The sequence below is a fragment of the Impatiens glandulifera genome, chromosome 8, assembly GCF_907164915.1.
Source record: "Impatiens glandulifera chromosome 8, dImpGla2.1, whole genome shotgun sequence".
NCBI lineage: Eukaryota > Viridiplantae > Streptophyta > Magnoliopsida > Ericales > Balsaminaceae > Impatiens > Impatiens glandulifera.
Window position 1 is genome coordinate 14,980,504 of NC_061869.1, and position 72,089 is coordinate 15,052,592.

At 30.7% G+C, this 72,089-nt stretch overlaps 5 protein-coding genes and 1 long non-coding RNA gene across 6 annotated transcripts in view; 4 read left to right on the top strand and 2 right to left on the bottom strand.

Annotated features, from left to right (window-relative positions):
• Positions 1–919: 919 nt before the first annotated feature.
• Positions 920–2,148, bottom strand: LOC124913062 (vesicle transport v-SNARE 13-like). Its single transcript, XM_047453684.1, has 2 exons — positions 1,981–2,148; positions 920–1,804 (listed from the first exon to the last, which is right to left on the bottom strand). The coding sequence occupies exons 1-2, from the start codon at positions 2,146–2,148 to the stop codon at positions 1,664–1,666; spliced, it is 309 nt and encodes a 102-aa protein (XP_047309640.1). The 3' UTR covers positions 920–1,663.
• A 12,092-nt stretch (positions 2,149–14,240) lies between these two features.
• On the top strand, positions 14,241–16,913 carry LOC124913063. Its single transcript, XM_047453685.1, has 3 exons — positions 14,241–14,395; positions 15,969–16,334; positions 16,448–16,913. Exons 1-3 carry the CDS (start codon positions 14,241–14,243, stop codon positions 16,911–16,913), a joined length of 987 nt encoding a protein of 328 aa, XP_047309641.1.
• A 14,799-nt stretch (positions 16,914–31,712) lies between these two features.
• On the top strand, positions 31,713–32,205 carry LOC124911230. The gene is made up of 2 exons (XR_007096599.1): positions 31,713–31,758; positions 31,855–32,205. It is a non-coding gene; the product is annotated as an uncharacterized LOC124911230 (long non-coding RNA).
• A 4,216-nt stretch (positions 32,206–36,421) lies between these two features.
• On the top strand, positions 36,422–36,952 carry LOC124913064. The gene has a single exon (XM_047453686.1). The coding sequence runs from the start codon at positions 36,422–36,424 to the stop codon at positions 36,950–36,952; it is 531 nt and encodes a 176-aa protein (XP_047309642.1).
• Positions 36,953–45,241: 8,289 nt separating this feature from the next.
• LOC124913065 (uncharacterized mitochondrial protein AtMg00810-like) lies at positions 45,242–46,311 on the bottom strand. The gene is made up of 2 exons (XM_047453688.1): positions 46,014–46,311; positions 45,242–45,939 (listed from the first exon to the last, which is right to left on the bottom strand). Exons 1-2 carry the CDS (start codon positions 46,309–46,311, stop codon positions 45,242–45,244), a joined length of 996 nt encoding a protein of 331 aa, XP_047309644.1.
• A 24,807-nt stretch (positions 46,312–71,118) lies between these two features.
• The window catches only part of LOC124912261 (sugar transport protein 4-like), a 2,763-nt gene continuing 1,792 nt past the window's right edge, over positions 71,119–72,089 (top strand). The window contains exons 1-2 of the mRNA XM_047452829.1: positions 71,119–71,437; positions 71,658–72,089. The exon at positions 71,658–72,089 is cut by the window's right edge and continues 198 nt beyond it. Of these exons, the coding sequence (XP_047308785.1) occupies positions 71,129–71,437; positions 71,658–72,089 (741 nt within the window). The 5' untranslated portion in view covers positions 71,119–71,128. The remainder of the gene's footprint in view (positions 71,438–71,657) is intronic.

Here is a 72,089-nt window from a genome sequence, read left to right on the forward strand (position 1 = left end):
TATTCAATTATTGGAATCAAACAATTTTAAAATAATTAATAATTAATGTGAATATATAAAAATATATATATAAAAAAGAAGAAATATAGAGTTAAAATAATTAATAATGAATACTCATCATATATATATATAAAAATTAAAATAATCAATCATAAATACTCATATAAAAATAATAAAAAATTATAAAAAAAAATAAAAATAAAGGGTTCATTTATTAGTAATAAATGAAATAATAAATGAAAAGGAAAGAAAGAAAAAATATATTAATAGTTAATTAATAAATATATAAATTTAAAAATAAAAGTTAACCATGGTTAATAAAAGAGGCTAAATGAGCCAATTTTTGATAGTACATACGTTTAAATGACCTTTTATTAGTACATACGTTTAAGTGAGCTAGTTGTACAAGTACATACGTCTAAGTGAGTTTTTTTTCTATATCCTTTGCTATTATAGTTTCCTTTGAATGTTTTATTAAAGTTTACATGGTGGTGTTACATTTCTTGATCATCATAATATTTTCAAAGTTTACAGGGTGTTGTTGCATTTCTTGATCATCATCATATTATAATTGCCTCAACTAAAAACTATATTTAAAAAATAAAAAATTGGAGATGCGGGAATGAAACCACGTGCCTCTCACACTCTACTATCCCCATCTTGGTATGAGTAAGAATATATACCTATGAAACCAACACTCATTCTGAAAATAAAACACCTGCATCCAAAACATGATAGCTTCAACCAATTTTTTTATTTTATTTTAATTTAATATTAATTTAGATGAAATAATTTACTAAAATATAACTTAATTATATATATATATATATTAACAAATTCAATAACGTTTTCCAATCAAATTCCAACTCTGAATATTTCTAAACAGGTCAGAAATGTAACTAACAACATCTATCAATGAAATAACGAGAACACATATTTTATTACACAATTTTCTCATAAAAGTGTCTAATTCACAGCACACATTATGTTCATAACTCTTGTTTCAATTGATAATGATGAATTTCAACAAGTAACAATCACACTTGCAAGAATGAACTCAATAAGAGATGATGAGGTCAATGAACTACACACATAACATGTTTTCTTTCACACCCAAATCGACAATAAGTTTATCTACTTCTTAAGTTTGAAGTACAAGATCAAGATAATAGCAAGCACCAGGACCGCAATAATGGAGCCAATAATTCACTTGTTCCTGCTCATCCTCCTTGACATGTTTGTCAATATTTTCTTGCTTCTGCCAATGTTGTCATCAACGCCATGAAGTTGTAACCAACCAACCAGCCGACCATTAAAAAAGTACATCAGATCATCCATTTGGAAACACTCATTGTTTTTGTTTCTGTATCAGGATCCATCATATACGGAAACTAAATTTTGTCAAAGACATTAAAAAAATAATTTTGTATCCAAATGGGAAATTAACTAGGTTCAGGCTAGACTCATATTCTCATCTCTCTGCATAGAGCAATGAACATATAAAATACTGAAACAATAAAGTAGGCAGATTATGAGCAGACTATGAAATTTGTTTGTTGTTTTGATGATTACAAGTTGCATACTAGCTGATCAAATGCAGAATTAACGAACAATAATATTTCAGTTTCTATACCGTGTCATGGGCATGCAATAGAGACCGTCTCTACTGATCAAGATCTTGAAGAATAGAAACACCAAGCTCCTCCGTCTCCAGCACAGTTTTTCTACTTTCCCTGATCCTGTCACTGGACTTGGTTACCCTCTCCGTCGACATTAAAAGTCTTGTCCTTTGATCAGCTGAAACCTATAATTAAAAAATCAAATTTGACATGAAAAATATAATATTAAGCCCAATTTCACAGCATTTGAAGACTCAATCACCATGTCTCAATTAATAAGATGTGAAATTTCATGGTTTATTTGCTACAATTCTCCACAATTTTTTTACTTCACACACTGACTATAGAAAAGGGTACGTACAGTCAAAGCATCAGCCATCCCTGATTCCAGCAACTCATCTCTCGCAGCTTGGTTCAGGTTAGTTGATGTAATCCTTTTGACTTCACTCTTCAAATTATTCAAATCAGACTTGTATTCCCTCAATTTTGTAAGGAGCATAGCTTTTAGTGTGTTTGACAATTGGGGCATATTCTAAGTATGTTGATCAATGTGACCTGCATTAGTCATAGATGAGAGTAGGAGAATAATATATGAGACGGTATTAAAACATAAATTGACAAAATTCAATTTAAATCAAACACCTGACCTTCAGATCTTCAGTCTGACGCTCTCCCAACTAAGCTATCCCCGCTTATTTATAAGTTTATTAAATTAGTTTTACATATTGCGTGGTACGCAATTGAATTGCAATTAAATCCACACCCCACGCCCCACCCACGCCCAAGCCCACACTTCACGCTTCACGCCCCACCCACACCCAGGCCCACGCTCCACGCCCAAGCCCACGCTCAAGCCCACGCCCAAGCCCATGCTCAAGCCCATGCCCAAACCCATGCTCAAGCCCACGCCCAAGCCCACGCCCCACGCACAGCCCCCACGCCAACCCCACGCCCCATCCATGCCCAAGCCCACGCTCAACGCACTACCCCACGCCCCACGCACAACCCCCACGCCCCATTCAGATTAAACTACATTTCTCGGATAAAAACATTTCAAAGGGCAAAAAAAAATAGAACTAACTAAGCATTTCAACCCTAAACCCTAACTAAAGCATAAATCCTAAACTAAAACCCTAAAACCATAAAACTTCGTACTCAACATGCAAAAAACGGAAAAAACATCGGGGAGTAGAACTAACTAAGCATTACTAACCTCAGTAATGTTGGGCGAACGTCGGGCTCAGCGTCTCCGGGGCTTGGCGATCGTCGGAAGTCGGCCTGGCCAAGAAGCGTTTGGCGATCAACGGCTAGGCGGGCTCGCGGTATGCGTCCGGCGATCGTGGGGTATGTTGGGCGATCGTCGGCTGGGGCTGGAACCTTCGTGGGTGGGGGCGTGAGAGTCGTAGGGGGGAGAGTAACCGGCGGGGAGGTGTGATGGGATTTCCCGGTGTGATAGCAAGCGACGGGGAAGGGAAGAGGGGAAATAACGGGAAGAAAAGGAAGGAAGAAAAGAAGAAAAAAAAAATAATAAAATAAAATAAAAAGGAAAAAGGTTAGTAAGGGTAAAAAGAGAAAAATTTTAAAAAAAAGGTTAAAAATAAAAATGGAAATTTGTAAGGTTAAATATGAAAATGACCTCTCTTTTGAGGGTCATTTGATCAAATTTTCCATTTGAAGAATGATTTATATATGAATAAACATTTTAATCTCTTGTATATAAATTATGTTTTATTCAATAAAATATTTATAATATAGTTATCTTATTCATTGAAGGATAAGTATAACAAAATAATTTTATAAAATAATTGTGTGACAATTTATTGATTAGAAAATCATTTATTTAAATCATATAAATGTGTGTGATTTAAAAAAGGTGTTAGGATCGATGTCAACTATAGAGAGGGAGTTCTGAATATAGTTGGTAACTTAACACTTTCAATTCAATTTTATTCCTATTAGAGATTAAGAATTTATTTCTATTCTTCACAAATCTTCGCAAGCTCTTGACCAGAGTCAAGTGCGGAAATTCTTGCTCGATTTGAAGCGGCAGATAAACGATTGAACGATGCGGAAAATAAATAACACACGAAATTTTATGGATGTTCGGAGATAAAACTCCTACATCACCCCTTCTTCTGTTTCCAGAAGGATTTTTACTATAAGGCTTTGATTTGTATAGACACTACACAAACTCAGTCAGAATCACAGGACTTAATAATTGCCTGTATCTAAACCTCTAGTTAACATTCTGTTAAATAGAAAAACCCTGTTCAACTTACAATACTGAAATTTCACACATAAAGGACAATATATGAATTACATAATAGATTTAGTGCTCACAGCACTTAACAGTTCGTAATTCGTAATGCGGAAGAGTCAAGAGAGCAGAGATCTGGAGTAGAGTTCTAGAAAGATTCGTCGTTGTACTCTAATTGTTATTTATACTAAAGCCTCAGCAACGGTCGAATCTTCTTTGTGAATACGTGTTAGCTATCCGTTGGACGTATGCTAGGTGTACAGGATCGTACATGAGAATATAATCGTTAGATCGTAGCATATCGGATTGTACTACAGAATATTTGCTGGAACGTGGTGTACGGGACAGTACAAGACATGGGCTGGCGGAATATTTGAGTACATACAGAGTCGACCCCGAGTTTTGGGTTGTCCCAACCCCGGTAGAAAAAAAGTCTATATATTTTTGTTGTCCTAGGTCTAGTTTAAAAAATGAAAAAATTGCTTTTTGTGAGATTTGAACCCATAAGTATATAAAAATTCTAAGTTTTTATCCTAACCACTAAGTTACATCATTTTTATGTTTAAAATTACAATAAATTTAACTAAATACCTTAATAATTTTAACAAGTGGACTGCCTTAGGGAGTGGGCTTCCCTAGCCTAAGGGCTTACCGGGCTTACCATATGGTCGACCCTTAGTACGTCGCACTTGAGCGGTTAGAGCGTGATAAGATGTCTTGGAAAACAACTGATATCGGGCACTACTATTGAGCTGAGCAGATAAGCGGACGCTTCTTTAGACGGTTGTTGAAGCAAGGCATCTGCTCACACTTCTTCAGACTATACGTTTGATGAAGTTAGACGTCTGCTTGTGCACTTCTTCAGACTACACGTCTGATGAAGTTAGATGTCTGCTTGCGCACTTCTTCAGACTACACGTCTGATGAAGTTAGACGTCTGCTCGTGCGCATCTTCAGACTAACCCGTCTGATGAAGTTAGACGTCTGCTCACGCACTTCTTCAGACTAACCCGTCTGATGAAGTTAGATGACGTCTGCTCGCGCACTTCCTTAGACTAACATGTCTGTAGAAGTTAGACGACGTCTGCTCGTGCACTTTCTTTAGACTAACACGTTTGTAGAAGTTAGACGATGTCTCCTCGCGTACTTCTTTAGATTTCACGTATGATGAAATTAGACGTCTGCTTGCACACTTCTTCAGACTTCACGTCTGATGAAGTTAAACGTTTTCTTGCGCACTTCTTCAGACGTGACGTCTAATTAAGTTAAACATCTGATCGCGCTTTCTCAGACAACACGTCTGATAGAAGGAAGACGTCTTCAGACGTACCTATGCAAAGACAATTTACACAACTTAGTTTTGTTCAGACCACATCATTAAAATTATGTCGTATTGAATTAAACTTATTCACCTAAGTTTATTTAGACGTTTTTCCTTAGTTAATTATTTCTCTTTTAATTAATTTTCCTTTTTCTTTATTTAGCTTAATATAACAAAAGGTATCAACACGAATGTGGGAGGAAATATTTTTATTGATAATAATACAAAAATTATTGTGTATATTATGATAAATAAAAGTATTGTTAGATAAATATGTTCTCTACAAAAGATAAAGTTGCGCAACTTTATAAAAAAAATAACAAGAAAATGTCTTGTTTATATTTGCTGAGTTGGTGCTCAAATAGATATTTAAAATTTGAGGATTTTGAAATCAAGAAACGTGTTATTTCCTTGACATTACTTTCATAAAAATTTGAAGAACTAATATCTTCAAAATGATTTTATGAAATGGATGAAAAATAAATTTTATAAAGTGTTTGTATGACTTATAACAATTTTTTTTAATAATGATATGAAATTTTGATCATACTTTGATTAAAAGTGATTGTGACAATTATATATATAATTAAGACAATGAAAATTATTTCATTACGTGTCTTTTATATGATATTTTTATTGGTAAAAAGTACGTTGAAAATGATTAAATTAATTAAGGATGTGAATTGCACTACACGAAATATCATGTTATTATTAAATGATATATTAATTATTCAATGAAAGACTTTACGTCTAAAAGTGAATATGTTTACACTTAAAAGTGCAATCTACGCATGAAAATCTTCTAAGAAAATTATGATGGATAGATTAAACGTTATAATATATAATTTTGACTTATGTCGAAAAATAAAATATTTTTATGAAAAATATGTAATTGTTTACATAAAGGTAGAATAGTTCAAAGACATTTTGTCTACTTGATAGCCAAGTAAGAAATATTTTCAAAAAATATGTCAAAATGATAAGCATGTACGAATGACTATGCTTCTTATTAGAAGATATTCTAGAAAAGTCTAATTACTGTGATAATAATTTGAAATTTGATAAATTTAAAGTCTGTCAAGTCTAGACATAAAAGTTTTAGACATAATGTCATTAGATTATACTCTCTAATAGTTATCACATTTGACTATGTTAGTCAAAGATAACATTGTGGATCCACTAATCAAATTATTGAATGGAGAGTTAGTCTAAAGTCTTTGAAACATTAGCCTACTATAAGTTAGTATGCAGACTGGAGATTCCAAGAACTAGGTTCAATGAGATAACCTAATTGTACTGACTTGGAAAGTTATTGTTGAAGATTAATCCTATAACGAAACAATATATATTTTGACGAGGATAAGCATATCACTTTTAATGATTCTTTGTGAGCAAAAAGATCACCTATGTGAGGGAGAAGTGGGTCGTTTCGAATGAATTGCATGGCTCAATTCTAGACCCTCTTACAGAACCAGGCGCGTATTACATGGCCAAAACGGACACAACCATGATAGCTTGACATGTATTAGGGAGAATTCTATGTGAAAGTGTGTAATCGTATACACAAATAGCGGAATAGTTTAAGGACATTGAGTTTATTAATCGGCTAGTAAATTTATATACCTTCATAAGGGAAAGTTCAAAGGGTTACATCTACATATCCTATGTAGAATTCAATTGTTGAGCCTTTCACCGGGTTAATATTAAAATTTCCATTAATGTGGGAGATTGTTGGAATTAGACTAATTCCATTAATTAATTGGAAATAATATTTGGACAAATAGAATTTACACCAAATTCAAATGGAACCATATACCTGAAACAACAATTATATCCTAATTTATACAAAAACAACAAAAAAGAGAAACAAATCAAGTTCATAGAACCATATACCTGCAATTGGAACCAATGGCAGCAAGACCATCAGTTGTGAGCTAACTAAAATCAAGGCCTTCAAATTTACAAAAGCTTTAGAAAGTAGTTCAAAACTCTCATCAGTCCAATTTGCAAAAAATGGGATAAGTCCAGTTAGTCCAGTTCAAAGCTTAAAATTACATTTTGCGCAGGCACAAGTTGCATTTGTGTAGGTGCAAGATGTACTATGCATCCTAATTGATTAATAAGAACTGTTTTTAGTTATAACCAATCAATATAAAACTTACCATCGACGTTTGTTAAAGATCTATCTTAATGGAGTCGGGGGCTACGTTTGTTAAAGATCTATCTTAATGGAGTCGGGGGCTACAGTTCGGTGTAGATAGCAAAGATCCTCGTTGCCTCTAGTGAGAAGAAGAGAGTAGAAGAGAAAAGAGAGAAAGAAAATTTATTAAAGGGGTAATTTGGTCTTTTTCTAGTAGAAAAGGTCAATTTTATAAAAAATTAATTTTCCTTATTATTTTTAAAAATAACCCTGTTATGAGGGTTATTTAGTCAAATTTCCCTCTAACAAACATGTGTATAAATTCAAATAAGAATATGGTTACTTTCAAATTAATTATATATATTTTATTAATTTTATTAATTAAAATATTAATTATAAAATATAGTAATAAATTTTATAGTCTCTATTTTTTTTAATAAATAAAAACTTTTTAAAAAGTTATATTTTAAATATCATATATTTATTGTTAGAATTACTAAAAATAAGAGATATGTAATATGAAGTGAGTTTCAAATAAATAAACGGATTATGAAATAATATTAAGATTCATCAACTAAAAAATTTATATTTAAGGAGATGAGATTTTCTTAAAAAATTATTAGTCTCCATATATATTAAATTAATTTTAAAATATTTTTTTTATTTTTGTTAAAATATATATTTTTATCTTCTCTCCATATTTATTATATGCGTCATTATTTTAACTATTTTTTTTTTATTTTAATATAATTATATATTAGATTTTAAAAATATTTTTACCTTAATCTTTAATTAAAATTTATAAATAATTTTATATCTTAAATAATTAATTAATTTTCTTTTATTAATTATATTTTATTTATTATTTCATTATTTTAACTTTTTTTGATTAATTTAATATAATTATATATTAGATTTTAAAAATATTTTTACTTTAATATTTAATTCTAATTTTCAAATAATTTATTAAAACTTATTTTATACCTTTTTTTCATATTTATTATTTGTACAATTAATAAAAAAAAATCATTATATATTTGATCTATTATTCAATAACAATGATTAAATATTTATGCATACAAAAAATTTAAACTAAATTAAACAATCACAAGATTAAAGTGCTCTTATTTCATATTTGAAACTAAAGTTTGAGTCTCAATTGAGATGGATTTATAAATATTGAAATTAAAGTGATGGTGCATGTGCGTGTGAATTGCAAATTTGAGGAATGAGAGAATCAATTTAAAATATATTAAATTAAAATAAATCAATTTAATATAGTTACTACATAAACGTTACACAAAACAAAAAAATATATTTATTATAAATTAAAATATTTATTTTAAAATCTAATATTTATAAAAACTAGTCAATGTTAAAAATTAAAACTAGTTAAAAAAATTAGAGTTAACAAGAATAAATATAAGGATATAGTCTTCAAGTTAGACTAAAGTGAAAGCGGTATAGTGAAATTCAGAATTGTCTTTACTCATATTTATATCTGCAAATTTGTTTTATAAATTGATAATACAATTCAGGTAAGATAATAATATTAATAATAAATATTAGTTAATTTAGACTTAATTAATAAAATTAGCTTTTTTTTTATTTTTTTAATTTTCTTAAACAATTCAAGTTCATCATCATTTATAAGATATTTTCATCAGTTCAATTTTTTTCTTTTAGTCAATTATTTGTTCAAACTAATGTTTCCACCATTTATGTCTCAAACTACTTCTAAAAGTATCTACTATCTTTTTACTCAAACTGAAAACAGACTAACTAACAACCGTTAATGATGAGATTGCAAAATATCTTTAAAATACCAAATTTCACTTCCTTTCCACCATTCAAAGAGATTGAAAGTTTGGTTGAATCTTTTTTCAATCTAATTAGTAAGATAGAGATTTCATATACTAAAATAATATTTTAGTATAATTATATTTTGATATTATTTAAAAATTATATTTTTATAATTAAATTAATATCATATATATTTAATTATTTCTTTATGAGTATTATATATATATATATATATATATATATATATATATATTATAATTTATAAATACTATTTCGTTATTTCGGTATATCTCGATATACCAAAATTTAAAAAATTTAATACCTTTATCGTACCACTAATTTCAGTATTGGTACCATACCTTACATTTTTTCGGTATACCTTAAAATCGATATTTTTGATATATTGCGGTACGATATTTTCGATATACTATAATATCGGTAATTTTCTACCCTATTCAATTGGACGTTTTCAAACAGGGCAACTCGTGTTGTTTCAATATTTTTGATATTATTATGTATTATTTTTAAATTAATATATGTAACTCTTTATTTGAATTAATGAGAATTTTATATATTTTGTTTTTTTTAGTTTGATTTATTTAATATATTTTTTATTATAGAAACGGACGTGAATATATATAAATAAAATATAAGGAATCAAATTCTTTTTTAATATTTTGGATTAGAGGTTTAGGTGAAAGAAATATGATAATCTAAATTAAGAAGAAGAGAAAAAACAATTGAAAACTCACCAACGAGATGATTCTAAACACTATGAGATCACCATTACAAATAATTTTGTGATGATCTGAATGAGTTTAAGAAAATTTGTCTCTTTCTTAATGCTTATTACACTTTTATTATAATTTAACTTTTTTCTACTAATTTCAAACAATCTAATTTCAAAATGCAAATATGCTTATATGCTCTTAAGAAACTCAAAAGTAACTATTTGGCCTATTTAATTGAAATAATTGTTCAAATTTGAATTGTTTAAGTGTTTTTGTTCTGTTAACATATATGTTCGTGACAATATTTTTAGTACCAATAAAACACTCAACTCGTTGATTCCATGATTTAATAGTGTGTGTTTACAAAAAAATAATTTGAAACTGTTTATATAGTTTAAATGATATTTATTTGCTTGTTTTGATTTTTTGAGATGTTTTTGAAATATCTGATTTTGTATGTACTTTTGGATTAATGATTATGAAACATATTTGAAAAAGCAAACCGAAAGAAATTGAATATAGATGTAATAATATAACTGGAATTGCCAAATTGTGTAAAGTATAATTTACGGTATGGTGGATAGTAATGAGAGGTGGATTGATTTAATTACTAGATATTCAAAATCACATTCCCCTACAATCCACCGTCTCATCATCATTTTCTCTATTCTTTTATAATTATATTACAAGTAATTTTATAGATAAAATAATAATAATTTTTTTTAAAAAATTATTTATTAAAATAAATTATTTAAATAATATTAAGAAATTATTTTAAATAAAATATAATAAAATTTTTTAATAATAATTACAATAACTAATAATAATATAATTATTTTTATATAATTAATTTTAAATATTATATATTCATAATAAAATTATATTAAATTAATTAAAATATAAAATATAAAAACTTAAAAGTAAATAAAAATTATATATATAAAATATTAAAAAAATTAAATAAGAAATATTTTAATAAAAATTATTTTAAAAAAATTATACCATGTTATAATATATATTATTAAATAAAAAATTATATTTAATATTAAAAGTGATTATCCACTATTAATATAATATTTTAAAGACGTTATCTTATTTATATATTTTTTTTATTTATAATTAGTGAAACAAATTTGAATAGTTCAACTTTTTTTTTTATTATAATATTTTTATTTTAAAATGTAATTAGTAGAATAGGATATTAGATGTTTATATTTTATTAAATTATGATACAATTAAATATTTTATATATTTTAAAGATATAAAAATAAAAATATTTTATATTTTTAATTAAATAAAATATAATAAAAATAAAATTAATATATTAATAATAGTTTTAATTACAAAATAATATTAATAATAAATTTAAACATTATCAACACTGCACTTCTATACATTATATATTCATTATTACGTAAAGTATAATTTTCATTTTTATTAAAATATTTCATATTTATTTTTTCTAATATTTTTTTAGAGAAATGATAAACTAACGAAATTTCAGCGAAAGTAAGGCCACGAATCCTACACGTGGGTAGGATAGAGAAAAAAATATATTAGAAAACGTTTCAGTTCCCAGTTCCCCCTCTTTCTTCTTTTCATTTCTCATTTTCGGCTATCGTTCTCTTTCTTCTCTGGCGATTTGACTCTCCGCTCCGGCATCCCGATTTCTTCTCTTTTCTTCATCTTCTTCCGATCGAAAATGATATGTTTTGAAGCTCTCCTTTGTGTATCTTCACTTCCTTCATTTAGGTTTATGGTAGGTCCATGTTCATACTACTCTTCTTTTCAGGTTGGTGTTGGTCCAGGTACATCGCCCGAAAAGACTCCAAGATCTCCAAGGACTACAAGGTAAATAAGAATTCTTATCTTTTATAAACGTAGATGATTTTGATATCGGTTAGGTTTAGCAATTAGGGTTTCATGATAGAAAAGTATATAGCGTAGAAACGTTTTTGATATATTATGTCCCGAAAGGTTTATTAGCAGTATATTGTGTCTTGAAAGTATGGTTTCAGGACCCGAAAGTATGGTTTAAGGTCCCAAAATGGTGGTTTCTTGTCCTGAAAGTGGGGTTTCAGGACCCGAAATTGTTGTTTATTGTCTTGAAATAGTTGTTTCTTGTCCCGAAATGGTTGTTTCTTGTCCCAAAAGTGTGGTTTCGGAACCCGAAAGTATGGTTTCGGGACCCAAAAGTATAGTTTCGGGACCCGAAAGAATGGTTTAGGGTTATATTGTTTTTGATATCCATAAAGTGTCCCTGAAATTGGCAGCATATTGTGTCCCAAAAGGATAGTTTCTTGTCCCAAAAGGATAGTTTCTTGTCCCGAAAGTGTGGTTTCGAGATCCGAAAGTATGGTTTCAGGACCCGAAAATATGGTTTAGGGTTATATTGTTTTTGATATCCATAAAGTGTCCCTGAAATTCGCTGCATATTGTGTCCCGAAAGTGTGGTTTCAGAATCTGAAAGTGTGGTTTCTTGTCTTGAAAGTGTGATTTCTTGTCCCAAAACCACACTTTCAGGTCCTGAAACCACACTTTCGGAACATAATATGATGATTTCTTTTCCCGAAACCGTAGTTTCAAGACCCGAATTGGTTCATTTATTTGATTATCTATTTGCTTCGTGGTTTTTAAATGCTTATCTTTTATTTTTGTAGAGCAAATAAACGTAAAAGGAATGCCCATGAAACCAAAGTAGCCCCCCACAACTTGTTTTTAACTAGGACCTCGTCTTTTGGCTTTTTCAATCTTCTTTAACTACTGTCTAATGAACAAAAATAGGCTGTGAAGTCAATAAGTTTTGGCTCTCTCCTATCATTATCGCTTTCAAAATACCCCGGAGAGATCTCTCGTTATCTAGTCAGACAGTTTGACTGTACTAAATGTGCATTCACCCTAAAGAGTGGCGAGTAAGTGAAGATCAAAGAAGAGCATGTTCAAATCATATTGGGTCTCCCTAGAGGGGTGCTGGACATTGTAGAATACGTTAATAACGAGACCGATGACAAGTTGAAGGCACTTAGAACTCGATGGGATAACCCTGTTAATGGCACTCCTATAGTGACTGATATGCCAATGAAAATAATGCAGAACAAAGTAGCTGACAACAACTTCAAGATAGACTTCGTATTATTTGTTGTCAATTGCTTTCTCTAGTTTGATCACCTGGGTCAACTAACCAGTTATATTTTATTTCTGTTTTTTTCACTTGCAATTGACAACATATATGTATGGTATATGCATTGTTAAATAATCCTCAAATCTATTTTTTTCACTTGCAGGTTTAGAATTCTGAAATCTATTTCAGATGTTGATAATATTAAAAAGTTCAATTAGTGCAAATTTGTACTTGAAGGATTAGTTAAATCATGTGAAAAATGGAGGGCGAATGAAAAACGACATTTCCAAAGACCATAGACGTTCCTTATTGTAAGTTATCACTAATTTATTTATCTGATTGCAAAAATAAATGGTTTTAACATATGTATGTTTTCAGTTGTGCTACGTGTATAGGGTGAGCAACCCTGAATTGGGAGGAGTTGATGAACGTCGATTTCCTATATTGTCATGTTTGAATGATACGAAGTTGAAGTTTAGGCTGGATACAGAGTGGGCAAATGGAGGATTCGGACGTGGAAGCGATGTTGGACGCATTCCACTATCACCTCTTTAGAACGAGAAGACAGATGGGAATGAGGGAGAGTACGAAGAGACATATCAAGATAGAGGGCGAACAAGGATGCATATGAGGGGGTGCTGGAGCCTCAAAAGGCAGCACCTAAGGAGGAAGCACCTAAGAAGGAATCACCTATGAATTCACATCCTATGAATTTTCCACATATTAATTCAACACCTCTAAAGATAACACCTTTAAACACACCATCACCTCGGTGTGTGAATTTTACAGAGAGTTTGGTTTTCATTTCTAAAGCCACCTTGATGATTGAAAACGCCACCAGAAATTTGGCAAATTTAAGTTCCGGATGGGATACAATGCCATTGTATGACAACACCATTCACATCTTATACAAAGCCATGGATAATAATAAACATTTTAGGGATGCCATGCACAAATACTTCAAAGATAGAACACCCACTATAGAAAATGAAGAGGGTTTACACGAAGATGGGGTACACGAAGAGGATGTACACGAAAAGGATGTACACGAAGAGGGGGTACCAAAAGAGGGAGTACCAAAAGAGGGGTACCAAAAGAGGGAGTACCAAAAGAGGTAGTACCCGAAGTGGGGGTACCAAAAGAGGTAGTACCGAAGTGGGGGTACTAACAGAGGGAGTACTCTAAGTGGTGGTTAGTTAGAAAAGAACCGAATTGGTGGCTAAAGAAAAAGTCAGAAGAAAAAATCCCATGCGGAATGCGAAAATTCCAGCACGCCTTCAATCTCCATATATGATGAAGAACAAGGAAAGAAATCAACATTACTTTGAGTCTGCCCAAATAGATTACCGAGATGAAATCATTATGGGGTTCATTTTTGCAAATGAAGATGATAAGAATGTGAGGTAATTAACCATGATTATATTTCTTAGTTTAATGGTGTTTTCGGGTCCTGAAACCACTTTTTCGGGTTCCGAAACCATGATTTCAGGTCCCAAAACCAGACTTTCAGGTCCTAAAGCCACCATTTCAGGTCCTGAAACCACACTTTAAGGTCCTGAAAGACTAGTTTCGTGACCCAAAAGGCTGGTTTCGGGACCCCAAATCATGGTTCGGGACCTGAAATGGGTGTTCATCGTCCCTAAATGGTGGTTTTAATTTGGTTTTCTTCATTATGTGGTTTTAGGAATGAATTGTTGTATGTAACCGAGCATACCAAGATCAACATAGGCCAATTTCAATCAATGAAAAATGATTTCATGTTGAAAGTTGTATTATTGATGCGTGGGCATACATTACGTGTAATAATAGTCAAAAATGTTCCGAGGGAAAAAGTGTTTTTTCGGCAATCGTTTTTATAAGTCATTATATCTTTCATTGTTGTTTAAACAAATGGTCTTATTGTGATGTTGATTTCATTTGCAAGACTTTTGGAGAGATTCAGAATCTTGTTCTTTGCAATAATTAAATAAATGAGACAATTCCTAATAACATCCGAAGACATGAAAAATGTTAATCTTGTAAGTCCAATATTTTTTTATCATTAAATTTTTCTCATATATACCATCTGAATCTTAGTTATATTTTTGCAGATATTTTTCCCAATTTTATACGAAAGTCATTATTATGTTGTTTGCATCAATATGCAAAAGAGAGTAATCGAAATCATTGACAACCTCCCACTACCCCCAAAAATGCCATGGGAAGATAAATATCTCACAACTCGGACACTGATAATGTTGAAGTGTTTGTATGAACGTGTTTATATGTTAAAGTGTTTATTAACTTCTTTGGTAAAACAGGTAGAAAACTTTGTGAAGTTCTTCAAAACTATCGACCTGAACATCGCAACCAAAATTGTTAAATTCTCGTTCAAAGTTTTGAAATTAGCTTGGCAAGATAGTTCAAATACTACAGATTGCGCAATATATTGTAGGAGACATATTCAAACTTATTTTGGCGATGCAAAGTGGGATTGTGGTCAATGGCGGATATACTCAGCGGGCTACGGTGGGCAGTAGCCTAGTGTGATTTTTTTTATATATATATATATATATATATATAATATCTATTATATACAGCTAGCTAAAATTTTCTATCTCTAAATATAATATCTTTCTCTAAATATAATATCTTATATAAGAATATGATCTATCTATAATAATAATATATATATATATATATATATATATATATATTATATTATATTATATTAAATTATATTATTATTATATTATATTATATTATATTATATTATATTTTTTTATATTCACACTTAAATTTTCATATTTTTATTTATTTAGAACATAATCAATTTAAATTCTTATGATTGTTTGATTTAATTTCTCTACAACTATCTTTGGTCTCTCTTTTGAATCTCTCGTTAGTTTTCTTTACCTTTTCTCAATTAATTTTGTTTATAACATAAGATTGTATAAATTATATATTCTTATTTTAATTCTATATTTTTGTTAATAGGATTACAATGGATAATGAAAGGAGTAAAAAAAGAAAGACATTATTGTCGTTTTTCAAACATAAAGAAAATTCATCTACATCTACGGTTAACGAGGTAAATCTTCAATCTTATACATCTAATACGGAAGAAGAACAACCTGTTTTAAATTTTCCAAGGGTTGAAATTGATCTTAATAATCTTGAACGAGATCCCGCAATTCAGATTCCTATATGGCAACATCCAATAAATCAACAAGATGAAATTAGGCGGTCTTATATTAAAATGGGTCTGTATCAACCTAAGTTAGATGAGTATCCAAGAACTAAGTTTGGATCACAAACTCAGTATCGTAGATTTCAATACTCGTGGTTTGAAAAGTTTCCTTGGTTAGAGTATTCTTCATCAAAGGATTTAATATTTGTTTTCCTTGTTTTCTTTTCCAAAAGAAATCACCTATTAATCCTTCATTCACTATTGATGGATTTAATAACTGGAAAAGGGTTAACGATGGAGTTAAATGTCCACTTTTAATTCACGTGGGAGGTCCTACTTCCTCACATAGTAATTCAGTGAAATGTGTTGAAGATTTGATGAAAGTAAGTGGACATATTGACAACATATTGAATGCCCAAAGTTTAGATGAAGTTCAGAAAAATCGATTACGACTTAAGACGACAATTGAGAGTATTCGATGGCTTAGTTTACAAGCTTGTGCATTTAGAGGTCATGATGAATCTTCATCTTCTAAAAATCGTGGTAATTTTATAGAGATGATAAAACTTATGGGTCGATTGAATGTTAATATTGGTGATATAGTATTAGAAAAAGCTCCAAGAAATGCAACATATACTTCACCAACTATTCAGAAAGAAATTTTGCATATTTTTGCAAATAAAGTAAGGAAAAAAATCCGTGAAGAAATTGGAGATGCGAAGTTCTGTATTTTAGTTGATGAAGGAAGCTAAAGATATTTCAAATAAAGAGCAGATGTCAATTATTTTGAGATTTGTTGATTGTTTGGGTATTTTACGAGAGCGTTTCTTTGATATTGTTAATGTTCCAAATACTACTGCTTCAACATTAAAGAAGAGCATATCAGATGTTCTTTCTCGACATAATTTGAATGTCACCAATATGAGAGGGCAAGGGTACGACGGTGCTAGTAACATGTCTGGTGCTTGGAATGGACTTCAAGCTCTATTTCTTCGAGAGTGTCCATATGCATATTATATACATTGCTTTGCTCATAGGTTGCAATTAGCATTAGTTGGAGCTTCTACAAAAGAGATTTCTGTTTGGCTATTTTTTTCAAAACTATCCACCATTATTAATCTTATTGGTTGTTCCTCCAAATGGCATTCTGAGTTACTTCATACAAAAGTGCAACAAGACGTTCATGTCAACAAAAAGATTCGTTGACAATTCAACAACACTATCATTTCAATATCTTTAATTCAGTGATAGATTTTCAACAAGAAGAGTTGAATTCTAGATTTAGTGATGAGGCAGTAGAGCTCCTTAAACTTAGTTCTGCTTTGGACCCTAAAGATAATTTTAAATCATTTAAAGGTGAAGATATTTGTAAATTGGCTGAAAAGTATTATCCAGGAGACTTCAGTGAACAAGAAATGCATTATTTGAGATCTCAACTCCAGCATTATAAAATTGATGTTTCTCGTAAAGAGAATTTTCAAAATATGTCTTCCATCATTGAATTGTGTCGCAGATTAGTTGAAACAGATAAGTCATCAAATTATAATTTGATTGATAGATTGATTCGACTTGTTTTGACTTTACCAGTTTTTACTGCCACTACAGAAAGATCATTTTCAGCAATGAAACATGTAAAAACTATTCAACGGAATAAGATGAAAGAAGAGTTTTTAGCCGATACTATGATAATTTATATTGAACGAGAGCTTGTTGAAGATATTGATTCAGATTCTATAATTAATGAATTTTATTCTAAAAAAAATAGAAGGTTGCAACTTAAATAATATGTAAAAGTTTGTTAAATTTTATATATTTTCTTGTCTTATTTTTACATTTTCAATAATACGAGATAATTTTTATATATATAAATTTGTTATTAAATCGGGTATTCGTTCATTTCTTAGATCTTTTATATTTATTTTATTTTATTAAAGATATTTATTGATAAATTTAATTACTAAAAAATTAAAATCAGCCCAGTCAAAAAAAATCCTGAATTCGCCCTTGATTGTAGTATAACCAAAACAAATGTAAGTTACATATTTCACCTTTTATAACTTATTTTTGCTGATTATTTCTCTATTTTTTATAACTTATTGAGTAAAGTTTTTTATTTTTTTATTTTCACTTAATGTCATATTGTTGGTGTACTTAAACTATTTTCATTATTATTAATATACATGGACATTATTTAATATATATATATATATTTATATATATATATATATATATATTTAATCTCCTTAAATTGTCATCGATTTCATATTTAGCGAATCATTTTTTTTAGCTCTTGCATTTAGTATTTCACTTGTTATTGTAAAAAAATACATTTAGAAAGAAAAAAATAAAGAGTCTAAATATAAAAATAATTTAAAAAATTTAAAATATAAAAGTTTTGAATTGATTTCGACTAAAATTCAAAATTACATTATCTAATACCTGATTGGTTGATTGGGCTTATAAGTTTTATAAGTTTGAGTAATAAACTGGATAATTTTACTTAATATATATATATATATATATATATATATATATAATCAAACAAATTTTAAACTTAAATTTTTTTTTTCTCTCTTCTCTAGTTTATAAACTTATAATTTTAATTTTTTTAACTACATTCTAAAATAATTTTTTATTCATTTTTTAAATTAATATCTTTTTTCTAAATTCTTATTCTATTTTTTATAAAAAAAACTTTAATTTAGTTAAATAATTATACATATTTATTCAATTAAATAAATATTTATTTATTTATATAAATTAATATTATAATAATAAAACATAAAATTAAATATATATATATATATACCTCTTTTACACACAAAAATACGTTCACATAATAAATATAAATTTATATATTTTAATCTTATTTTTATTTATTATTTAAAACAATATAATATAATATTATTTTTAAAAATATTTAATTATATTTTTTTTTTAAAGAACACATATATAAAACATTAACAAACAAATATGATCTTATATTATTAAATAAAATTTAAAAAGTTAAACGCTAAACAAATTTTTAGAAATAATTTTTTAGTTTTATATAATGATTTTAAAAAAATTCTCTTTTGTTTAATAATATTTATTTTAATTAAAATTTAAAATTATATATTAATAAAAACTTATAAAAAATAATATATTTATATAATTTATTTTAAAACAAGTTATTAATCATATATATATATATATTAATTATTAAATATTATTTAAAGAAGTAATATAAAAATAAAAATAAATGGACTGGGCTTATGGGCTTATAAGTGATGAATCCCAAAAGAAAGAAACCAAGAGAAACCCTAATTTATACTTATAAAACGGGACATGATCCAAAAGAAAGAAACCATACGTATCAGCTGCCGCCGCTTAAGAAAATCTAATTTTGTTCTTAGGTTCTTTCTTGCAATCCTTAAAGAAACTCTTATTTTTTATCTAGATTTGTCTCACCGAACATTTTTCTAATTCATTCTTTGTTTTTCCATTTCCACAGTTCGATCGAATGCTGAAAGGATTCAATCTAAAAAAGTTTTCAATGCAGAAACAGAATCGGAATGATGGAAGGATTCATATACAATGTAAATATTAGTCATACAGTAAATGTTTATGATGTTTTATATAGGAAGTGATTCTAGGAGAAGATGGAAGTTGAGCATGGAGAAGATCGAAGCTGAGTAAGCTCGGTTTCTTCTCACTCAATTGCCTTGTCACGGGAGTTTATTCGAATGACAAGAACAGACAATTTCAGTGTTTTAAAGTAGTCTAAGTAATGGGATAATAGTATTCTAAGTAATAAGATAATGTCAATGAACGGAGAGTTGCACAAGAGAAGAATAATGTCAATGATTAGAAGTTTATAAATGTATATTATAATTTTTTATGTAATTGAGAATATGTAATATGTTACAAATTGACGAAATGAAATGAGTTATGTATTTATCCAAAATGTAAAACAATCTTGAGTTATGATTAGAAGTTAGAATTTTTTATTAACAAATATAAATAAATTTAAAGTAACGGAAGAGTTTATATAGTTATTGATTACAATACACTAAAATACTCTTAAGTGCTAATAGACTAAAATACTCTTAATTGTTAATAAAGATAATACAATTAATATATCTAATACCTTTCTCAAACCCACGATGCAATTAACATTGAGAGTTTGTCGGTTAAAAAACGAAAGCGCGAAGTCGAGTGCTTTTGTAAATATATCAGCAATCTGCAAGGAAGAAGGAATGAATGGAAAAGTGATGGTGTGATTCAATAGATGATGACAAATTCCATGACAATCAATCTCGATATATTTGGTTCGCTCATGAAAGACAAAATTCCGTGCAATCTGAATAGCACTCTAATTATCACAATGTAGCGGAGTATGGTGAGAAAGAGAAATATCCATATTAGTAAGTAACCGACGTAACCAAGCAATTTCATAGCTAGTCAAGGCCATGACACGATACTCAGCTTTTGTAGATGACTGAGAGATGACATGTTGTTTCTTGCTCTTCCACGAAATAAGCGAATCACAGAGGAAAATACAATATACAGTGGTCGACTTGCGGTCCGTAGGATCACTAGCCCAATCCGCATCAGAATAGACACACAAGTCTAATGAAGACATGTACAGAAACATGAGACTATGAAATTGAGTGCCCTGAAGATACCTGAGAATACGAAGAACAACTACAAGGGGGGCCTTGGGGGTAAAACCTTTAAGATATTTTATATATATGTTTATCAAATAAAGCTTTATCCTGTTGGTTTTAAAGCTGAAATCTATAATAGAGGTCACGTGATCAAACCTTGCCCCTTACACTTTTTTTTATAAAAACTAATTTATAATTTTATTAAAGTATAATTTTATTAAAGTAATTAGTTTGTTAATTTAAAGTAATTAGTTTGTTAATTTCTTAATTTTAAATTAGTTTTAAATTATTTCAACTTAGGGGCCTAAGGTTGACACATATTTATTTTTAATTATTTATTTTATGTAGGATATAGAATAATGGAGATGTTCTATAGACGAATTTGTATTTCTACATCACATGAATTAATGAGCCTACTAATGAGTCTAATGTTACTGATCAAATATACATGGTTAGAATATAGCATATCAAAAGATGCATCATTTTGTTTTGGTGTTATCTTTTCAACCTTTAAATAGAGAAAACGTAGATGATACATATATAGGAGATGAGTACAAAAATTGGAAAAGGGCATTAGAAAGATTCAATCATCATATGAGAACTTCAAATAGTTGTCATAATGAAACTAGAGTTCAATTTGAATCATTTTAAGATCAAAGACATAACGTGATAAACGTTTTACGTACACATGGTCGTGATATAGAAATAAATTATCGCACCCGTTTAACGACAATGTTTGATGTAACACACTTTCTATTGAGGCGAAGATTACCTTTTCGAGAACATATGAGTCAGATAGTTCATCAAATAAAGTTAATTTTCTTGAATTGATTGATTGGTATATTCAACGTAATGAAGATATTTTGTCTTCTTTTGTATCGACTCATGGACAAGAATAATTTAGTAATTGTGCTTGTTAGTATTTTTATGTAATTATCGAGTAAAATTTTAATTAAAAATGCATTTATTTGATAGCCAAAAAAATGCTACACGCCACTGTTGACAAACTGACTTACCGCATGAACTGCATGCGCAATGTCTAGGTGAGTTATTGTAAGATAAACTAAGCTTCCAACAATGGTACGATAAAGACTAGAATCCTCCAAAGGAGTGCCATCAAACGAAGAGTATTTAACATTGGTCTCAAAGGTGTATCAATAATTCAGTTGTCGGTTAGTCGAGCACGCTAAAAAAAAACCAGCAATGTACTTAGATTGAGATAAGAGATAACCTTTTGGAGAATAATCTACCTCAGTTCCCAAAAAATAACGTAGCATGCCTAAATATTTCATATCGAATGAGTGTGCTAACTCAGGTTTCAATGATTCAATACCATCATGATCATCACTTGTAATAATCATATCATCAACAAACAAGGATAGAAGAATGTGTCATACTGTTGTACGTTTGACAAATAAATCCGGATAATGGTGACTAGGAAGAAAGTCAAGTGAAGTGATCACCATAGAGAATTTTTTAAACCAGGCACGTAGTGCTTGTTTGAGACCATAAAGAGTTTGGCGAAGCTTGCAAACTTCACCTAGTTTAATTGAAATTTGATCAGAAGTTAATTATGGTTACAATTAACTTTCACTTGTTAAGACTGATTTTATAAAATTTTAAAATAAAATTTTATTTAAAAAAAATTTTGACACGCAAACCGATGTTAAATTTCTCAAACCTCGAGATTTTTCGTGATAATGGTTTTTCGGGGTTCAGAAACGATGGTGCAAGAAAGTGTTTTGGTTCCTCACACTTTTAACTAGAAAAGTTGTGAAGTAAATTATTGATACTATACCGATATAAATGTTTACTGAAACAAGGTATATCGAAATTAAGGTACGGTAAATGTATGAATTTTTCTTATACCGAAGTTTTTAGTAAGGTATAAAGTATGTATATATAAAAAATTAAGATATATCGTACGAAACTACCCTATATGTAATATGAGAAATGAGTTTGAAATAAACAAAATCTTTTCTCCATGATAAAAAATAATTAGAACATATGAAAAAAAATATGTTTACCAAATGTATAGATCTACGAAATATTGTTTACATATAAAATTTTAACAAATAAATTATTTTTTAACAACTACACTGGGAATCATTTATTAATAAATATATAACTATATAGATTTTAAATCCATTCAAAATTTAATAATAAATTTATCCAATTTTTGCCTTTATTAATAGATATTATAGTTATAACCAAATCCATTCAAATTAAATTTAATAATAAAGTTAAACATATCCAAATGAATATTATCATTTTATTTGATCAAATACTTATAAATATCAATAAGTATTACATGAAATTATACAAAGAAAAATAAGTTATTCTCTCACACATATACCTTGAGAAAGATGAGTTATATTCTAAAAATGTTTTTATTGATTATCCTTGTTATTGTTGTTACTCCATTGTTTGATAATTATTTTATTCTTTTCAAAAAATTTCTCATATTTGTGTCTTTTATATCTTTCTAATATAAATTGTCTTCATCAGAAATTTTAACTGTCGAGTGAGGACATCTAGTAGTGGGATGCAATACTATAAAAGATTGTAGGTCTTTAGTACCATGGTGTTTACCAGGTACACCCTATTGCGATCAAGATCAAGGGTTGTGTTCGTGTAACTCTAGTACTGGAATTAAAACATTCGCAAATCCACCAACATCTTGAACAATCGGTTTTTAGAAAATGTTCAATTGAAATATTATGTTTTTATCTTTGACAAACAAATTAATAATATCAAATAATATTGTTTAATCGATTCCTCTTTTAAGCTATTTGAATATGATATTTATAAAGTTTGTCACCAATGTCAAATCATGATATGTATAAAGTTTGCCACGAATGTCAAATTTATTAATTTATTAAAAATATGTTAGTTCATAAACTTTTATTATTTTCAGTGTAACCCATCAATTCTAATGGAATAAAAAGACTGTATCTCCCGGTTCACTTGTCATTTGAGGCTTTGCTTGGAGGACATGTTCAGTATCGATGGATGTATCCGTTTGAACATTACATGGGTACAATGAAAAGATATTTGAGGAATAATAACCACCCCGAAGCCTCTATAAGCGAGAGCTATCTTGTTAATGAGAGTATTAGTTTATGTGCCAGGTATATGGAGGAAGAAGAGCAAGAAAATGCACAACCTGAAATCTCGGGCATTTCAATATTTGCATCGTTGGAAGACCTATCTAACGGAAAAATATACAACTTGGATTATATCGATCGAGTGACAACTCATTCTTACATTTTGAAAAATTGTCCCGAAGCAGAACCTTTTTATACGTAAGATTCTATGTTGTGTTACAAATTAGCATTAAAGAGTGTGCTATTTAATATTCAATCTATTTGCAGAGATTATATGCAGTAATGCAATAACAACGAGTCCACTGGAGAAACGTTTGCTGCATATTTCAAGCATCGAGTGAGTAAATTATAAACCATATATCCTAACTCTTTTTATTCATTTTAACAACTTCATTTCGGATACATATATAGGTCGCCCATTTAGCAGAATTTAACGACATATCAAGAGACCTCGAGATCTTAGGAGAAGATCCAAGTATGTACTCGTCTACGTATGTTTGGTGTAAAGTAAACGGATACAAATTCTGTACAGAAAAACACGACGAAGGTTTGACCACTCAAAATAGTGGGGTGGTTGTTGAGGGGTACAACGCGTCTGAAACTATGTCATACTACCGAGTTTTAACGGATATAATCGAAGTACAATACTTTTCTCACAAACGAGTTGTTTTATTCAAGTGTAAGTGGTTTGATACACACTCGGGGGAACTAGGAGTGAAAGTGGATAAATATGGATTCGTAAGTGTAAATGTAAACCGAATTTTGAAAACCCAAAGTCAAGACCCGTATATATTGGCGAGTCAAGCGAAACAAGTATTCTACGCCCCTGATATGTCCGCCCGACCCGGTTGGAAGATTGTGACAAAAATAAAACCGCGGTTTACAAACATATAGTTCAGATTAATTAATTAGGTAGATTTATGTTTTTTACTTTATATTCGTTCTTATTACTACTTCATTTCAAATATTCGCTCATTTATTAATGGTATGCATTAAGAATGTCTGAAGGTCGTAAAGAAACTTGGAAGAGTGTGAGGAAAACACCGAGCAAATTGTTAAAGCCATACCAGAACTTACTTGCCCAATCAGAGAACTTAAGGCTCTGAGGATCGTCTTCTAGAGACCAACCACCTATTGATGTGGTCCAGATAGCTACTACTCCCCCAACAGACGAGGATGTTGAGGCTACGGAGGTCGAAGAGTTTATAGAGAGCACGTTTGCTGATATGGTGGATGATGATGAGGCTGAAGACGAGGGTCTCGAGGAGCCTATCGAGCAGGATGACGAGGAGGAGCACGGTTCCACTCCCGACCCATCATCGACAGGTAACTCGTTTACAAATTAGTTATTTTTCAATTGATTCACATATCTAATTATGATTTTGATAATTTTGAAGAATCTTCTGTCCGCAAGAGACGGGGGAAGAACAAGAATATTGCGTTGTCTAAGAGGGTAGCGGGGATAAGGATTCCTCTTACGTTTAGAGAGAAGGATGGGAGGCCAGGTGGTACAGACGTGGGAAGAACACAGTGGTCTAGACATGTGGGGTCGATTATCCAGGACCCCGCGGCCGTCTTGCACTGTCTTCTAAAGTGGAAGGCATTAAGTGCAGACCAATTGGATTCACTTTGGACTGCTATCAAGGTAATACTTATTACTTGATTATACATTACGTCATTAAATAATTATTTTTAACATTTGAATGTTATTTTTTTCAGGATCCGTTCGAAGCTACTAATGGTGATATTGAGTCTTTTCGAAAGACCGGATTGGGACACGCTAATCGAATATGGGATAGATGACGGTCAGATTTGAACAAGACATATATCCGCGTCCACAAAGGAGACGAGGCGACGGTACTAGCTAATCCTCCACCAGACTACGATCGAGATGATTGGGAGTTTGTGTGTCGCAACCATTTCTTCACGGAAAAATTTAAGGTACGATTTCATAATTCAAATAAAAGTTGATATTAATTAATCTAACTTCATTTTTTATTTCAAATACAGAAAAACAGTCGTACAAATATTATTAACAGGAAGAAGCTGAAATTCCCACATCGTACAGGAATTAGACCGTTTGCACAAATTGAAGAAGAGTTGGTAAGTACATTATTTGTAATAACTTAATCTAAAGATTGTTATTAATTATATAAATCATTTATTTCAACAGGCGATTGAAATGGGACGGACACCGTCTGTCATTGAAGTATTCAAGAGGACCCGTACCCCAAAACCGACAAAAGAAAACCCAACACCCGTCCCGGACGAACACGTGCAAGAGAAAATTGTAAGTGAATTGAATATGCCTAGTTTTTTATTATAGAAATGATACTTTATTTCAATTGTGCAGGTTGAGATGGAGGAGGTTGTTAGTAACGAACCAGGAATATCGGATTTTGAATTGACGGAGAGGGTGTTCGGACAACAAAAACACGGGGTAGTGTTCGGAATAGGATCAGGCGTCCGGCCCACACACTTTCGTGAGGATCGTCGAAGTGGAAACAGTTCACAGCGAAACAATGAGCGATTGTTAGAAGAGAATTAAATAATGAAGCTCAAGCTGGAGGAACTGGAGAAGAGTGATGAAGAAAGAATGCGCAAAATTGAAGAAATGCAAGTAGAAAAGGAAGAAATTGTGACAAGAATGGAGAGGGAGAAGTTAGAGATGAATGCAAGAATGGAGAGAATCGAATTGTATATGAGGCAACAACCACCTCCTCCCCCCCCACCACCACCACAAGCTAATTCTAGTACGTTGTTATTGGTTTTTTCGATTCAAAACATGTTTTCATTAGTAGTTGTGTCAATTTGAATTTATAACAGATTGTTCGGATTATTAGCTAGTTTGGTTGCGAATTTTGTAATGATAATGATCATTTAATGTGATTGTTTAATGTATGTGTCATTTCTTTTATTATTGCTATATTGGTTTGGCTGAACAGGTTTTGGTTGCGAGCAAAATAATCAGCACATTTTTAAAAATTTATGGGAAAAAACCGAGAATAATATTGAAATCTCTCGGGTTTTTTTCAAATGGAAAAAACGAGAGATATTAGAAAACTCTCGGTTTTCTCCATTTGTTCATATAACTCTCGATTTTTTCATTTGAAGAAAAACCGAAAGTTTTCTAATAACTCTCGGTTTTCTTTAAATGGAGAAAACCGAGAGTTATTATAAAACTTTCGGTTTTCCTCTTTGTGGAAAAATCAAGAGTTTTCTAATAACTCTCGGTTTTCTTCAAATGGAGAAAACCGAGAGTTATTTGTAAAACTCTCGGTTTTTCCACAAAGAGGAAAACCGAAAGTTTTTCAATTACCTTTCGGTTTTACTCTAGGGTATCTAAACCGAAAACTCTACGATATCTCTCGGTAAATGCCCAATTGTTTTTAACGAAAGAGTCAATACCGAGGAATGGCGAGAGTTACCAAAACCTTCGGTAATGTGTCTATAACGAAAGTTATAGGGTCAAAACCGAGAGTAAAAACTCTCGGTTTTGACCCCTTTTTCACCAGTGAGAACAAATTATCTTCAAATTTGGTCATAAAACAAAATAGAAAATAGTCAAGATTGAATATATTGATAGTTTTGGGGAGAAATAATTCAAGGGTTAAAAATCAACTATCAAAATAGTTGGAGGGCTAAAAGTAAACTATCATAACAGTTAGAGTGCTTTTAGTTATAACCGTTATGTTTAACGAAAAATTGACAAAAGGGCCATTGATGACCCTTCTAAAAATTTGAGAGGCGATTTGTTTTCAAAAATAGTTTAAGGGCTAAAATTAAGCGATCGAAGTAATTTGAGGTCACCTTAGTAATTTGTCATTATTTTTACAAGTATAACATACAAGTAGGGTTGACAATTCATGTGAAGTTCGGGTTGACATGTTGACGGGTTGAACAATACTAACTTGATATGTTTATTTGTAATTGACACAATTCAAACTTTATTGACCCGATTGACCTGACTCAATTCGAACTTAACCCGATGTAATTAATTTCTTACAAAATGACATTAATAGAAAATAACAATGAAGTTAAATCACAATTCTGTTATACAAAAGCGTACAAAAAAAAATAAGTAAGTGAATAAAAAATGACAAATACAAAATCTTACAAAACAAAGTTATAAATTGATTGACGTCTACTTTGAGTCACTTCAAATAAACTCGATTTTAATATGTTATTAATCTCATTGTAGAGAAATCGTCGAACTTTCATTAATTGTAGTTGTCCGATACGTATCATTTATAAAGTTAAATACTAAAAAAAATAAAAACATTTTTAGTTTTATATAATGATTTAAAAAATACTCCTTTGTTTAATAATATTTATTTTAATTAAAATTTAAAATTATATATTAATAAAACTTATAAAAAATAATATATTTTAAAGTAAATTATTAACATCATATATATAAATATATATATATAAATATATATAATATTAATTATTCTACAGAGTGTAAACATAAAATATTTTGCTAAAAAAACACAAAATTAGACTTAAATAAAACTAGAACCGAAAAACCCTTAAAAAATTATTAAAATTAATGAAAAATAAGCTTTATAAGTCATCTACGTTTTAAAAAGTCTAAAATCAATTTCATTCGAGATAGTTTTCATTATTCTGTAAATAAAAATCATTTCAACTTTTACATAAATTTAATTTGAATAAAAATAATAGCACTTGACAGAAAATTTTCAAAAAGGAAACTTTAAAATGGCTAAAATTTGAAATATTTGTCTTATTTTTTAGTTTCTGTAATAAAATATTCGGTCAAGTATTGATTTTTATTATATATAAATGTCTAATTATATGTTAATCATGTTTCTGGAAGTTTTCAAGCGATTTGAGATCCATTTGTTTCACCAAATGTTGGTTAGATTATGATTAGGTCGGAAAATCAGCCTGCTGCTTTAGCGACACATAGAACCGGAAAAGTTAGCCCTAGAATAGCATCCGACCGGCAAAACGGCACCCTGAAGCATAATCGGGTGCCATCCGACCAGGAAGCCTCTCTACATGCAAAATATGACGCCTTCTCGATGTTTCTAGTGCTTCTGGATGCTTTTGTGCATATAAAGACCGAGGAAACTTGCCTAGCTCCGCGCCTATGCTAGTTTTTTGCCGCTCAGGACCCTAAACTAGACCCAACCCCTTTTCTTATCAAGAAAACCTAGTCTTTTCCTTGCATCCAGTTCTTTTAAGACTTCCTTTATTAGACTTTTTGGGTTGCAATTTGCACCAAAAAAGGACTTACTACTCATTTAGGACTAGAAGAGAGAGCTGTTGCAGGCCTATGATCAAGGATTGCTGCATCTGGAGACTGAGGACCGACGTTTTTTTGCATCTGGCGACCGATGACCGCTACTGTTTGCTGCTAGAGACCGAAGACCGAAATTTTCAACACTTGAAGATTGATGTTTTCTGCGTTTGGAGACCGAAGACCGACGTTTTCCACACTTGGCGACCGAAGATTTCTGCACCCAAAGGCTGAGGACCTCTACTGCTGATCACAGGACCAACGTTGGCCGCACCCGAGGACCGATAGATAGTACAATTTTCGACCGAGCCGGATTTACACCTCGGCTAAAAATCAGGTATAGGACCGTGGAGGCTAACCACGGTCCTTTTGCTTTATTTTTCATATTGTTTTGGGTCTTGTTTGGTTTGCTTTATTTGGTTTTATTATTTTATGTAAGTTTACGATTTATGTGATCCTAGGTTAGCATTAAATTAATTTTTCTAAAATGTAAAGCGTAAGAATTGTTTTAAAGAAAAGTCAAAATTAACTACTATAGACTTTAGGGGCGTTGTGAGAAATATCGTCTAAAAAAACCATTTCCCACATGTAACCCAACGCCAAACTCACATCTTTTAATTTCCTAATTTTTGAAATTAGGTGGCGACTCTCTAGTCGTGAGGATTAATATTGAAAAAAATTTAAAAAAAGGCCTGTGACATACTTACCATTAAAAAAACTCTTAAACTTTCCTAGATTCGACGAGAATGTAAAATATGGAGTTGTCTATAAAGCCTAATTTTTTAAACTTTAATTTTTCAAACATTAAAATTAATTCTCCTCACGTTTTCAAAACAAAATTATTTTAAAAGAACTTCTCAGAACTTTCAAACTAGTCAATCAAAAATGTTTTTAAAAAATCGATCACAATAGAACAATGTTAAAACTTGTAAAATGTAAAAGGAGGAATGATGAGCATTAAAAAAGGCAGAGAACCAATATGTAAGTACATTTGTTTGATTTGTTGAATGTATTTAAATTATATGGTAGATCTTTTATCTTTTTAACCATCGTCTTTTTATTTTTAATTACAATGACTAATCAAAAGTAGAGAATGAAGCAAGTGATGGGAAAATCAATATTTTAGGGTTTAGTATATGAATATTATAAACTACAAGAACAAATCTTGTCTTTTTAACTGCAATATTTTGTCTTGTTAATTGTAGTGTGTTACTATTCTTTATGTTTTTAATTGTAGTTTTTTTTTATTTTAACTGTAGTGTGTAAAAGATGATTATTTATATTTTTAGTACTTTTTAATGAATATTATTTGTCTAGCATTGATGTTGCAATTGTTTAATCACATTCACATTTTTCATCTTATTGTACCAAAAAAAAAAAGTTGTAATTGTTTAGACTTCTAATGTAATTGTAAAAAAACATTGATAGATTACAATAGAAGATAGTCATAAAACAAAATAGAAAATAGTCAAGATTGAATATATTGATAGTTTTGGGGAGAAATAATTCAAGGGTTAAAAATCAACTATCAAAATAGTTGGAGGGCTAAAAGTAAACTATCATAACAGTTAGAGTGCTTTTAGTTATAACCGTTATGTTTAACGAAAAATTGACAAAAGGGCCATTGATGACCCTTCTAAAAATTTGAGAGGCGATTTGTTTTCAAAAATAGTTTAAGGGCTAAAATTAAGCGATCGAAGTAATTTGAGGTCACCTTAGTAATTTGTCATTATTTTTACAAGTATAACATACAAGTACGGTTGACAATTCATGTGAAGTTCGGGTTGACATGTTGACGCGTTGAACAATACTAACTTGATATGTTTATTTGTAATTGACACAATTCAAACTTCATTGACCCGATTGACCTGACTCAATTCGAACTTAAACCCGATGTAATTAATTTCATAAAAAATGACATCAATAGAAAATAACAATGAAGTTAAATCACAATTCTGTTACACAATAGCGTAAAAAAAATAAGTAAGTGAATAAAAAATGACAAATACAAAATCTTACAAAACAAAATTATAAATAGATTGACGTTTACTTTGAGTCACTTCAAATAAACTCGATTTTAATATGTTATTAATCTCATTGGAGAGAAATCGTCGAATTTTCACTAATTTCACTAATTGTAATTGTCCGATGCGTATTATTCATAAAGTTAAATACTAAACAAAATTTGAAAAATAAATTTTTAGTTTTATATAATGATTTAAAAAAATACTCCTTTGTTTAATAATATTTATTTTTGTATATATTTATTTTAATTAAATTTTAAAATTATATATTAATAAAACTTATAAAAAATAATATATTTTAAAGCAAATTATTAACGTCATATATATAAATATAAATATATATAATATTAATTATTAAATATTATTTAAAGAAAAAATATAAAAATAAAAATAAATGGACTGGGCTTATGGGCTTATAAGTGATCAATCCCAAAAGAAAGAAACCAAGAGAACCCTAATTTATACCTATAAAACGGGACATGATCCTAAAGAAAGAAACCCTACATATCCTCTAACGGCCGCCACTTGAGAAATTCTAATTTTGTACTTAGGTTCTTTCTCGCCGTCCTAAAGAAACTCTTACTTTTTATCTAGATTTCTCTCACCGAAAATATTTCTAATTCATTCTTTGTTTTCCATTTCCACAGTTCGATCGAATGATGGAAGGATTCAATCCAAAGAAATTTTCATTGCAGAAACAGTATCAGAATGATGGAAGGATTCATATACAATGTAAATATTATTGATACAGTACATGTTTACAATGTTTTATATAGAAGTGTTTCCAGGAGAAGAAAGAAGTTGAGCATGAAGAAGCAGACAGTTTCAATTTAACTAGAGATAAATAGAGATAATGTCAATGAACGGAGATGGATGAGATTAGAGTTGCACAAGAGAAAGAATAATGTCAATTATTAGAAGTTTATAAACTTGTCTGGTATATTATGTTTTCATATTATATTTTTATGTAATTGAAAATATGTAATATATAAGATATTGATGAAATGAAATGAGTTATATATTTATCCAAAATGTATCTTTGATGTAATTGTGAGCTTACTTTGATTTGATTAAATGATTTTGAATTGGAATACAAGAGAATGTTATTACTGTATATTAAACAAATTAGTAATTTAAATTATTAATGTGAATACATTTTGAAAGATACTAAGAGAGTCTTTATTTTCATAGTTTATTGATTAATTATAACAATTGAATTATTTTTCTATTAAACATATAATAATTAATATATATATATATATATATATATATATTTATATTAGTTATTTTTTAAATATTAGATATATTATAAATAATATTTAATAATTTATATATATATATATATATATAATATATATATATATATATATATATATATTAGTTATTTTTAAATTATAATTTGTATAGATTTGTTTTTAAAAAATCTAATTTATATGATTATTTATTTAAAAATAAAACTTTTAAAATATATTATATTGTTAAAATAATATAACTATATTTATGAAATATTATTATAATATATTATATTATTGTTATATATAATATAATATTATTAATTATATATTCTAAAATATATATTTTATTAAATTTTAAATTCTTAATATATAATATTATTAATTATATATTATAAAATATATATTTTACTAAATTTTAAATTCTTAATATATAATATTATTAATTATATATAATAAAATACATATTTTACTGTATAATATTATAATTATTTTCTTATAATACGATCTAACTTTTTCCTTCTACATATAATATTATATTTATTTTTATAATACGTTAACTTTTTTCCAATATATTATTATATTTATTTTCTTATAATATGTTAATTTTTTCCTCTTTTCTCACTCAATATTATATAATAATATATATATTATTTATTTTCTCTATATATTATATATAATATATTAATTTTATTTCTCTCCATATTATATCTAATATAATAATATATTAAAATAATTTATCTCTTCATAACCATTATATTGTAGCCCTTTTACATCTCTAATATTTATTTTATTTTATCATAAATTCAACCCTAATATAATTATGAAAATCATTTTTAAAGTTAAATTTTAATACATTTAAATTTATTGTTTTATTTGTTATTAATTTATGTTTATCTTATCATCTCTTCTCATTTTAAAATATCTATCATTTTTTTCATTATTGAAATATTATACACAATATATCACAAGTATTATCAAAGAAGTTTCAAACTCACCAAAAACATATCAATAATTATACGACCAAAAATATTTTTTTTCCTTTTTTTTTGTAATGAATGATCTAGTTAATTATATATTTAATATGTTTTTGATAAAATATACAACTATTATATTTATTTAATTTTTAGGAGCCCAAAAATTTGAATTTGTATTATATTATATTTTATGTAATTGAGAATATGTAATATATAAGATATTGATGAAATGAAATGAGTTATATATTTATCCAAAATGTGTCTTTGATGTAATTGTGAGCTTACTTTGATTTGATTAAATGATTTTGAATTGGAATACAAGAGAATGTTATTACTGTATATTTAACAAATTAGTAATTTAAATTATTAATGTGAATACATTTTGAAAGATACTAAGAGAGTCTTTATTTTCATAGTTTATTGATTAATTATAACAATTGAATTATTTTTCTATTAAACATATAATAATATATATATATATATATATATATATTTATATTAGTTATTTTTTAAATATTAGATATATTATAAATAATATTTAATAATATATATATATATATATATATAATATATATATATATTAGTTATTTTTAAATTATAATTTGTATAGATTTGTTTTTAAAAAATCTAATTTATATGATTATTTATTTAAAAATAAAACTTTTAAAATATATTATATTGTTAAAATAATATAACTATATTTATGAAATATTATTTATAATATAATATATTATTGTTATATATTATGTTATAAATAAAAAGAAAATGAAGAATTATTTAAAAAATTTAATACTTAATTTTAAAAAAATTAAATTATCACGGTTAAACCAGTTAACCAATCAAAACTAGTAGAATCAAAACCGATAAAATCGATACTAATACGGGTCGGTTAACCAAATTTTAAATAAGATAAAAAATCAACTTAACTGAAACTGTTTAACCGGTTAACTAATCTAACCGATTAAACACCCCTGTATGAGTCCACATACTTTCTTGAGAGGAGAAATTAATAACCTATTAAAAATTCTATTACAAATTCTAACTTCAAAATGATGAATATTACGGAATTGCCAACTACATTCAACTACTGTATGAAAGATAATAATACATTTCTTATCTTCTTCAACTATACAAATATATGCAGCCCGGCCGCAGAAGGTAATGCAACCAAATGTAAGTCCCCATTTTTTTTCCCTAAATTTTAAATTCTTAATATATAATATTATTAATTATATATTATAAAATATATATTTTATTAAATTTTAAATTCTTAATATATAATATTATTAATTATATATTATAAAATATATATTTTACTAAATTTTAAATTCTTAATATATAATATTATTAATTATATATTATAAAAAATATATTTTACTGTATAATATTATAATTATTTCCTTATAATATGAGCTAACTTTTTTCCTCTACATATAATATTATATTTATTTTTATAATACGCTAACTTTTTCCCTATATATTATTATATTTATTTTCTTATATTATTTTAATTTTTTCTTCTTTTCTCCCTCAATATTATATAATAATATATATTATTTATTTTTCTCTATATATTATATATAATATATTAATTTTATCTCTCTCCATATTATATCTAATATAATAATATATTAAAATAATTTATCTCTTCATAACCATTATATTGTAGCCGCTTTTACATCTCTAATATTTATTTTATTTTATCATAAATTCAACCCTAACCTAATTATGAAAATCATTTTTAAGGTTAAATTTTAATACATTTAAATTTATTGTTTTATTTGTTATTAATTTATGTTTATCTTATAATCTCTTCTCATTTTAAAATATCTATCATTTTTTTATTATTGAAATATTATACACAATATATCACAAGTATTATCAAAGAGGTTTCAAACTCACCAAAAACATATCAATAATTATACTACCAAAAATATTTTTTTTCCTTTTTTTTTTTGTAATGAATGATCTAGTTAATTATATATTTAATTTTTATATTTAATATGTTTTTGATAAAAATATATCACTGTTATATTTATTTAATTTTTAGGAGCCCAAAAATTTGAATTTGTATTATGCCTCCCAACTCTCGAGGGGGCCCTAAATATATATATATATATATATATATATATATATATATATATATATATATATATATATATATATATATATATATATATATATATATATATTCCCACTAACAAGGAGGGAATTTGACAAAATGACTCTCATAATAGGGGTAAATGAGTTGGTGACCAGCGCATAATTTTAAATACGTTGTTGACCATTTTATACTTTTTTGACGAAATTGCACTTGTCGCGAGACGCGGCTGGCAATCGCGAGACGCAACCGAATGTCATGTGAAAAGTCCACAATCGCAAGACGCAACTCCGGTTGCGAGAAGCAACCGGCAATCGTGTGACGCATATTTTTCCAAAAAAAAATAATTTGCATTTCGCGATTGCCGGTTGCGTCTCGCGATTGTCGGTTGCTTCTCGTGATTGTCGTTTGCGTCTCACGATTATGGACTTTTTACATGACATTCATTTGCGTCTCGCGATTATCAGGGTCGGCCCATTGGCTGTGCAAGATGTGCACTTGTATAGGGCCACAAAAAATGTGTGGCACCCAAAAAATTATATACATAAATATAAAAAAAATTAAATACATATATGATATATATTAAAAAAATGAGGCTCAACCCTAGGGTCGGCTAGCTAAACTCATCCACTCCAACACCACGCACCCAAGCGGCAAACACCCAATTTGTGAATTGTGATCAGCCGAAGGTTATCTCCAAAGTCCAACCCCGTCCTCTCTCCAAACTCCGACGTTCGACCATCGTCTCATCTCCTCAATTGTTGCTAATCTCTACTTCTTGGATTTAAGCTTTAATCATTGCAATTTTAAAAATCAATTCATTATTCTTCCATCACAATTTATTTTATTGTCATTGTCATTTGTCAACTATGTTTATTAATGTGATAAAATTTGAAATGTTAGAATGGCTCCTATAACTATAAGAAAGCATAAATCGGGTAGTTCCAAACGCCAAAGAATAAAGGAACGAGACAAATTTATTCAAAGTCAATCAAGGGCTATGGATAAATTTGTTTTCAATAAAGGGAGCGAAACACAATGTTCAGGGGATATAGGGGTAGATGTAGACATTAATGTTGGTGTAGAAGAAAATGTGGAGCAATCAATGGAGACTCAAACACCTTCTGAGGAAGATGTTGATATTGGCCTAGAAGAAAATATAGAGAATCAAATGGAGGAACCTTTTGAAGTAGATATTGATGTTAATGTAGAAGAAACTATGGATCCTGGTTTGGAAGGAAATGATAATATTCCCAACATCTTTAATCCTAAAAATTGGGATAATCTTGCTCCTAAATTGAGGGATTTATTGGTGAAAAAAGGTCATCTAAGAGATGTGTTGACAGGCAAAGGTCCGAAAAATGGATCAAATAACAGGCGTTTCACATCTAAATTCTATACTATGCACTTATCAAATGGGCAGAAGTATCATTGAGACTGGCTTGTGTATTGTAAAGTCTTCAAGACCAAACGACAATTTTCTCAGTTAGCACATGATGGAATAAAGAATTGGGGGCACCTTTCTCACAGTTTGATGCAACATGAATGAAGTTCAGACCATATAACTTTGCATGTCGTGTCTTTGTAATAGATTTCAGACTTTTGGTCATTCCTTTTGAAGACAATGTAACAAGAGCATTTGTTGTTGAAGTAAATTCAATAAAATTTACCATAAAATTTGCCTAGATTTTTTTATCTTTTTGTTGTTGTGATCTTAATTGTTGGTATGCGTAGATATTTATTTATGATATTATGTTTGTAGTTTTGGTGTTTTTCTTTTTTTGAAGTACTTAGGGCTGCATTATATATCTCGCACAAGGCCTTCAAACATATTGGGCCGGCAATGGCGATTATCGGTTGTTTCTCGCGACAAGGGCAATTTCGTCAAAAAAATATGAAGTGGTCACTTGCGAATTTAAAATTATGCGTTAGTCACCAACTCATTATCACCCTTTTTAGGGTCATTTCGTCAAATTTCCCCTAACAAAAGCATATCTAGCTTTTACTTATAAAATAAAGAGGCTCTAGGATTTCTTATTAGTAAGTATAAAATAAATTAAATGTACGTAATGAATGTGTTTATATAGTTATTGATTACAATAAGACTAAAATACCCTTAAGTGCTAATAGACTAAAATTCCCTTAATTGCTAATAAAGATAATAAAAGTAATATATATATCTAACATCCCCTCTCAAACTCACGATACAACAACAATAAACATTGAGAGTTTGTTAGTCAGAAAACGAAAATGCGAAGTCTAGTGCACTTTTGTAAATATATCAACAATTTGCAAAGAGAAGGAACGAATGGCAAAGTGATGGTGTGATTCTGTAGATGATTATGAATGACATGACAATCAATCTCATGTTTGGTTCGCTCATGAAAGACATAATTCTGTGCAATCTAAATAGCACTCTAATTATCGCAATGTAGCGGAGTAGGGTGAAAAAGAGAAATACCCATATTAGTAAGTAATCGGCGTAACCAAATTTAACAAGTAGTCGAGGCCATGGCATGATACTCAGCTTCTGTTGAAGATCGAGAGATGAAATCTTGTTTCTTGCTCTTCCACGAAATAAGAGAATCATAGAGGAAAATACAATATTTAGTGGTTGCGGTCCGTAGGTTCACCAGCCCAATCCGCATCAGAGTAGGTGCACAACTCTAATGAAGACGTGAAAGAAAACAAGAGACTATGAAATTGAGTGCCCCGAAGATACATGAGAATACAAAGAACAACAACCCAATGAAATGTAGTAGGGGCAGTGACAAATTGACTAACCACATGAATTGCATGTGCAATGTCTAGGCGAGTTACAGTAAGATAAGTCAGCAATGGTACGATAAAGACCAGAATCCTCCAAAGGAGTGCCATCAGATGAAGAGTATTTAGCATTGGTCTCAAGGGGTGTATCAACAATTCAGTTAATGGTTAGCTGAGCACGCTCAAACAAATCATCAATGTAGTTAGATTGAGATAAGAGATAACCTTTTGGAGAATAAGTTACCTCAATTCCCAAAAAATAACGTAGCATGCCCAAATCTTTCATAGTGAATAAATGTGCCAATTCAGACTTCAATGATTCAATATCATCATGATCATCACCTATAATAATCATATCATCAACATTCAAGGATAAAAGAATACGTCATGTCGATGTACGCTTGACAAATAAAGCTGAATCATGGTGAATAGGAAGAAAGCCAAGCGAAATGATCACCATAAAGAATTTTTTCAAACCAAGCACATGGTGCTTGTTTAAGACCATAAAAAGTATTGCGAAGCTTGCAAACTTCACCAAGATGATGAGGAACACCCGAGGAGGCATCATATAAACCTCTTCATAAAGGTCACCATTCAAGAAGCATTTTTCACATCCATTTGAGAGATTTTCCATTGGCAAATTGAAGCAACAACAATCAAAGTGCGAACAGTCGTTATTTTCGCAACAAGAGCAATTGCTTCCTCATATTTCATGCCATATTTTTAGAATACCCTTTAGCAACAAGTTGAGCCTTGTATCGCTCAATTGAACCATCTGATTTTGTTTTAATCTTGTAAACCCAACGAGAGTCAATGGCATATTTTCTAGATGGTAGTGAAACCAAATTCCATGTATGAGTCTAATGTAAATCAATAAATTCTTCAGCCATAATAGCCTGCCAAAGAGGATCACGAACTGCCTCTTTATAGGATGAAGGCTCTAAAAAGCAATGAACAGAAGTGACAAATAAAGCAAATGAAGTAGAATAAGAGGAGTACTTAAAATCGGAAAATTTAGTAGACTTACGAATACGAAAGGAGTGGCGAGGAAGAGGATCCACAATCTCATCCGGCAATTGGGTGGTCGTAGGAGTAGGAACATGGGAGATATATTTATCGTGAACCAAAGTATCAGATAAATCTTCATCGAACTCAATGTCAAAGGGATCAGTACGAACTAGATTTGTTTGGGTCATATGATGTGAACTAGCAGAAATAGAGAAGAATGAAATGTGCTCTAAAAACACAACATGAAGCGAGACATATAATTTGTGACTAACTGGATCAAAACAACGATATTCCTTTTGACCAAGACCATACCTAGAAAGACACATAAGGCAAACTAGGGAGACAACTTATTACGTTCAACATGTGGTCGAATGACAAATTAAATATAACAAAAAACACGCAACGATGAATAATTAGGTGATTGACCATAAATTTTTCAAAAGGGGAAAAACCTTAATTATGAGATATTGAGATTCTATTGATCACATGAGTAGCGATAAGAATAACTTCTCCCCAAAACACACTAGGAACCTCGGCTGATAACATGAATAAACAAGGAGTGTTTTAACAATATGGCGATATTTTCTTCCAACCACACAATTTTGTTGAGGAGTGTTGGTACATGAGGTTTGGTGAATGGTACCATCAGAGGCAAGTAAATGAGAGAAATCATTAGAAGTGTATTCGCCTCCCAAATCACACCTAAAATATTTAATGACTGAACAATGTTGGGTTCTCACAAGAGCTCGAAAATTGGTGACTAGAGTAAGAAATTCAGACCTACGTTTCATAAGATAAACCCAAGCATAACGATTGAAGTCATCAACAAATCAAATATAATATCGAGAACCTCCTTTGAAAGAAACATGATAAGGTCCCCACACATCAAAATGCACGAGATCAAATGAAATAGTGGAAAAAGAAATAATTTTATAAAAAATGCTGAAAACTTAACCAATTTACAACCACTACAAACAGAAATGTCATGATTTTCTAAACAACATAAAGCTTCAACAGACACTAAAAACTTTAAACGAGACTCAGACATAACCCAAACGAGAATCCCAAAGGTAAAATTCTGAAGATGAACGGTTGAAACGAAAGGTTGACAAGTCAATGTTGGAGGCAGCAACATCTGATACTTTGATTTCATCCAAAACATAAAGTCCTCCTTTCCTACGGCCTGTCTAATCACCTTCTGTGACAGTGGGTCCTTAACACAAAAATTGGAAAAAATAAACAAAACTGTGAAACCATAATCACACAGTTGACTAACAAATACAAGATTTAATGAAAGACGGGGAATATGATAAAAATGTGGGAGAGAAAAACAAGATGTATGTACAAAATAAATTCATGTCAATGGCTTTTGAGTACCATCGACAGTCATGACAGAAGATGGTGGAACTTAATTGACTGACACAAATGAGTTAATATTAGGAGATATGTGATGAGATGCGCCTGAATCTAATATCCATAAGAGAGACAATGTACCTGAATTATCAGACAATAACAAACCTTTATGAAAGAAGTCGGACATGACATGTGGCTGTGAGGCAAGAAACTACTCAAACTGCTCAAATATATATGGATCCAAAGTTAGAGAATCAATTGTATTACTAATTTACGGTGAAAGATAAGTCCATTGTGCACTTGGTGATGAATCATCTTTACGATTAGACATGGTGAAAACAACAACAACAAATATTACATGATATGGCACGATGCGTCACAAATACAAATTTCCATTGACAACACAAATACAATAGCACAAATATAGAACGACGCATCACGAACAAAAATTTCCAATGGCAACACAAATATGGCATGACGTGGCACAAATACAAATCTCCATCGACAACACAAATACATAAATATGGCACGACGTGACATGAATACAAATCTTCAACGGAAACACAAATACAGTAGCACAAATATGACACGATACATCATGACGCGACACGACGTGGCACAACACAACACGACGCGACATGAATACAAATACCAACAACGGCAACACAAATATAATATCACGAATATGGCACAACGCAACACGATGTGACACGAATATAAATTTCCCAGCAAATCAACTAGAACAAAAATGAAGCAAAAACAAATCATTGAGGATTGCAGACTCAAATACCAAATCCAAATCGAAAGATATAGATTGAAAGTTTTACGTTAAACAAAGAGAATCCATAATAGAGGCTCTGATACCATGATAAAATAAAGAGAGAAATTAGGGTTTCTTATTAGCAAACATAAAAAACTGAATGTAATAAAAGAGTATTTATTTACTAATTACAATAAACTAAAATATCATTAATTGTTATTAAAGATAATAAAAGTAATGTATCTAACACTTATTACAACAAATATCCTCTATCTCCTCTTCTCCATGATGTCTTTCGTCTCATTAAGATTTGCTTAATGTCTGACCATTATTATAAGGACCAATTTCCCGTTACTCAAGGTCATTTTTTTTTATAAATGATCCGGGGTGAAGACTCGAAACCATGATCTGTTTTTTGGGTTGTAGAGGAAAATATACTTACATGAAGTTGATAAACAACCTACAGTTATAATTGAGATGAGAACTTTTAGAAGAACACAAAGTAGATTGAGAAAATTATATTCCTATTAGAATAGAGTTTTAGATTTTATAAATCAAATCTAATAATATTTTATATAAACATTAAATAGCCATCTATTGATAAACAATGAATTTGAGATAATAGATCAATTCAATTACTATAAGCAGAACATAATTTTAGCTTCCATTATTCTTGATTGTCATTGTGATAATTTCGCTTGATGGATCTTCTAATCTAGCACAGCCCTTAGCTTCTTAGCTTCACTTTGGGATTTCTCACTCTGTAAGTACATTTGTTTGATTTGTTGAATGTATTTAAATTATATGGTAGATCTTTTGTCTTTTTAACTATCGTCTTTTTTTTATTAACAACAATGACTAGTCAAAAGAAGAGGATGAAGCAGATGATGGGAAAGTTAATATTTTAGGGTTTAATATGAATATTATAAACTACAAGAGCAGATTTTTTTGTCTTTTTAACTGTAGTGTTTTGTCTTCTTAATTGTAGTGTGTTACAGATTCTTTAAGTTTTTATCGTAGTCTTTTATATTTTTAATTGTAGTGTGTAAAAGATGATTATTTATATTTTTTTAGTACTTTTGAATGAATATTATTTGTCTAGCATTGATGTTGCAATTGTTTAATCACATTCACATTTTAATCTTATTGTACAAAGCAAAAAATAAAATAGAAAGTTGTAATCGTTTAAACCTCTATTGTAATTGTAAAAAAAACATTGATAGATTACAATAGAACAAATTATCTTCGAATTTGGTCATAATACAAAATAGAAAATAATCAACATTGAATATATTGATAGTTTTGGAGAGAAATAATTCAAAGGTTAAAAATTAACTATCAAAATAGTTGGAGGGCTAAAAGTAAACTAACTTACATAGTAATTTTGGTTAAAATCTATAACATTAACTTAATATGTTTATTTGTAATTGACCCAAATCCAACTTCATTTACCCGATTGACCTAACTCAATTCGAACTTAACTCGATATAATTAATTCCATACAAAATGACATCAATAGAAAATAACAATTAAGTTAAATCAAAATTCTGTTACACAAACAATGTACAAAAGAAAATGAGTAATGGAATAAAAAATTACAAATACAAAATTTTACAAAACAAAATTATAAACAGATTGATGTATACTTTGAGTCACTTCAAATAAACTCGATTTTAGTATGTTATTAATTTTTTGGAGAGAAATCGTCAAACTTTCACTAATTATAATTATAGTTGTCCGATGCGTATCATTCATAAAGTTAAACATTAAACAAAGTTTTAGAAATAAATTTTTAGTTTTTATATAATAATTTAATAAAATACTCTTTTTTGTTTAATAATATTTATTTTAATTAAATTTAAAATTATAAATTAATAAAAACTTATAAAAAATAATATATTTTAAAACAAATTATTAACATATTATATATATATATATATATAATATTTAAAGCAAAAATATAAATATAAAAATAAATGGACTGGGCTTATGGGCCTATAAGTGATCAATCCCAAAAAGAAAGAAACCAATAGAAACCCTAATTTATACCTATAAAAAAGGACATGATCCTAAAGAAAAAAACCCTACATATTCTCTAGTGGCCGCAGCTTGAGAAATTCTAATTTTGTAATTAGGTTGTTTCTCGCATAACTAAAGAAACTCTTACTTTTTAACTAAATTTCTCTTACCGAATATTTTTCTAATTCATTCTTTGTTTTTCCATTTCCACAGTTCGATCGAGTGATGGAAGGATTCAATTCAAAGAAATTGTCAATGCAGAAACAGAATCGGAATGATGGAAGGATTCATATACAATGTAAATAATGTTTACGATGTTTTATATAGAAGTGTTTCTAGGAGAATAAAGAAGTTGAGCATGGAGAAAATCCACTTTACAAGTTTGACTAGAGATTTAGATAATGTCAATGAACGGAGACGAATGAGATTAGAGTTGCACAATAAAAGAATAATGTCAATGATTAGAAGTTTATAAACTTGTCTTGTATATTATGTTTTCATATTATATTTTTATGTAATTGAGAATATGTAAAATGAAATAAGTTATATATTTATCCAAGATTTGTTCTTAGATGTAATTGTGAGCTTAATTTGATTGAATGATTTTGAATGGGATTAAATTGAAATACAAGGGAATGTAATTACTATTTATTTAACAAATTAGTAATTTAAATTATTAATGTGAATACATTTTAAAAGATATAATAATTAATATATATATATATATATATATTTATATTAGTTATTTTTTAAATATTATAAATAATATTTAATAATAATATATATATATATTTATATTAGTTATTTTTTAAATATTATAAATAATATTTAATAATATATATATATATATATATTAGTTATTTTTAAATTATAATTTATATAAATTTGTTTTAAAAAATCTAATTTGATTATTAGTTCAAAAATGAAATTATTTAAAATACATTCTATTGTTAATATAATATAATTATATTTATGAAGTATTGTTATAATATATTATATTATATTATTGTTATCATATAATATATTATAATATAAATAAAAAGAAAATGTAGAATATTTAAAAAGTTTAATATTTAATTTAAAAAATTAAATTATCGAATACTAATACTAGTCAGTTAACCAATTTTGAAAATAAGGGATAAAATCGAACTTAACTGAAGACGTTTAATCGGTTAACTAGCCGGTTAAACACCCTTATAAGTCGTACATACTTTTTCTTTTCTACAAAAGAAATTAATAACTTATTAAAAATTCTAACTTCAAAATGATGAACATTACCGAATTGCCAAGTACATCCAACAACTCTATGAAGATAATAATAGATTTCTTGTCTTCTTCTTCACCTATATAAATATAAGTTCTATATATATATATATATATATGAACAAGGACATATCTAGCTTTTATTGATAAAATAAAAAGAGACGCTAGGATTTTTTTTATTAGTAAATATAAAATAAATTGAATGTAATGAATGAGTTTATATAATTATTAATTACAATAAACTAAAATACTCTTAAGTGCTAATAGACTAAAATTTCCTTAATTGCTAATAAAGATAATAAAAGTAATATATATATCTAACATGCCTTCTCAAACTCACAATGCAACAACCATAAACATTGAGATTTTGTCAGTCAATAAACGAAAACGCGGAGTCTAGTGCACTTTGTAAATATATCAGCAATCTGCAAAGAGGAAGGAACGAATGGCAAAGTGATGGTGTGATTCTGTAGATGATTACGAGTGACATGACAATCAATCTCATGTTTGGTTCGCTCATGAAAGACAAAATTCCCGTGCAATCTGAATAGCACTCTAATTATCGCAGTGTAGTAAAGTAGGGTGAGTAATAGAAATGCCCATATCAGTAAGTAACCAGCCTAACCAAACAATTTCATAGGTAGTCAAAGCAATGGCATGATACTCAGCTTCTATAGAAGATCGAGAGATGACATCTTGTTTCTTGCTCTTCCACGAAATAAGCGAATCATAGAGGAAAATACAATATCTAATGGTCGACTTGCGGTCCGTAGGATCACTAGCCCAATCCGCATCAGAGTAGGTGCACAACTCTAATGAAGACGTGGAAGGAAACAAGAGACTATGAAATTGAGTTCCCCGAAGATACATGAGAATACGAAGAAAAATAGCCCAATGAACTGTAATAGGGGCAGTGACAAACTGACTAACCACATGAACTGCATGTGCAATGTTTGGGCGAATTACAGTAAGATAAGCCAATAATGGTACGATAAAGACCAGAATCCTCCAAAGGAATGCATCAGATGAAGAGTATTTAGCATTGGTCTTAAGGGGTGTATCAACAATTCGGTTGTTGGTTAGTCGAGCATGCTCAAACAAGTCGGTAATATACTTAGATTGAGATAAGAGATAACCTTTTGGAGAATAATCTACCTCAATTCCTAAAAAATAACGTAGTATGTCCAAATCTTTCATAGATAATGAATGTGCCAATTCAGACTTCAATGATTCAATACTATTATGATCATGACCTGTAATAATCATATCATCAACATTCAAGGATAGAAGAATACGTCATGTCGTTGTACGCTTGACAAATAAAGACGAATCATGGTGACTAGGAAGAAAGTCAAAGAAGTGATCTCCATAGAGAATTTTTCAAACCAAGCATGTGGTCCTTGTTTGAGACCATAAAAAGCATTGTGAAGCTTGTAAACTTCACCAAGATGACGAGGAACACCCGGGGGAGGCATCATATAAACCTCTTCATGAAGGTCACCATTCAAGAAAGTATCTTTCACATCCATTTGAGAGATTTTCCATTGGCAAACTGAAGCAACAACAATCAAAGTGCGAACAATCGTCATTTTCGCAACAAGAGCAATTGCTTCCTCATAATCCATGCCATATTTTTTAGAATACCCTTTAGAAACAAGTCGAGCCTTGTATCACTCAATGTAACTATCTGATTTTGTTTTAATCTTGTAGACCCAACGAGAGTCAATGACATATTTTCCAGACGGTAGTGAAACTAAATCCCATGTATGAGTCTGATGTAAATCAATAAGTTCTTCAGCCATAACAGCCTGTCAAAGGGGATCACGAATTGTCTCTCTATAAGATGAAGGCCAAAAAAGCGATGAACAAAAGTGACAAATGAAGCAAATGAAGTAGAATAAGAGGAGTACTTAAAATCAGGAAGTTTAGTAGACTTACGAATACGAGAGGAGTGACGAGGAGTAGGATCCACAATCTCATCCGACAATTGGGTGGTCGTAAGAGTAAGGACATGGGAGGTGGATGTATCGTGAACCAAAGTATCAGATAGATTTTCATCGGACTCAATGTCAAAGGGATTATTACGAACTAAATTTGTTTGGGTCATATGATGTGAACTAGCAGGAATAGAGAAGAATGAAATGTGCTCTAAAAACACAGCATGACGCGAGATATAAATTTTTTGACTAACCGGATAAAAACAACGATATCCCTTTTGACCAAGACCATAACCCAGAAAGACACATAAGGAACATCGATGAGACAATTTATTACGTTCAACATGTGGTCAAAGGATAAACCCTAAACCCAAATCCCCTCTTCTAGCCTAGTGGTAACAAGAGGTGGATATTCCCCAGGCCTCTATGAGGTCCTGGGTTCGAGCCCGTCAGGCGGCAAGTTCTGCGCCTGGTTAATTGGTTAAGTATGTTTGCGGGCTATGTACTTAACCCGCGGGGATTAGTCGCACTCTATAGGAGCAGCGGAACCCAGCGTTCTCAAAAAAAAAAATAAAATAAAATAAATACAACAAAAAACACGCAACGATGAATAATCAGGTGATTGACCATAAATTTTTCAATAGGGAAAAACCTGAATTATGAGATATTGAGATTATATTGATCAAATGAGTAGCGATAAAAACAACTTCCCCCCAAAACACACTGGAACCTCGGCTGATAGCATGAAAGAACGAGCTGTTTCAACAATATGGAAATGTGTTGGGTCAAATTATTTTGATTAAAATAATTAAGAGAATAAGTTTATTCTATGCCAAATTTATTTTGATGATATGTGATTAAAACTTAATCATGATTAAAACTCAGTTATGAATAAAGCTAAGCTGTCTAAATTGTTTCTGTGTAGGTGCATCAGACTTTGCTAACTTAGATGTGGTCTAAGTAGGCTAATTAGACGTGTTATGTAGTTAGACGTTGCAGTCTAACAAATACATAGTTAGACGTTGTAGTCTAACAGATACGTAGTTAGACATTGCAGTTTAACAGATATGTAGTTAGACGTTGCGGTCTAACAGATACATAGTTATACGTTGCAGTTTAACAAATACGTAATTAGACGTTGAGGTCTAATAGACACGTAGTTAAACGTTAGCATCTAACTCCTTAAGACAAGTCTGAAGTGATACGTAGTTAGACGTTGCGATCTAACAGATACGTAGTTAGACGTTGCAGTCTAACATATACGTAGTTAGACGTTGATATCTAACAAACACGTAGTTAGACATTGACATTTAACTTCTTCAGACAAGTCTGAAGTGATTCGTAGTTAAACGTTGCGGTCTAACAGATACGTAGTTAGACGTTGTAGTCTAACAATTACGTAGTTAGACATTGAGGTCTAACAAACACATAGTTAGATGTTGTCATCTAACTCCTTCTGACAAGTCTGAATTGATACGTAGTTAGACGTTGCGATCTAACAAATACGTAGTTAGACGTTGCAGTCTAATAGATACTTAGTTAGTCATTACGGTCTAACAGATAATTAGTTAGACGTTACGGTCTAACAGATAAGTAATTAGACTATGCGGTCTAACATATACGTAGTTAAACGTTGCAGTCTAACAGATACGTAGTTAGGCGTTGTAGTCTTACAAATACGTAGTTAGACGTTGAGGTCTAATAGATACGTAGTTAAACGTTGACGCCTAACTCCTTCAGACAAGTCTGAAGTGGTATGTAGTTAGACATTGCAGTCTAACAGATACGTAGTTAGACTTTGTAGTCTAGCTCTATTAGACGTGGTAGTTTAATGGGTAACGTAGTTAGACGTTGGTGTCTAACTCCTTCAGACATGTCTGGAGGGATGCGTAGTTAGACGTTGCAGTCTAACTCCATTAGACTTGTCGGTCTAATGGAACACGCTATTAGACGTTGACGTCTAACTTCATTAGACTAGGAAGACTAATGGAGCACGTCTAATGCCTCGCTTCAGCAGCTGTTTGAAGTTAGCATGCGTCTACCCATGATCAACTAGTTGTCTGCTACTCTGCTCCACTCACTTCTGTGCAGTCTGACAAGCCAGCTAATTGCATCCAATGAATGAACGCCACATATGCAAATGTCCTTCCAACAGTTTATCCTGTACAAGACAATATTAGAGAGGATATTCGGCACACTACCAGTTCGGTACAGCCACGATCCATTTGCTTAGAGTCTGATGTACTCTTGTTCTTTGGACGGCCTTCCAATGGATGTGTGCCATGTGTTCATGAAGAAGATTTAACCGTTGGTGTCCTTCTACTAAAAATAGATTCTCAAGGACAACGGCTGAATCATCGGTTCTTTGCTCTATCTTACTACCAGTCGGCCCGACATTCAGTTTGCTGTCGGTGTTTGTGGAAGATTTTAGGCTAATCCTAAACTATCTCACTTTATTATTGTTAAGCGTATTTTGAAATATTTAAAGGGAACTCAAAATGTGGGACTGTGGTATCCGAAGAATTTCAGTTTCAATCTAAAGAGTTTCTTAGATGTAGATTATGCAGGTTGCAAGATTGATCGAAAAAGTACTAGTGGAACTTGTCAGTTTCTTGGTGATCGTTTGATCTCTTGGTTCAGCAAGAAGCAGACGTCGGTTGCTACGTCTACAGCTTAAGCCGCATATCTTGCAGCAAAAAGTTGTTGTTCTCAGCTTTAGTGAATTCAACAGCAACTGAGGGACTATGGAATTGAAGTAGAAGAATCTTCGATTTTCTGTAACAACACAAGTGCAATTGCTATCACATACAATCCAGTTCTGCATTCTCGGACAAAGCATATTGAAATCAGACATCATTTTATCCGAGAGCATGTCAATTAGAAGCATATCCACCTTGAATATGTTCTAACAGATCAACAAGTGGCAGACGTGTTCACGAAGCCACTACCCGAGACTATGTTTTCTCACTTTAGAAATATTTTAGGGCTTTTTGATCTTGACTGATTTATTTGAACTGATCATGTACAAATTGAGGGGGAACATGTTGTTTAAGTATAACTGGATAGACTTGTGCAGACGGAGGTCTCAATCTGTCTAATGGATCAGTAGTCTTAGACATATACTTGCTTAAGCAGTCTATGTTTTCAGGTTGAAATGTCTTGGTTTAAAATCTACGTGGTTAGTTGTCGAAGTCTAATAGACGTTTAGACGTTTATAAGACTAGCGTAGTTAGACGCTAACATCTAACCAGACACACGTCTAGCACGTGGTGTTTATACATAATTAGACGCCTGAAGTCTAATAGACTCTTGGTTGTCTGGAAGGCAAACATGATTAGATGTCGACGTCTAATATACGCATATCCAACTTAGATGCATAGAATGTGGACAGTAAATAAAACGTATAACTATGTACGTCATTAGACCTCTCATCTTTAGGAGAATGGGACAACTGTCCACAACGTTATTATCTTCCTATTTACTATTCCCGCCAAAAATCGAACAGCCATCTCTTTAATAAATTTAAGACATGTTTCAATGCTAAAAGAATGACTAAAATTTCTGATGTCCTTTCACTGCACGTATTGCATTAATGACAAACTTAAGATTATACCTTAAATGCTGCTTATTTAAATGATGCATCTTTTGGGAACATGTTTTTATATTTTTGACGGTTCATATAATCATTACGTTTAATGATCATATGTCATCCTATTTCTATAAAAGAATGGTCATGTTCAAAGGGTTGAATATCTCTTGTGTGATTCTTTGCATCCTCTCTCTAAGAAATCTTCGTGCTTCTCTTAGATTTCGGTAAGAAAACTTCTCATCTCTCTCTCAAAATGGGTTCTCTTGTGCCATCCACCTTCAAATAGATTTCGATTTTGTGTCCATTTTGGTGATTCCTAAAATGGTCACCATGTTTGAATCCCTCAAAGCGTCAGGTCTTGAAAAGTTTCTCAAGGCTCCTATCATCATTGATGAACCGGAGGTTCGTGAGTTCTTTAAAAATGGAGGCTTATACGACAACAGGCTTGTCCTAGCAAATTTTTTTGACAATATTGTTTGCTTCACCGAAGAATCCTTCGCTCGATTCTTCGATCTTCCGCTGAGGGGCTGTCTGAGTTCCCTACATCTTCTAAAGAAGTCATGTCTGATATGTGGCTTGTCTTCTCCGACACTACTCGTGATGGGACTCTAGTTCCTGTCAAATCTCACGGACTAAGGTCCGTCCTGAAAGTTGAGTTCTCATTGCTCAATGATATAATCTCCAAGTCGATTCTAGCCAAGGGCTTCTTAAACTCTTACTCGAAGATGGTCTTCGAGATGATGATTGCTATCACTAAGGGGACAGAAATCAATTGGTCGAGGATCATTTTCAGAAACTTGATGGAGATGATCTCTCCTAAAAGGAGGTCTCCTAGGTATGCTTCTCAGCTCAGCATGCTCCTTCCTACCCTTTTCTCAAGTGTCGGGGGACTTGGGATCCTAATCAAATCCTCTAGAGTCCTGAACTATCAAAGAGTTCTCGACTATGATCTCCAGGCAAGAAAGTTTAAGCTCAAGAAAAGAAATCGGGAGATCCTTCTGGCCGAAAGTGATCAATAGGAATTCATCCCCTGATGATGTTAAAAAGTGGGAAAGTAAAAGAATTGGCCTTAGGCCTAGGGGAACTAAGGATATAAAGGGATAAGAAAATATCCAATTTTTTTTGTTTTTAGAAAATTTTCGTCTATGTTAATTATCTCCTCCAGATATTTTGAATGAATATATGATCTTTTGTTCATTATTGCTTTGATGGTTATCAACTATCTATTTATATTATACTTTTAATTAAGTTTTAACATAATCAAAAAGGGGGAAATTATTGGGTGAAATTATTTTGATTAAAATAATTAAAAGAATAAGTCTATTCTATGCCAACTTTATTTTGATGATATGTGATTAAAACTTAATTGTGATTAAAACTTAATCGTGATTAAAACTCAGTTATGAATAAAGCTAAGATGTCTAAATTGTTTCTGTGCAGGTGCATCAGACTTTGATAACTTAGACGTGGTCTAAGTAAGCTAATTAGACGTGTTTCGTAGTTAGACGTTGCAGTCTAACAGATACATAGTTAGACGTTGCAGTCTATCAGATACGTAGTTAGATGTTGCAGTTTAACATATACGTAGTTAGACATTGTGGTCTAACAGATAAACAATTAGACGTTACAATCTAACAGATACGTAGTTAGACGTTGAGGTCTAACAGACACGTAGTTAGATGTTGGCGTCTAACTCCTTCAGACAAGTCTGAAGTGATACGTAGTTAGACGTTGCGGTCTAACAAATACGTAGTTAGACGTTGCAGTGTAACAGATACGTAGTTAGACATTGAAGTCTAACAGATACGTAGTTATACTTTGAGGTCTAACAGACACGTAGTTAGACGTTGACGCCTAACTCTTTAGACAAGTCTGAAGTGATACGTAGTTAAATGTTGCGGTCTAACAGATACGTAGTAAGACGTTGCAGTCTAATATATACGTAGTTAGACATTGAGGTCTAACAGACACGTAGTTAGACGTTGGCGTCTAACTTCTTTAGACAAGTCTGAAGTGATACGTAGTTAGACGATGCGGTCTAACAGATACGTAGTTAGACGTTACAGTCTAACAGATACATAGTTAGACGTTGCAATCTAACAGATACGTAGTTAGACGTTGCAGTCTAGCAGATACGTAGTTAGACGTTGCGGTGTAACAGGTACGTAATTAGACGTTACAGTCTAACAGATACGTAGTTAGACATTGCAATCTAACATATACGTAGTTAGGCTTTGAGGTCTAACAGATACGTAGTTAGACGTTGAGGTCTAACATATACGTAGTTAGATGTTGCAGTCTAATAGATATGTAGTTAGACGTTGAGGTCTAACAGATACGTAGTTAGACGTTACAGTCTAACAGATATATAGTTAGACGTTGAGGTTTAACAGATACATAGTTAGACGTTGACATCTAACTTCTTCAGACAAGTGTGAAGTGGTACGTAGTTAGACGTTGCAGTCTAATAGATACGTAGTTAGACGTTGTACTCTAACTCCATTAGACGTGGAAGTCTAATAGGTAACGTAGTTAGACGTTAGCGTCTAACTCCTTCAGACAAGTCTGAAGGGATGCGTAGTTAGACGTTGCAAACTAACTCCATTAAACTTGTCGGTGTAATGGAAAACTCCATTAGACGTTGACGTTTAACTTCATTAGACTAGGAAGTCTAATGGAGCTCGTCTAATGCCTCGCTTCAGCAACTTTTTGAAGTTAGCATACGTCTACCCACGATTAACTAGCTGTCTATTACTCTGCTCCACTCACTCCAGTGCAGTCTGACTAGCCAACTAATTGCATCCAATGAACGAACGCCACATACGCAAAGGTCCTTCCAACGGTTTGTCCACTATAAGACAATATCAGAGAGGAAATTCGGTGCACTACCAGTTCGCTACGGCCACGATCCATTTGCTCAGAGTCTACCGTACTCTTGTCCTTTTGGTGGCCTTCCAATGGATGCGTGCCACTTGTCCATGAAGAAGATTCGATCGTTGGTGTCCTTCTACTACAAATAGATGCTCAAGGATAATGGCCGAATCACCGGTTACTTTGCTCACATTATTGTCTTACCAAATTACTCTTGCACTTACTGATTTCTATCATCTTCCAAGTTCAAGAGAGAAAGAATCAAAACACAGTCTAGCTGAGAGAATATTGTTCCTAATATTGTAAGTTGAACAGAGGTTGTTCTGTTCAACAAAGTATTAGTTAGTTCAGTAAATTGTATTTGATTCAAAGAATTTAGTGAAATCCTTCCGGTTGTGGAAGAAGGGGTGACGTAGAATAGTTTGCTCCGAACATTCATAAACAACCTGCTGTGTTCTTTACTATCTGTCTTTCATCTTTCATTGGTTCAAAGCTTCAAATCTGACGAACACTTCCGCCCTTGAAACTGTTTCAAGAGTTTGAAGGATTTGCGAAAAATAGAAACAGATTTTAACTTCTAAAAGAGTTAAAATCGAATCGTTTATCGTTAGCTGTTATCAATAGCTAGACCCCAGTCTCTATTGGTTAAACCAATCTTATCACGATGTTTTCTTCCAACCACACCATTTTGTTGAGGAGTGTCGGTACATGAGATTAGGCGAATGGTACCATCAGAGGCAAGTAACTAAGAGAAATCATTGGAAGTGTATTCGCCTCCCAAATCAAACCTAAAACATTTAATGACTGAAGAATGTTGTGTTCTCACAAGAGCTCGAAAATTGGTGACTATGGTAAGAAATTTAGACCTACGTTTCATAAGATAAACCTAAGAATAATGAGTGAAGCCATCAACAAAAAAAACATAATATCGAGAACCTCCTTTAGAAGAAAAAGAAAAGTTCCCCACAAATCAAAATGCACGAGATCAAATGAAGTAGTGGAAAAAGAAATACTTTTATAAAAAGACAATGCTGAAAACTTAGCCAATTTGCAACCACTACAATCAGAAATGTCATGATTTTCTAAACAATCCATAGCTCCAATAGACAATAAAAACTTTAAACGAGACTTGGAAAATAACTCAAATGAGAATGCCAATGGTAAAATTCTGAAGATGAACGATTCAAACGAAGTGATGACATGTTAATGTTGAAGGAAGCAATATCTGATAATTTGAGTTCATCCAAAACATAAAGTCCTTCTTTCCTACGGCATGTCCCAATCACCTTCTACGACTGTGGCTCCTTAACACAAAAATTGGAAGAAGTAAACAAAACTATGAGACCAGAATCACACAGTTGACTAATAGATACAAGGTTTAATGAAAGACGGAGAATTTGATAGACATGTGGGAGAGAAAAACAAGATGTATGTACAAAACAAATTAATGCCAATGAAATTGGAGTACCATTTGCAGTTATGACGGAAGATGGTGGAACAGAATTGACTGACACAAATGAGTTAATATTAGGAGACATATGATGAGATGCGCCTGAATCTAGTATCCATAAGGGAGACGGTGTACCTGAAGTATCAGACAATAACAAACATTTATGAAAGGAGTCGGATATGACATGTGATTTTAAGACGAGGAACTACTCAAACTGCTCAAATATATATGGATTCAAGGTTATAACATCAATTGTATTACTAATTTACGGTGGAAGATAAGTTCATTATGCACTCGTTGACGAATCATCTTTACGATTATACATTGTGAAAACAGCAACATCAAATATGACATGATGTGGCACGATGCGTCACAAATACAAATCTCCAACAGCAACACAAATACAGTAGCACAAATATGGCACGACGCGACACGAATACAAATTTCTAACGGTAACACAAATATGGCACGACGCGACACGAATACAAATTTCCAACGACAACACAACTATGGAACAACGTGGCATAAATACAAATCTTCAATGACAACACAAATACATAAATATGGCACGACGTGACACGAATACAAATCTTCAACGACAACACAAATATAGCAGCACAAATATGACACGATACAGCATGACGCGACACGATGCAGCACAACATGATACGACCCGACACGAATACAAATACCAACAAAGACAACACAAATATAATATCACGAATATGGCACGACGCAACACGATGCGACATGAATACAAATTTCCAAACAAATAAACTAGAGAAAAAAGGAAGCAAAAATGAACCATTGACAATTGCATACTCAAACACCAAATTCAAATCGAAAGATGTAGATTGAAAGTTTTACGTTGAACAAAGAGAATCCATAAATGGAGGCTCTGATACCATGATAAAATAAAGAGAGAATCTAAGGTTTTTTATTAGCAAGCATAAAATAAACTAAATGTAATAAAAAAGTCTATATATTTACGGATTACAATAAACTAAAATATCATTAATTGCTAATAAAGATAATAAAAGTAATGTATTTAACACTTACTACGACAAGTATCCTCTATCTCCTATTCTCCATGATGTCTTTCGTCTCATTACTCAGATTTACTTAATGTCCGACAATTTCTATAAGGACCAATTTCCCCTTCCTTAAGGTCACTTTTTTTATAAATGATTCTAGGTGAAGACTCAAAACCATGATCTGTTTTTTGGGTTGTAAAGGAAAGTATACTCTTACATAAAGCTGATAAACAACCTACAATGAGAACTTTTGGAAGAACATAAAGTAGACTGAGGAAATTATATTCTTGTTAGAAGAGAGTTTTATATTTTATAAATCAAATCTAATAATACTTTATATAAACTTTAAATAGCCATCAATTGTGGGATTTGAGATGATAGATCAATTCAATTACTAGAAGAGGAACATACATTTAGCTTCCATTGTTCTTCATTGTCCTTGGGATGAATTTCGGTTTATGGATCTTCCAATCTAGCACAGCCCTTAGCTTCACTTTGTCTCACTATGTGAATCCTCTCTATCGATGGGGAGACAAGAGAGATGTCTTACCTACTCAATGTCGTAACCCTACTAATACAAATCGACAAGTATTAAGTTCAATGAGTCTGATCCAATGTAGTGATGTATAGACAGGGGACCATAACCATCTTTTTTTAGATTTCGATTATTTATAAATTATCCCTTCATAGATATTTAAATAACTCTTTGGTCTCTACGCAATTATTCTATAACCTATGTACCTCAAAAACTTCCTTAATACTGTATTTAATCACTTTAGTTTAGGTTTATTACATTATATCTCAACACTATAATATTGCATTAAAAACCCAATAATTATTATAAATTAATCCAACAATCTCCCACTGGGCCGAATATTCAAATCTACAATAGTGTAACTTTATTGCTAGCTTAATTGGTTATTATAAACTTTAGGGTATCCCTTACAATTTGTCCCATTAACTATAATAATAAAGGATCATAGCGGTTTTCGTTAGCATCATCGTAACTAAACTTTCCATGGTGACATTACCAACATAACTAAATGACATAGATCAATTATGGAAGCATAACATGAAAATACATTAATGTTATCACCACATGTTTATTTTCTCCTCTTTAAAAGATTAAAAAGAAATTTAAAATTTAATTGAGAGAATAAAAAGAATACTTTAAAATGGATAAATCTGATCAGTAAAATATCCAAAACTTTATTGACTAAAACGCGTAAAATCATACGTTTGGAACAAACAATAGAGTATAAAAATAAAATAAATACAAACTCCCACTAAACTGATATATCATTGAATAAACGTTTGACAATGGAGTGGTTCGGGATGGGGAATGCATTTACCATTCCTTCCCGATTTTACTTTGGGGATATTTTTTTTAATATCATCCCCGTCCTGTTCGGTTTTGTTCGGTTTCAGAGAATCCCCGCGAGGCACCGTTATTAAAATATTGAAAAATATTAAAAAAAAATTATACAATAAAATTATATAAACGAATTTTTAATATAATATATATTGTAATATATTAAAATTTTATAGTATTATAAAGAAATAAATTTATGACTCTTATAAATATAATATATAAATAAATATATTGATTATTTAATATATTTAATTATATTTATAATGTTAGGGGTAGAATTGGAGTGAGATCGAGGATGGGGACACAAATACCATCCCCACCCTATCCCCGTTCGGTTTCAGGGAAAACCGGCCCAAACGGGGCAATTCAGTTCGGTTTTCGTAGGGCGGTTTCAAATTACCATCTTTACTTAAAACTCATGTGACTAGTGTGCTCATGATACGTTTTAGGTGTTAATTCCTTAGTTAGTGGGTATGCTAATATGGAGTTTGTACCTATGTACTCTATTGAAAGTTGACCATCTTGAATTCTCTCCTTCACAACTCGAAACTTAATGTCAATATGCTTTGACTTGTACGAGCTTCTATTGTTAATGGAATACATAACTTCTGATTTATTGTCACATTATAACTTTAGTGGTCGTTCAATAACCTTTATAACACGCAGACTAGTGACAAAATTCCACAACCATACTTCGTGATTTGATGTCTTGTAACATGCAACGAACTCTACCGCCATAGTGGGTGACGAAACAAGTGTCAATTTAACACTTTTCCATGAAATCAATCTACCGGCCAACAGATATACATATCCAGATATAGATTTCCTACTATTTGTGCATCCCGCAAAATTAGAGTCGGAATACCCGATAATCTCAAAATCATCTAATCTCCTATATGTGAGCATATAATCCTTTGTTCTATTCAAATATCTCATAACCCTTTTGGTTGTGCACCAACTGTCCATCCCAGGGCTACTTAAATATCTACCCAGTACTCTAACTATGAATGTAATATTCGGACGCATACATACTTAGCATACATTAAACTCCCTACATCCAAAGAATAGGGAATTAACTTTATTTCCTTAATTTCCGAATTGTTCTTAAGGCATTGACTAAGACTGAATTTATCACCTTTAGCGACAGGGGTGTCGATCAACTTACTTTTAAGGATGCCAAATCTTTTAAGTACTATATTGATGTAGCTTCTTTGCGATAATTCAATAACATCACGAGAACAATATCGGTGGATTTGGATCCCTAATACAAAAGAAGCTTCACCTGGATCTATCATTTGAAAATTCCTAAATAGGAATTTCTTAGTGTCATGCAAAAGTCCTTATCATTTGTGGCTAACAAAATGTCATCGACATAAAGTACCAAAAAGATGAATTTACTCCTACTGAACTTATGATACACACAATCCTCGACAGTGTTTACCTCAAAACCGAACGAGATAGCCACTTCATGAAATTTATGGTACCATTGACGAGAAGCCTACTTAAGCCCATAAATAGATTTTGTCAATTTGCAAACCATTTCTTTAGAGTCATACGACATGAAATTTTGTAGTTGCGTCATATAAATCGTTTCATCAATATTGCCATTAAGAAACGTTGTTTTGACATCTATTTGATGTAGTTCAAGATCAAAATGTGCTATAAGTGCCATTATTGTTCTAAAAGAGTCTTTCGATGAAACTGGAGAGAAAGTTTCTTTAAAATCAATATCTTCCTTTTGAGTAAAGCCCTTTTCCACAAGACGTGCTTCAAACCTCTCCACATTACCCTTCTAATCCCTTTTAGTTTTAAAAATACATATACAACCACTAGGTTTCTTACCTTCAGGTAATGGGACAAGTTCTCATACTTTATTATCTTGCATCGACTTATACTCCTCATTTCATTGCTTCGATCCAATTTTGAGAATTGGAACAATTTATAGCTTGAGTGAAGGTGAGTGAATCATCCTTACTCGTACCATAATTTTCCTCATGCTCCTGAAGAAATACGATGAAATCATCCTATATTGCTCTTCTTCTCTCTAGTGAACCTTCGCAAAGGCACTTGTTCCTGAATTTGAGGTTGTTGAGTTTCAACTATAGGAAGAATTACCTCTTCCTAAATAAGGGGGAGTTCGATATTGTTCATATGAGGATTCATAATCGCTTCTTGAACAATGACATGTATGGAAACCTGCACATCGCTAAGAGAAGTTAACTCATTCGAAGACTGAGTCAAAGATTCCTCCTCCTCGAAATCAATGTCCCTTATATTATTTCTCCCCTTAAACTTTACATCCTTAAAAAATACTGCATTTTCCGTTTCAAAAATTTTCTTTAGTGTGGGATTGTAAAACTTATAGCCCCTTCTTCACTCAGAATAACCAATAAAGTAGCTACATACTATTTTGTGGTCCAATTTCTTTTCTAAAGGCCTATAAGGCCTTGTCTCAGCTGGACAACCACAAACATGTAAATGCTTTAAACTAGGATTTCGCACAGTCCAAAGTTCATAAGGTGTTTACTAGATGCTTTAATGGGTACTCTATTAAGAATATATGTTATTGTTTTTAATGTTTCTCCCTAGAGTGACTCTAGTAAGGTAGAATGGTTGATCATACTCTTAACATATCCTTTAGAGTCCTATTTCATCTTTTAGATACACCGTTAATGCTAGGTGACCTAGGAATAGTGCATTGTGGGACAATACTAGTTTCCTCTAGAAATTTAGCAAATGGTCATGGACGTTGTTCACCTGAACCATCATATCTATCGTTTTATTCACAACCACGACCAAATTTGACGCATTCCATGCTTCAGTTGAGTTGTTTCTCAACTTTAGCCTTAAATGACTTAAAAACGTCCACAGACCGTGACTTTTCATTAATAAGGTATAGGTATCCAAATCTATAATAGTCATCAATGAATGATATAAAATATTGTTGTCCATTCCAAGAAGCCGAAGGGAATGGACCGTAAATATCTATATGAATCAATCCTAAAACTTCTAATGACCTATCAACACCTAAATTTTTTTATTTAGTTTTTTTTTTCCTTTACACATTCAATACAAACATCAAAGTCGGTAAAATCAAGGGAATCCAAAATTCCATTAGACAAAAGTCTTTCAACTATATTTCTAAAGATGACCTAACCTTTAGTGCCATAATGTTGTCAAATTTTCTTTATTAATTTTTCTTTTAATACCACGTGTAGGGGTTCATTATAAGATGAAATAGTTTCAAACAAGTATAAATTATCGTAAGTATTTACCAAACTAGTACCAACAATATTTGAATTTAAAGATAAACTGAAATTTGAATTTCTAAATGAACAAAAGTAACCGGATTTGTCCAAGACTGAATTAGAAATCAAATTGTGTCTAAAAGACGTTATAACAAATGTATTCTTTAAATTCAAATAAAACCATTTTTTAACAATAATTTAAAATTCCTATTTCCTCCACGGACATCGTTTTCCCATCACCCACATAGATGACTCTTTAAGCATCACTTGGCAACCGATGACTCAGGCAACCATGCATAGAAATACTTATATGAGTAGTAGCCCATCAAGTATTTCTAGGCACTGAAGATAAATTAATCTCTGAATAAACTAAATTAAAAAATGTACCTTTAGTATCTTTCTTGACAACCCAAGCACAAAAGTTGTTACATTCTTTCTTCATGTGTCCCGCATTACCGCAAAAGTAACACTTTCTATCTTGTACCAAGGATGTGACTTATTTCTTCTGCTTGGGACCCTTAACAACTTCCTTATTCTTTCTTTTTAGGTTATTAACCATATTAACCTTCGGAGTAGTAACTATATGAACACTTTCGGTCCTATTCACTTTCAACCTTTCCTCCTTTTGTCCGCAATAAGAAATGAACTCGTTAAGAGACCATTTATCTTTTTGACAATTATAGCTCACTTTAAACTGGTTATAGTAAGCTAGTATCAGATGCACATGAAGATCTTCAGAAAGATTAAGCTTAAGTTCCTTTAGCCTTGAAACTATACGGGACATTTTCAAGATGTGCTCCTTTATATTATTATTGCCTTTATACTTTAAGGTAATAAGGTGTGCTAAAATCGCGCCCGTTTTTGCCTTATCATTCCTTACAAATCGTTTTTTGATTTTAGTAAGGAACACCTTTGTATTAATAATATCCTCAGATATTGGACCCCTAAATGCCTCTAGAATGCCACGCTTTATGATCAAGTGACACATGCGATTTTACCTTTCCCACTTCTCATAGTTAGCCTTGTCATCGCTAGAACTATTTTCTAGAGGAGTCGTGGGGGTATCAATCCTTAATGCAAGGTCTAGATCCATGCAATCTATAACAATATAAATGTCCTTCCAATCTTTAAAGTTTTTCCCATTTAGAATGGGAATGGAGTTCATGTTAGTAGATATTTTAGCATTAGCTGAAAAATAGAACGAACCATAATTAAATTATGCTAAAAGTTAAAATCATTAAACAAAAGTCAAATATTGACAAAATCTCATCTCAAGACACTAGTGCAACATTAATATCAAGTCTTTGGATAGTAATATTAATTACAGTAGTAATTTTGGTGTAGTGATCAAACATTGACAATAAGTGCGGTCAAATAATATGCCTATCTTTGTATCAACGTATTATTCACATGCTTACCTTATAATTGTTACACATATACCACCACAAGTGTGTGTATAAACTTAGTCAAATATTAACATTCCTTTGGGTCAATTAATATTCATTACTGTTTATATACACCAATATCTAATAGTCTTCTTAGACTTTTTTCACAAGAGATGCCACTTTGGTGATATCGTGCTTCATTGGGTCTCTTTTGATTATTACCAAATATTCAATCTTTATTGATTTTCTGCAATAAAATACACTTTATATTAAAAAAAATTGACTTTAAAGTATTTTTTTATTACAATGAAGGGTCAAGACTCATTTATATAGAAGTTACAAGATCTTTCTAATAATGATGATTGCAATCATCCTAAATTTAGTGATTTCCTAAAATCCAATCTTCTATATTTGGTAGGATTTTTCCTTATATGGAATTCCTAGAATTTAATCTTCTATATGTGGTAGGATTTTTCTTTATATGAAATTCCTATAATCCAATCTTCTATACTTTATAGTTTTTTTAGAACTTTCATTCACGATAAAAACTTAATATCACTTTTTATAATTGTTAAAACAATATATATGCATAATATCACCAATCATATAAAATATAAACCAACATTCATTTAATCAAGATAATAAGAACTAGGATTTTGAAAAAACAAATTGAATTATCAATTCCTTGAGAATCAATGGACGGTAGGCTTTAATACCAATGGTTAGATTTTATAAACCAAATCTAATAATACTTTATATAAACTTTAAATAGCCATCAACTCATAAATAAGGGATTCGATATGATAGATCAATTCAATTACTAGAAGCAGAACATACATTTAGCTTTCATTGTTCTTGATTGTCCTTGGGATGAATTTTGGTTGATGGATCTTTCAATCTAGCATAGCCCTTAACTTCACTTTGAGATTTTTCACTTTGTGAATCCTCTCTATCGATGGGGAGACAAGAGAGATGTCTTACCTATTGAATGTCGTAACCTTACTAATACAAATCGACAAGTATTAAGTCCAATGGGCTTCATATAGTGTAGCGCTGTGTAGATTGGGGGCCATAACCCTCTTTTTTTAGATTTCGGTTATTTATAAATTAGGCCTTTATAGATATTTAAATAACCCTTTGGTCTCTACGCATTTATTCAATAACCTACGTACCCCATAAACCTCTTTAATACTATATTTGATCATTTTAGTTTATGTTTATTACATAATAGTCCAATACTATAAATATTGCATTAAAAGCCCAATAATTATTGAATTAATTATAAATTAATCTAACACAAAGCCCACTTCTTGATGATGAATTTGGTAGTGCTTTGGGGAGAGGGAAGAGTAAGTTTGAGAAAACTTTTAAGAAATTGAAGTCTTCTCAAATTAGGAGTTCATAAATTGTTTTCATTTCAGGTTATCGATCTAAGCTTGTTTATTTGATTTATAGGAATAATTAGATAGAAGATGTAATTATTATTGTGAGTTGCATTCCTGAAGTATATGCTTCAGGATATTCGTGGTGCTTTAATTAGAATACAATGAGATAGGTCTAAGAGGAAGAAGGAAGTTGAAGTTAAAGCTTTAGTTCATTCTGGTGGAACTATACATCAACGTTATTCAATTTCTATAGAAAAAACAAATGGATAGGTAAATAATATGTACTACTCTTTTTTCCAATTAACAACAAGAGAATCAAGGAAACCTATCTTAACAAAAATTTTTGTTATTTGATTCTCAAATTTGGGTTGTTTTTATTAAATAAGTTTTGAAATTAGCTCAGCTTGGTTATGCAAGATGTGAGATTAAAATTTATTCAAACCTTAGACGATTTCCCCGATGTGCCGAACGTGCAAGACGTACTTGTCGTGCCAATTGTGTCAGACGATCTGTCGTGCCGATCGTGCCAGGCGTGCCAATCGTTCCAGACGTGCCGACGATTTTTACTCCGACCACGTTTCCCATAACCGACTACCAAATTAACTGAATCGCGTGACCGAGCAACTATGCCGACCGTGTCGAACGTGTCGATCGTGACAAACGTGCCGACGATCTTGATTTCGACGCGATTCTTGATTGAATATGATAATGTGCACATATTTGGGAAAGAAATTCAAAATTCCATTACAAAAAAATTCTCGCCGAAAATTTTCAGAATTTTTCTCTCTAGTTTATAAATAATATTTATCAAACTCCACCGATGCGAGTCATTTGAAAAGAGTACGTTTATGAGACATTCTAGTTCTTTATAATTCAAAATAATAATAATAATAATAATTATAAATAATATAATTATATCTATTTTTTAAAATAAAATAGTAGTAATAATAATAATAAATTGTATATAAATTAATTTATTAAAGATTTTTTTCTTTTACAAAAGAAAAGGATTTATTTCAGTGCTTTATTTATATCTATTTTACATTATGGTTGAATGGGAGCTGAAATATTAAGATTTACCTGTTTTAGTTCATATCAAATTATACTTATTTTTTCAATTTTAATCATGAATAGGTTACGTATTTAATCAATTTCAGGTTGATCATTTGGTTCGATTTAAAATAACTTCATTCGTTTAACAATTTAATCAAATTGTTTACGCATAAACAAGTTCAGTTTTTACACTAAAATATATAATTATATTGCAGAGTGTTACATTATACATGACATAGACAATAACATTTACTCTATTTAAAAAATATTTAATAATTTATATTTTTTCAACTTTTTTATTATTAAATTATTATATATATATATATATATATATATATATATATATATATATATATATATATATATATATATATATATATATATATATATATATATATATATATATATATATAATGATAGTGAACGGAAAATTTTGTGTATGAGTTAGAATAATGTGACAATAAATTAGTGAACTTGAAATCTAACAAGAGGTAAATTTTATTTTTCAATTTAGTTGTATCAAATTTCAGCTCACTATGGTTAATATGTATATATAAAGAAAGTGAAAAAAATATAATTTTTTATTTGTTCGTTGAGCTTAATAATTTATTTTCTCCTATTAATTAAAAATTAAAAAATAATTTTTAATAACAAAAATAATTCAAACTAGAATAAATAAAGATTAATTATATTATATTTAATTAAAAATATCACTTATTAATGCATTATTTTAAATTAATAGATTGCACACTACGTATGAAATATACTTATCCACAAAATATAATTAAAATATTTTTCAAAATTGTATTATTTAAATATTTAATCATACAAAAATTAAACAAACATAATATAATCAAAAATTGTCTTTTTATAGTCTTCTAGTCAACATGTTTATATCCTAAATTTCATAAAATAGATAAATTTAAAATAAAATATAATTTAGAATAAAAATAATATAATTTAATAAAAATAAATAAATAACTAAAATATAATAAATGAAATCCTTCTCACCTAACATTTCTTATTGATTTATTCACAATTTAATCAATAAAATATTGTTTTATCATGGTGGGTGCACAACTTGTGGTCATATTTTATATATTTATATTTTTTATTTAATTTATTAAAAAATTTGATATTATACTAAAAAATTATATTTTAATATATATTTTTATTATTTAATTTATTAATCTGAAAAACAAATAAATAAGTTATTGAACAATAATATAAATACAAATACTTATGTAGTGAAAAAATTATTAATGGAAAAAATTATTTGTTTTAGTCAACAAATCAAACATTCTTCCACCTTATATCCAATTTTTTAGTCAACAAGTTTATTTATATATATATTGTTGGGTTGAAATTTTTAATGAACTCAGTAGGTTTTAATCAAAAAGGGAGAAACTGTTAGATTTAAATTTTTAATGTTTAAACTGGTTTTGATAATTTAGTTTAAATAATCAAAAAGGGAGAAATTATTGGGTTGAAATTTTTAATTGATTTAAAAATAACTTAACAATTTGATTTGATGATAGATGAAATAGTTTTTGGATAAAACTAAGTTCAATAATTGTTAGTCATATCAAATATATAAATATATATTTAAATATCAACATCTTAAGTGGTGTAGTGGTAAGCATGTTCGCCTGTCATATAGGTGACCTAGGTTCGAATCTCACCAGGCGCAATCTATCTGTGAATACATTGTATTACATACAGTCTTTTCGGTGAGAAAACTTCAGTGTTGTAAGTTGAACAAAGGTTGTTTTGTTCAACAGAGAGTTAGCTAGATTAGTGAACTGTATTTGATTCATTTCCGCACTTGAATCTGTTTCAAGAGTTCGAAGGATTTGCGAAGAATAGAAAGAGATATTAATACCTAACAGGCTGATCCTATCAATTGGTATCAGAGCCTCGTTTTCTATTCTCAAGCTTCTAAAGAATCTGAATCATGTCTATGGCTGTCATCAACAATGTTCCTATGTTCTCAGAGGAAAACTATGTTGCGTTGAAGGCAAGAATCCACGCTCATCTAGCTGCCATAGATGATGACATGTGGTTTGTCATCACCGACGGTCCGATAAAGATTGAGAAGGACATCCTCTACAAGACATTGGATGACAACATGGCATTCAAGATCATTACATGTCTCACTGCCAAAGATATTTGGGAGAAGCTGACTAAAATGTGTGAGGGCAACGAGCAAACAAAAGAAAACAGACTCATGGTTGCCACTCAACAGTTCGATAACTTCAAGATGCGTCTTGGAGAGACGATGACTGAGTTTGATGAATGATTCAGTAAGGTTATCACTTCTCTATCCACTCTGGGCAAGACTTACAACAACAGAGAGGTTGCGATCAAAGTCATGCGTGCTTTGTCCAAAGAGTGGGATATTAAGACGATGGCGATGAGGGAGTCTAAAGACCTCAATAAGATGGAGCTCTTTGACTTGGTGGCCGATCTAAAGGCCTATGAGTTCGAGATGAACTATAGAAATGAAGAGAAGCACCCCACATCCACAATCATAACAAAGGCATTGGTGACTGTTGAGGATCCATCTACTGCCACTGCAATGTCATGGCTCTTTTCATGAAGAAAATTTTCAAATTCATGAAGAAGAGACACTTCAAGGAAGGAAACAGCAAGCCAAAGCGTAATGAGAAAAAGAAAGATGAGAAAAAGAACAAGAAAGAGTTGAAGACTCTCATGGCAGCTGAAAACAAAGCCAAGTGGGTCGACAGCGACTCAGATGATTCATCATCCAACGTCAGTGATGATGAAGAGGTCACTTGCTTCATGGCAAAAGAAGAAGTTGACTCTGAGGTATTTGATTTCTCCTCTAAAAAATTCTCAAGAGATGAGTTAATTACTGCACTCAATTACGTGGTCATTGAGTACAAGAAACTGTCAAACTCCTTTGATGAACTAAATTTGAAAAACAAATCTGACAGCTCTTTTTCATCTCAAAACAATGATTCTGAAGTTTTTGAAAACAAAATGGCTGAGCTCTCATCTGAGAATGAGATGCTCAAGAAAAATGTTCAAACTCTGTTTTCTGAAAACCAACGTTTGACATATGTGGTCGGTTCCTGAACGAAGTCTAAAGATGCAGTCAGACAACAAATAAGTATGCTGAGGCCTGCCGGATGCAAATCCGGTTTAGGATTTGATGGCAATGACTCAGACAAGTCTTGTGAAAAGTTAAACCCAAAAACTGATAAGTTTAAGTCTATAAACTTTGTCAAAGGGAGCTTAACTGAGAATGGAACTAATCCAAGCTGTGATGAGTTAACCTTAAAAGATGAGATTACTTATGTTTCGCCAACTGTTAGCTGGCTGAAACTTAAGATGGAAGCAGCCTGTAAGTCTGGCATATTAAAACTTGACAGGAAGTCAAGGAGTTTTAGACAAAAACCATCCTCTATTGAAATTTTTAATGTTTAAACTGGTTTTGATAATTTAGTTTAAATAATCAAAAAGGGAGAAATTGTTGGGTTGAAAATTTTAATTGATTTAAAAATAACTTAACAATTTGATTTGATGATTGATGAAATAGTTTTTGGATAAAACTAAGTTCAATAATTGTTAGTCATATCAAATATATAAATATATATTTTAATATAACATTTTAAGTGGTGTAGTGGTAAGCATTTTCGCTTGTCATACAGACCTGGGTTCGAATCTCACTAGGTGCAGAATTAATAATTAGATATTTGTTAAGTCAACGCGCGCTATGAGTCTAGAAAGAGAAAGTTAGACGTGTGAGAAGGGAGCGTCTAATAGACTGTTGGATGGGGGCGTCTAATGGACGGCTAAGATGATCAGATTAGGCGTTTAAGTAGCTGAACGGCCAAGATGAGGCATCTAATGGACGGCTAAGATGATCAGATAGGCATCTGAAGGCATATGCTCTTCCTGGCAGCTGGCGGCAGAGTATTCCAGGCAGCTGACAGCAGAGCTCAACAAATGAATAATCGCCACGTATGCCATAATTCAATTTTCATGTACTGCATTGTACCACGATCTCAAGAATCTTTTTCTAATGTATTACCCAGTACCTCATGGATAGTACATCCAACGGAAAAATGACATGTGTCCAAAAGAAGGATTTGACCGTTGAAGCTTTTCAAGAATAAATTGCTGCCTAAGACAACGGAAAAATCATAGGCTGAAAAATACAAGAAACAGAGAGAGAGTTGCTTCATTCATTTTTCATTCAAGAAAGTTCCTGAAATCAAACATCTCACTTATTATCTAGCTGTGAATACATTGTATTACATACTGTCTTTTCGGTGAGAAAACTTCAGTGTTGTAAGTTGAACAAAGGTTGTTTTGTTCAACAGATAGTTAGCTAGATTAGTGAACTGTATTAGATTCAAAGATTTATAGTGAATCCTTCCGGTGGTTGGAAGAAGTGGTGACGTAGGAGAGTTTGCTCCGAACATCCATAAACAAATTCTTGTGTTCTTTACTTTCTGCCATTCATCTTTCATTGGTTCAAAGCTTCAAATCCGACGAACATTTCCGCACTTGAATCTGTTTCAAGAGTTCGAAGGATTTGCGAAGAATAGAAAGAGATATAAATCCCTAACAGGGTTTTATCAAACTGTTTATCCGAAATCGTCATCAATAGCCAGACCCCGTCTCTATTGGTGCCGTCGATCCTATTATATATATATATATATATATACTTTTTATATATATATATATATATATATATATAAATATAAAGTATATATATATATATATATATATATATATATATAAAGGGAATAGGTAATAAAACATCTTTCATTGATTTATTGAAAAAGGAAAAAAATTGTGTGAAAAAAGAGATAAAAAAAAGATTTTTATTTTATTTTTTAACCAATCAAATTACCATGAGTAATGGATAGGGATTGAAAATGAGACGTGGTTTGAAAAATAATAAAAATATTCTCACTTTTCTAATTTCGTTTTTTTCTCATCCTTTCTTCCAATTTTTCATATATATATATTTAAAAACAGTTATTAATTTTAATTTTAAAAATTAATTATAAAATTTAATAATAAATTTTATAGTCTCTTTCTATAAAAGTTTTTTTAAAGTTACATTTTATTATATATTTACTGTCACAACTATTTAAAAAGTTTTTTAACTAAAAAGTAAAAGATATTATAAATATATATTATATGAAAAGTGAGTTTGAAATAAAAAATAATAATTCTTTTACATGATAAAAATAATTAATACATGAAAAAGTTTACTTTTACTCAATGTATAATATTGTTTACATATAAAATATTGACAAATGAATTATTTTTTAACTACATTGGGAAGCATTTAATAAAGATATATACAGATATGGATTTCAAATACATTCAAAATTTAATAATAAAAAGTCAAACTTATTCAATTTTTTTTTAGAATTCAAATGATTTATCTATCATCTTATTTGATCATGCCTATAAATAGCAATAAGTATTACATGAAATTATACAAAAAGAAATTAATTACATATACATTAACTGAGAAAGATGAGTTCTATTCTAAAAATGTCTCTCTTGCTTCTCCTTGTTATTGCTGCAACTCCATTGTTTGGTAAATATTTTTCTCTTTTTCTTATTTTTCTTCATATTTTGTATTATTTCTAAATATAGATTGTGTTCATCAGAAATTTCAATCGTCGAAGGAGGATATCCACCAGTGGGTTGCAAGACTGTAAAAGATTGTAGGCCTTTAGTACCATGGTGTTTACCATATACACCCTATTGCGAAACTAATGGGTCATGTACTTGCAACTCTAGTGGATTTAAAACATCGGCAGTCGCAGATCCACCAACATCGTAGACAATTGATTTTTAGAAATGTTGAACTAAAATATTATGTTTTTATCTTTCACAAACCAATGAATAATATCAAATAATATTGTTGGTTTGATGTTCTTTCTTGAAAGCTATTTGAATCTGAATATTTACCATGTTTGTTGCAAATGTCAAATTATTAATGTATTAAAAAAATGTTTGTTTTTATTTTTGAAAAAAAAAAATCATTGGAAATATTTTTTTAAACCAAGTCATTTCGAAATCTTCATAAGCATCAATCCTAATGTATTAAAATTTATTTTTTTTCACTTTTAATTTAGCCTATAAACTTTTATTCTTTTCAGTCTAACCCATTATTCTCTATTGATTGCGGTAATATTTAAAAACTTATTTGTATTAAGATATGTAATGAGATTATGCTAGCTTATACTAGATAATATAGTTACTTTAACAAGAAAAAATGTAAATTTTGTGCTTTAAGTTTAAGATTTCTTTTAACACAATAGGTAGGGTTAAATAGTAAATGCCTGTTTTTTTTAAATGATAAACTTTTATTCTTTTAATATTTAGTAAGTTTATTAGTTCCCAAGACAAATTTCATAATTTACCCTGAAAAATCCAAAAAAAAAACTCTAGATCTAATTTCATCTCCTTATCTTAATCACACATGATTATGTGGATATTAACATATTTTCCTTAAGAACCAAAGAAATCTCCACAAATTTTTGTCCCCAAATTTAGTAAACTTGAAAAAAAAATTATATAAAAACCCAAGAATGTCTCTTTGTTGAATTAAAGTGGACAAGGCTTAGCCCTATCCCCAACCTTATGCATGTAGTCCTTTTGCGATTTTACATATTTTTTGTATAGCTTTTCATAGCATTTTTAAATCGCAAAAGGACTCATCAATCACTCCTTCCTATTTTGTTAATGCTGACATTGTTCTAAATAATTTAAACAAAATTAAAAAAAAAAGCATAAAGGAATCCTACTTGAAGGAGAAAATTACAAAATATATAACATAACTTGGAGTTCATTTCACAATTATAGTTGGGGTTAATCTTAAAGATGGCCGGAGGAGGGCTCGTTTCTAATGGAGGTTCGGGAAGTTATGAGGGTCGTGTAACGGCATTTGTCATTGTCACATGCGTGATTGCTGCCTCGAGTGGCCTTATCTTTGGTTACGATATTGGTATTTCAGGTACATATATATAAACATGTTTGTTATATGATTGTTCATCGAGAAATTGTCATAAGATCGATTAAATAGTAATAACTTATGTATATGCGTAGGAGGTGTAACCTCTATGGATGATTTCTTGGAGAAATTCTTTCCCAATATTTATGCAAAGGAGAAGAGTAATAAAGATGTTAACCAATATTGTAAATTCGACAACCACATGCTCACATTGTTCACGTCTTCTCTTTACTTGGCTGCATTGGTTGCCTCGTTGTTTGCTTCCGCAACCACTAGGGTTTTGGGGCGTAAGGTCTCCATGATTCTAGGAGGCAGCGTTTTCCTTGTCGGTTCTATCTTCAATTGCATCGCCAATAACCTGACTATGCTCATCATTGGCCGTTTGTTGCTTGGAGTAGGCATTGGTTATGCTAATCAGGTAACAATAACATTGTTTTGTGTTTATTTTAAATGAGGAATACGATGAAATTGATAGTTTGTAAGCACACAACGATAAAAACATAAGAATTGTGAAGAAAAATTAATGTGTACGTACAAAGCCAAAAAAAGGGTAATGAGATCCCCGACTCAATCTAGATATGAATTGTTTTTGTGTTAAAGATTGACATTTTACTATAATACATCCATTGGTTATACAGTCCGCGCCATTATATCTTTCGGAAATGGCACCATCGCATATGAGGGGAGCGCTTAACATCGGTTTCCAATTAGCCGTCTCGATTGGTATCTTTGCGGCCAACTTAGTAAACTACGGTACATCCCAAATAAAGGGCGACTACGGTTGGAGAATCTCATTAGGTCTAGCCGCGGTCCCCGCTATTATCATGACAATTGGCGCGACTTTCCTTCCCGACACTCCAAACTCCCTCATCGAGAGAGGCCAACCGGAATTGGCAAGAGAAATGTTGCAAAAAATTCGTGGTACCACTAACGTGAACGCAGAATTCCAGGACCTAGTCGATGCCACTGAGGCATCGAAGCAGGTCCAACATCCTTGGAGGGACATACTACAAAAGAGGTATAGGCCACAACTCGTTATCGGGGTGTTCATTCCATTCTTTCAACAAATG

Bases quoted from the DNA above. Each gene is read 5' to 3' on its own strand.
- LOC124913063 (XM_047453685.1), top strand. From the start codon at position 14,241: ATGCGGAATGCGAAAATTCCAGCACGCCTTCAATCTCCATATATGATG. The intron at 14,396-15,968 runs GTAATTAACCAT...TTTTGTTAATAG, and splicing joins GAAGATGATAAGAATGTGAG to GATTACAATGGATAATGAAA. The intron at 16,335-16,447 runs GTTAGAGTATTC...TAACTGGAAAAG, and splicing joins TGGTTTGAAAAGTTTCCTTG to GGTTAACGATGGAGTTAAAT.
- LOC124913062 (XM_047453684.1), bottom strand. From the start codon at position 2,148: ATGCCCCAATTGTCAAACACACTAAAAGCTATGCTCCTTACAAAATTG. The intron at 1,805-1,980 runs GTACGTACCCTT...TTTTAATTATAG, and splicing joins GGATGGCTGATGCTTTGACT to GTTTCAGCTGATCAAAGGAC.
- LOC124913065 (XM_047453688.1), bottom strand. From the start codon at position 46,311: ATGGATTATGAGGAAGCAATTGCTCTTGTTGCGAAAATGACGATTGTT. The intron at 45,940-46,013 runs GTCTTTATTTGT...TGATTATTACAG, and splicing joins CTTCCTAGTCACCATGATTC to GTCATGATCATAATAGTATT.
- LOC124913064 (XM_047453686.1), top strand. From the start codon at position 36,422: ATGGCTCCTATAACTATAAGAAAGCATAAATCGGGTAGTTCCAAACGC.